The sequence below is a fragment of the Molossus molossus genome, unplaced genomic scaffold (assembly GCF_014108415.1).
Source record: "Molossus molossus isolate mMolMol1 unplaced genomic scaffold, mMolMol1.p scaffold_m16_p_10, whole genome shotgun sequence".
NCBI classification, from domain to species: Eukaryota; Metazoa; Chordata; class Mammalia; order Chiroptera; family Molossidae; genus Molossus; species Molossus molossus.
Window position 1 is genome coordinate 20622088 of NW_023425345.1, and position 71350 is coordinate 20693437.

A 71350-nucleotide genomic window follows, 5' to 3' on the forward strand; every position below is an offset into this window, starting at 1 on the left:
ACACTCTCTCCCTATGACCTTAGGTCCCATTAGTTGCCTCCATACCCAAGGTCATTGTCCCAGACTGACGTAGCCCTTTCCCAACCTCCCATCTCGCCAGGTGCTAGTCCCACGGCTTACCTTAGGCTTTCCCCATTCCCCACCCCTCCCCTTCTCTAAATGTCTAACTCCTGTTCACCCTTCAAGGCCTTTCTCTGATGGCACCTCCTTCAGAGCCCACACTCAGAGTGTCTTCTCTGTCCCCACTGTCATCTACACAGACCCCATCAGAGCCGCATGGCCTTGTTCTAGGACAGTTTTCTTGTCTGTCCCTGTCCAGACTGTGAGCTTCTTGAGGTTGGGGATTAGGTCTCCGTCCTTGGCACAAGCACAGTATCAGGCACGTAATCAAGACATAAATATTCATTAAATATATGATAAAAGATGAGGAAAAGTCTTTTGTTTTCTTCTAATCTTCCCCTATTTTTTTTTTGCTCCCACAACTCAGGAGAGAGCAGAAATAAATAGAAAGAGAAATGTGTACCCCAATATCTACCCTGTACTTTTCTCTCCCGATCCAGTTCCAGGCTCTGCCTTACTTAAAATGGGGAACCTTTCTCCGTGGCCTTTCCATTACTGAACAAAAGGCTGGGTTTGAGTTGAGAGGATCTAAGGAAAAGGCTTTATCTACTGGGCCCCTGCCCCACCCCCAAAGCATCAGTGATACCTGAGTGGCTTCTGCAGGATTTTCTGCAATAGCACCCACCCCCCCTAGGAGAGGCCCCAGACAGCTTGCGTGGTCACCAGGGGGGACTCTACTGCCCCTGCTTATTAAAATCACAGACATTTTGTCAAAGCCTCTCTGGCAAGGCCCAGGGGGACAAGACTCACTCCTTCCTCTTTCCTTCATGTATTTGTTCATTCACTGAGTGCTTCCAGCGAGCCAAGCACTGAGGACACAGCAGTGAATGAGCACAGAAGGTCCCTGGCTTCCTGAGCCTATAGTCCACTGGGGGAGACAGATGCTGAACAAGTAATAACAGTATGATGAGACCGTAAGAAAGGAGAGAAGGGGAAGGAGACAGGGCAGGAAGGAGCAACCAAGTGAACACATGAAATAAAAGAAGGCCCAAAGCAGAGGTTGTCACAGATCAGCTCCCCTCTTCCAGCCTGGATTCCAGAAATCAAGGACCTAGAGAAGAAGCATTACTGAGCCACGAAAGGTACCTATGGATGTGCCTCTGTCATTTCATTTACCTGAAGTCAAACACAGTCCAAAAATATTAAATTCCTCCAACCATCAACATTGTCATGGCTCAATGATCCGGGCTCACCCCAAGCAGATGATCTTCCTCTGACTATCATTACAAGGTCAATACTAGCCTAACGCTACATCACAATGCCTACATCATTCACCTCACTTCATCTCAGCACATAGGCGTTGTATCCACTCACATTATCACAAGAAGGGTGAGTATAGTACAAATAGATAAGTTGAAAGAGAGAGAGACCACATTTACATAACTTTTCTTTACAGTATATTGTTGTAATTGTTCTATTTTATTATTAGTTATTGTTGTTAGTCTCTTACTGTGCCTAATTTATAAAGTTTATCATGATCCTCCTTCTGACTATCATTAGAAGGTCAATACTAACCTAATGAGACCGTAGAAGAGAAGAGAAGGGGAAGGAGACATAGTATATATAGAATACTCTATATAGTAAACTCTATATATAGACATAGAATATATAGAGTTCAGTACTATCTGTGGTTTCAGGCATCCACTGTGGGTCTTCATTTCCCCATAGATAAGGAAGGACTACCACATTCATTTCATGGGGCTGCTATAACAAAGTACCACAGACAGGGGGTGAGGGTGGAGGGGTTAAGTAACAGAAATTTATTGTCTCGCGGTTCTGGAGGCCAGAAGTCTGACGTCAAGGTGTCAGCAGGGTGGGTTCTATCTGAGAACCGTAGGGAGAAAAGTCTCATGCCCCTCCCCTGGCCTACACTGATTTGCTGGCAATCGTCGGTGCTACTTGGCTTGTAGATTGCATTCTCTCTCTGTGTTCAGCGTCTTCCCTTTGTACCTGTCTGCTTCTCTTCACATGGCATTCGTGTGTGTTAAAACATACCTAACCAAAAAAGTACCATTTCAGTCACTTTTAGGTATAGAGTTCAATGGCTTTACGCACATTCACAATGCTGTGCAGTCATCACCGCTACTCCAGAACTTGTTTATCATCCCAAACTGAACCTCTGTGCCCATTAAACGCTAGCTCCTGATTCCCCTCCCCTTCTAAGCCCTGGTAACCACTATTCTGCTTTCCATCTCTATGAATGTCTATTCTAAGTACCTCATACCTGGAATTATACAATATTTGTTCTTTTGTGTCTGACTTATTGCACTTAGCAAATGTCTTCAAGATGTATCCTTATTTGCATGGTGAGCTTTCTGTAAGGACACCATCATATTGGATTAGGGGCCCACTCTAGTCCAGTACAGCCTTATTTTAACTTGACTAATTAGGTCTACAATAGCCCTATTTTCAATTGCTGTCACATTCTGAGGTATTGGGGGGTTAGGACTTCAACATATAAGTTTGAGGGGGACACAATTCAATCTGGAACAGATATGCACTGACCAAGACAGAGACAGGAGATACAGAAAAGGCAGCTCTGGTGAGCAGAATGGGAAGGATGAATGAGCAAGTCTTTGTTTTGTTGACCCCCTAACCCTGCTGTAGTCCTGGCAGGAACACTTCTCTGGCATATGTCCCCAGCCTGGATGACTCACTGGACAGGAAGGGAAGGGCGGGAAGGGCTGGCTGCTGAGCCAGAGACCCCTCATCTCTAGCTAGGCCTAGCATGGCCTCTTGGGGAGCCCCTGAACACCCGCTCTCCCCACGCTTTGTATCCTGCCTGACTAGCAGGTGGCCACTCAGCCCTCAGAGGGAAGTCAAGTGGACCCCACGCTCTCTTGACAATGCCCTTATCCAGGGGCCCAGCTGTCCTGGTTGCGAGGCTTCCGCTGCTAGTCACTCATCCATCCTCCAATATGAGCACTCACTTCCTTTTCAACAAATAAAAATTAACACTTACTGTGGGCCCAGGCTACAGGCCCTGGAGATATAACAGCAAACAAAAGGAGCAGTCATGTCCCCATGAAGTGTACATTCAAGTGAAAGAAGACAAAGATCAAAAACTCAATGTTCACCGCCTGGCCGGTGTGGCTCAGCAGTAGAGCATTGACCCATGCACCAAAAACTCGCCAGTTCAATTCCCAGTCAGGGCACATGCCCAGGTTGTGGGCCAAATCCCCAGTGTGGGGCATGCAGGAGGTGGCCAATCGATGTCCTCTCTCATTGATATCAATATCTCTCTCTCTCTCCCTCTCCCTTCCTCTCTCTCTACAATCAATAAAGAAAAAAATTAATACAAATTAATAAAAATTAAAAAATCAGTGTTCACCATGGCAGGTGTTGGTATGGGCGATACGGGGAGCAAAGCAGGGGAGGGGCTAAGGAACACCGCAGGTGGGCTGGGCTACGCCATATGTAAAGTTGAGAAGCCATCAATAAGGGTGTTTTCATTGGAGCAGCGGTCCCAAAGAAAGAAAAATCCTGGGAGAGAGGAACCAAGCTGAGAACAGCAGGTGCCCAAACCGGGAGGGGGGGGGGGGTGCGCCTGTTGATTTCGAGAAACATCCAAGAGCCCAGGTAGGTGTGTGGAGGAAGAGGTAGACCCTAAGGAATCTGAGCTTTATCCTGAGGAGCTGAGGATAAAAAGGAAATGACAACAAAATGCCTCATGCCCTCAAGGAACTTCTAATCTAGGCTTAGAAGTGGAGCAGTTCCCAGAAGGAGCTACCAATAGAATGCATGCCAAAAGTGCTTGGAACTAAGCTGACCTCAAAAGAAATGAATGTACTCATACTTCCAGGCCTGGGGAAACACTGCAAGTCTCAGTTTGGAAGCCTGGGTTTCTGTGTCAGCGTTGGCCTACGACCCTTTGTCCCAAAAGGAGTTGTTTCTTTATTTTAATTGGGAGGAAAGCCCTGGCCGGTTTGGCTCAGCGGTTAGAGCGTCGGCCTGAGGTCCAGAGAGACCCGGGTTCGGTTCCCGCTAAGGGCACGTACCTTGGTTGCAGTTTGTCCCCGGCCCTGGTCAGTTGTGCGGGTGGCAACCACTCGATGTGTCCCTTTCACATCGATGTTTCTCTCTCTCTCTCTGTTCCTCTCTCTCCCTCCCACTCTACCTGAACAAAAAATGGAAAAATGTCCTCGGGTGAGGATAAAAAATAAATAAATAAATAAATAAATAAATAAATAAATAAATAAATAAATTGGGAGGAAAAATGTAGCAATCTCTTGCTTAACCACTTTAGCCTTGAATAATGGACTGATCTAGCCACAGCCAACCCTATGTCACAGAAGGGAGGATACAGTGTGTGTGTGTGTGTGTGTGTGTGCACGTGCGCATGTGTGCAAGGAGGTGCATAGACACACCCTCCCTAGCTGGCCTTGCAGGCCAAGAAGCCAGTAATGTTTCCCTCCCACCATCTTCCCTGGTTCCCTTCAGCTGTTGACTTTCCTGGAACTCTTCCTCTCTGCTGGAGGGAAGGACCGGGGGTAGTAACAGGAGATGAGAACAGCAAGTTCCTGCTTGTAAAAAAGAAATGAAAACACTTGCCTTTCAAGATCACGGTGAGCCCTTTCGAGAGTGTTTGTGGCAGAAACGTATATACAAGCAAATGGAGTTGGGGCAGGGTGAGATGGAAATGTAGGCAGAGCCCATGAGATGCTGTGATCTGAGCCCATTTCTGTGGCTGTAAGGATCTGGGAAAACAAGCTGCAGATCTGGACAAGTTCATGCGGAGAGGGGTGCAGTGCGATGGACAGAGCCAGAGCTAAAAATAAGGCAATGTTTCCGTGCAGAAGCAAAAGCGTAGCATCTGTGGGTTTGTGTGGTGGGGAGAGGGGAGTCCCAGCCCAACACCAGGCATAGTGAGGCCAGAGAAGAGAGGAGGGGTAGCTGTGCCTTGGTCTTCAGCAGTGAGAGAGGACTGTACCTCCTCCAAAGGGAAGAGAGGGTGTCCCAGCTGGGAAGCCAAAGTAGAAAGAAGGCCGGAAGTTGAGCAGGGAAGGACTGAAGACTAAGACTGTCCTGTACTCCCAGAGTAGAGGGGGGCAGCCTCCTAGAAGCAGCTGAGGACCTCAGAGGTGTGGGCCTGAGCAAGAGGGAAGGGAAGCAGGATGTGCTGAGTGTTCACCACGTGTGGGGTGAACACTCAATGCGAAGGGTCCCACAACCGTGCAGGTAGGTGTTTTCATTCCTTCTTTACAGATTTTGAAAACAGGGTTCAAAAAAGACTTACATCATCTCTGGGCCACCAGCCCAAGTTAAGTGGCAGAGGTGGAACTGGACCCCACATTTCTGTCCCCCAAGTGTATACTCCTGCCACCCCTCACTCATCTAAAAGGCAGAGGGCTGCCACTGGGGAGGGAAAGCATCCATGTGGCCCCAGAGGGCAGAACAAAGACAGGGGTGGGCTGGGGCGGAACCTTTCTAATAACCAGAACTACCTAATAGTAGAGTGTCCGGCTTTAGGAGGGGGTGAGCTCATGCAGAGCTGGCTGTTGGGGACACTGAGGGGATCCTAAAGGTCTCCATCACTCCGAGAGGCTATGCTGTGTGCATAAGAGCCTGCCAGGGTCCAACTGTACCCTTGACACACCCTTAGCACAGCAAGGAGGGAACCTCACCTCTGGAAGGAGGGAGAGAGCAGTCCCTTGGGCGCTGCCTGTTGATGGTTCAGTCACTCAGCCAGTACAACCCTCAACACCCAGTGCAGAGAGGGCTGAGCAGAGCTCCTCGCTGTCCACCACTGTCCAGGGAAGTGGGGCTCGAACACAAAAGGAAACAAGCTCAGAAGAGGAGAGGAGGTGTTTGCTGCCAAAACAAGTGCTGATGGAAGCCTGTGACCTGGAGAACCCAGGGAGAGTTCCTTGTTATGATAATGATAATGTTAGTAGTAGTATTAACAGATGTCATTTCTTTTTTTTTAATATGTTTTTATTGATTATTTTTAGAGAGAGAGGGAGAGATAGAAACATCGATGTGAGATAGAAACTTCCATCGACTGCCTCCTGCACGCCCCCTACTGGGATCGAGCCCACAACCCGGGCATGTGCCCCGACCAGGAATCAAACCAGGACCTCTCAGTCCATAGGCCAATGCTCAATCCACTGAGCCACTCTAGCTGGGCTGTCATTTATTTTAGAGCATTCACTATATGCCAGGAACTGTGTTCAATGTTTTATAAGTATTGTGTGGTTTAATCCTCAGAGCAACCCAATAAGACAGGTGCTCTTATTCACTTTTTACAATCAAGGAGACAGGCTCAAAGAGGTAACGAAACTTACCCAAAATTGCACAGTTAATATGTGGCAGAGCCAGGACTCAAGCCCAGATATGTCAGGCTCCAGACCCTGTGTATAATTGAGGAACTAATGCTTCTGCAATCTCCGGCCTGGTACAGAAATGTCTCCAAGATATAATGTGGTCAGTTTTTATTGCAGCTATAATAAATTACCACAAGCCTGAACATAACACATCTATCATATTACATTTCTGTAGGTCAGAGGTCTGACACATGCGTTTCATCGGGCTAAAATCAATGCGTCTGCAAGATGGCCTTCCTTTCTGGAGGCTCTGGGGGAAATGCGTTTCCTCGCCTTTTCAGCTTCTAGAAGCTGTCCTGTGCTTTGGCTTGTGGCCCCTTCCTTCAGCTTCAAAGCCAGCACTGTGTTGTCTCTCTGACTTTTTGTCACACCTCCCTCTGACTACTACAGCCAGGTAAGATGCTCTGATCCTTAAGGATCCACCTGATGAGACTGGGCCCACCTGGATAACCTCCCCACCTTAAATCCTTAACCTTAATCACATCTGCAAAGTCCCTCTGGCCTCATAAAGTAACAAAGTAAAAAAAAACAAAAAACAAAAAACAGGTTCCAGGGATTCGGGTGTGTATTTATCCTCACTTTTTGGGAAGACGCTGAAAAACGTCAAACAAATCCCAAATGTCATATCACTCTAGCCATAAAAAAAATTAAGTATGTATCTCTAAGAGATAGGGTTTTGGTTTTTGTCTTTTAATTACACCACAATGCCATCATCACACCTAATAAAATTAGCAATGTTTTCTTAATACCATCTAATACTTAGTCCATATTTAAATTCCCCTGGTTGCCTACACAACTTTTTTTTTTTATTATTAAGTGGTCTACCTGAATCAGGACTGAAACACGACCCACACGTTGCCCTTGGTTGCTGTGTCTCCTAATTTCTCTTAATCTATAACAATTTCCAGGAGGGACGTTTTTCCTTTAAACTTTTTTCTATACCTTTATTTTCAATCATGTAAATGAATGATCTACATACAAATTAAATTAGAGGAAAATACATGGTTAGCCTTCCCAAGGTCCCCAAAGGGTGCGGGGTGAGGGAAAGCACCCCAAACAACGGTGACTCGGGGCGAAGAGGACAGTGGTGGTGGTGGTGGAAGGCCCACCAAGTTCCAGGGGGTGGACAGAACCGGGGAGCCGAGGGCTGGCACTCTCGGGGGTTCCTGGCCTGCATGCAGAGTTGGGTGAAAGATGGTGAGGACACCTGAGACCATCTAGCCTGGAGCAGCCTGAGGAAAGCCCCCAACGCCAGGGATGATGTTATCATTCTAAATGAGCAAGGCAGTGAGAACCACAGGAAACCCCCCACCAAATGGAGCCCAGTGTTACACCAAAGCACACCCACCCTGAGCAAGAGAAGAAAATGGGGACAGATAAACACGAAGGACAGAGGGAGTCAGTGACACCAGAAGTCAGGAGACCTACGTTCTGATTCTAGCTCTGCCTCCAGCCCCCTGCACTGTCCCATGAAAGCCACCTGTGGACACATTCGCATAAGAAACCAGGGCTGGCCCAGCCAGGGTGCCTCAGTGGTTGCACCAAGAGGTCGCCGGTTCAATTCCCGTCATGCAGGGAGGCGGCCAATTGATGTTCTCTCTCATCATTGTTTCTATCTCTCTCTCTCTCCCTTCCTCTCTCTCTTGGAAATCAATAAAGAAAAAAAAAATTTTTGTTTAAAGAAACCATGACTGGAATAGCATGGAATGAGTAATAATATCTATCAGTATTTGCTTGGATTTGCATAAAGAAGGGTACATAAAAACCAAGTGACAGTCCATTGAGACCCCGAGTGTAGAAGGGTGGGATGGCAGTCCTTCCCACTTAATATCGCTGACAGCCAGGTCCCCAAACCCTATTCCTACCCAGTTCCCCACATTATCCCTGACCGAAAAGATGCTTTGCTGCAGACTGAATAGGAGTTTGCTGGGAACAGGAGAGTTCCTGCAGACGAAGGGAATGCCAGGGTCAAAAGCAGAGAGACAGGAACAAGTCCAGTGGGCTCAGAGAATAAAAAGGAACACAAAGTGGGCTCTTGGATTGGATTCCGGAACAGGAAAAGAACATCCGTGGGAAAACCTGGTGAAATCTGAAGACGATCTGCAGCTTAGTTAACAGTACTGTACCAATGTTAACGTCCTAGTTTGGATAAAGAAACCATGCTTATGTAAGATCTTAACCTTAGGGGTAAGATTTACGGTCTTTGCGACTTTTCTGTAAAACTAAAATTATTCCAAAATAAAGACGTTATTGAGCAAGAAGAAAAATAGTGCAAAATGGCTACAGCATTTCAGGATCCAGAAGCAGGGGAACGGGTGACAGACGTCAGCAGAGTTCAGATTACCAGGGGCTTCCCGCGCTGCGAGATGGAGTCCAGGCTTCATCTATCTGCAGGCACATTCTCCCTCTCTCTCTCTCTGAACCCTCCTCCTGGGCCCCCGGTGGGCATCAGAGACAGCTTCTTACCTTCAGGTCATCTTAACTACATTTCACCTCTCAATAGCTGCCTGAATCCACACAAGTTCCCAGGTCTCTCTCTCACACACACACACACACACACACACACACACACACTGCCTGTCTAGGAGGAGCCTGTGTCCAGCCTTTGATCCCCCCTCCTGAATCCAGAATCACCACCAGAGCAAAAAGCAGTAGTCACCCCCACTCCACATGGCCCTTCAGTTTCCCCATTTGAAAAGTGGAGATAATGAGACTATCAACCTCATAGGGCTGTTCCCAGATGAAATGAATTTATATGTAGCAGAGCAGCATCTGGCACATCACATGCATCGGTCCAAGTGTTAACTCTTTGGACTTATTTTTTCATTAAGTGTCTATAGAATACCTACCATGGATGATACTAGAGGAACTGATCATCTAGTTGGGGAGATTTTTTTTTTTTTAAGATGCATGAAATGTGAAATTACTATCCAGGAAAACATCTGATCAGAGTCCAGTGGGTGATTCAGAAAGAAATTGCTACAGGAGTGCAGAGAGGGAGGGTCAGAGTGGACGGGGATGACGGGGTGCCGGGGAAGGTGGGGACAGCGCTGGTCTGGAAGAAGGGAAGTTCCACTGCACACAGGACAGAAGAGAGGGTGGGCCAGGGGCTGGGCTGAGGAGAGAAGAGGGGAACCAGGCGGAGCTGTGGTAAAACATGTAGTATCCCAACAGAGGGACCCGAGTTGTAAATACAGCTGAGCCTTGAACAATACGGGGTTAGGGCGTCAACCCCATGCAGCGAAAAATCTGAGTATAATGTTTGACTCCGTGAAAACTTAACTACAGTTGTCCCTCAGTAGCTGAGGGGGTTGGGTTTCAGGATTCTCCCCTGGACACCAAAACCTCAGCCGCTGCAATTCCTGTAAACAATAACATAAACAGAGCCAGAGGAACTGCCTTGGGCGTTTTATACCTCAGACTCCTGGAATGTTAAAGACGGGGCAAAATACACTTTGGACTGGGCCTAAGCAACCTAGTTTTCGGGGGAGGGGGGCTATTTGCAAACATAACAAGAAAGCAGTTATTATGACTACCGGACTAACAGTTAAAAACATTGTTTAGAATTAACATCTCTATATTATGTTATCTGCACCAAGAGAAATGCCTTCTTTCTATTGATGTCATGGTCCCCTCCCCTTTTCATACATACCCATTGCCTTCAGTGTGGCCCAAACAGCTATTCTTATTGTTCACAATAAATGCCTGTTACCTCTCACTTTAAAAGTCCTTTTTATATTTAGGTTAACATCCCTTATACAAAATGCCATAGAACAACATCATCCCTCCACAGCTGTGCACTCCCCACCACAAATTGAAAGCACTGTTTTTGATCCATAGTTGGTTGAATCCACGGATGCAAAACCCAAGGATACAGAAGGCCGACTGTATGTTTACTGAAAAAAAATTCACATGTAAATGGACCTGAGCAGTTGAAGCCCATGTTGTTCAAGGGTCGGCGGTACGGGCTAAGACGGGCGAGCGGGGGCCTGTACGATGATCTTAGAATTAGGATTTCACACATTCCACAAGTAATTGTGCACACACTGTGCTTCAGGGGCCACTCAGGGCACTTGGGAGAGATGGTGAATAGTACACCACTAAGAACATTCTCCACTCTGTTGGAAAGTGATAAGTACTATGGAAGCAATTTAGAAGTAAACAGAGCGGGGAGGATTTTGAGCAGGTAAAATGAGTAGACAAGAGCTAAGAAAAGCTTTAAGAGTTATGGCAAAAGGATGATATTATGGATGAAAAAAGGGGGGAGGGTTCTCTGGAAAATAACCTCACAGGGTGAGGTTATCATAAATCCTTAACTGAGCAGGTCATGGTAGGTAGTCACACCTCAGGCACATAAAAGAGGTTTTGGGTGTTTTTTTAAAATCCTTGCCTATGGCCCTGGCCAGTTTGGCTCAGCGGTCCAGAGAGACCCGGGTTCGGTTCCCGCTAAGGGCATGTACCTCGGCTGCAGTTTGTCCCCGGCCCTGGTTGGGTCGTGCGGGTGGCAACCATTCGGTGTGTCCCTTTCACGTCGATGTTTCTCTCTCTCTCTCTCCCTCCCCATTCTATCTGAAGAAAAAATGGAAAAATGTCCTCGGGTGAGGATAAAAAAAAAATCCTTGCCTATGGATATTTTCTCAAATATCTTCAAATAGAGTGGCAGGGGTAGAGAGAGAGAAACATCGATGTGAGACCCTGGGGACGAACCATAACCGAAGTACGTGCCCGTGGCCGGAATCGAACCCACGATTCTTTGGTTCGCGGGCTGAGGCTCTAATGCTGAGCCAAACCAGCCAGGGCAAAAGAGGTTTATCTTTGTCTTATGCAAGTCCTGTTTATTGTTACTGTGCATCTAGGTCAACACACCTTTGAAATAACTCTCCCGCCCAAAAAGAAAAACACATAATCTTTTAACTTTCCTGTAAGTCAGACCCCACCTTGCTTCTCCCGCCTCCGTGTAACCTTCCCTACAGTCCCTCTTTCATTCCAAACACATAGAAGAAGCGGGAAACTATTATTCAAGGGAACATGTCTCTCAGTCTCTTGTGATCTTGCTTCCAGGCGTATCCTCTTTTGGGCTCAAATAAACTTTTATTAAAATTCCCTACAGATTTGGATATTTCTCACGTCAACATTAAATATTACTTACAACACCTCCCTGCTCCCAGTCTTCTAAAGAAAACCGACCCTAAGAGAACTATGATTTGTTTTGCTAAACTGAGGGGGTAGGAGGTGAAGGGTATAATCTGAAAATGCCAAGTGAGGGCTGCATTGCTCCAGGTGGACAGGAGAGCGAGGGCCAGGAGGCTGGCAGGGGGCTGGCTGGGGGCGGAAACAAGGCAAGAGTGGCTGCCACAGAATAAAAGTGGGAAAAAGGAAATATCCTAAAAGGAATTTCAGAACAGTGTTGTTCTGAAATTGGAGTTGTCATGCCTCATCCACCTCTCCATGGACTCTTCATAAACTCCACACTATACTTTAGTGTTCTCCATGTTGATTATATGGGCATTGAGTGCTGTTGGGGGAAAGCCCCAAAAGTCTAAGTTCAGGATTGAATCTGAAGAACTGACATGTAGCCTTTTCAAATTCATAAGAGCTCTAATAGGAGAAACTTACATGGGCAAAGCAGCTGCTGGCTCCCAGTGGTGGTTGGCCAAGAATAAATCCACGCCCCTCCCAGGACAGGGTCTTTTTTTTATAGGGGGTTAACAGTAAAAACATATGCCCTGGCTGGTTTGGCCCAGTGGTAGCCTGTTGGCCCGCAGACCAATGAGTCTCGGGTTCGATTCCGGTCAAGAGCACTTACCTCGGTTGGGGTTTGTCCCTGACCCTGGTCGGGTCTTGCGGGAGGCAACCAGTCAATGTGGCTCTATCACATAGATGTTTCGCTCGCTCTCTCTTCCTCCCTCCCAGATAACATCAGGCAGTTATCCACACTCTATACATTCATTAACCTTCTTTCTGGGGCCTGACTTTTACCTTCGGGTGGCATTTGGCTTTCTGGGTAGTCAGCCAAACCAGTAGCTCCAGAGAGTTAAGCGGTCACAGGAGGTTAAACAGAGACCAACATTTCCCAGATGTCTTCACTGCTGGAGGCATACTGCATCTCTGAGCTCCACAAAAATGCAATGGAGAGAAGTGGTGAGTGAGAGCAGAGCAGCCCAAGTCCAACGTCATGACGGAGATGATCTCGTGGTGTGTGCAGACTGGACAGTGAGTGACAGGAAGGCTGGAGGAAGGGTAGGACAGTTGTTTGAGCTGAGGAAGAGTTTCAAAGACACGATGGTCCCCATCGTGGGTGGTGGCAGGAGGAGTGAAAGCTGAGAACGCAACAAGGAGCTGGAAACAGAAGACCTGAAGTCTGACCTTTACTCTGTCATGAAATCACTATCTCCTGCTTCCTTATCTTTATATTTTCTAATTTATCTTTATTGTTGAAAGTATTACAAATGCTCCCCCTTATTTCCCCCACTGACCCCCTCCACCCCACTCCCATCCCCCTCCTGCCTTCCCCACACTATTGTCTGTATTGGTCATACATATATGCATGTAAGTTATTTGGTTTCTCTCTTCCCATCCCCCCTCCCTCTGGGGTTCATCAGTCTAACAATCAATTTGTACTCTTTAATCCCTTCACCTTTTCGCCAATCCCCCCCAACTACCTCCTATCTGGCAACCAACTAAAAGTTATCTGTATCTATAAGTCTGTTCCTGTCCTACTTGTTCGTTTTTTATTTTTTTGATAGATTCAACTGTTGATAGACTTGTATTTATTGCCAATTGTTCATATTTTTTATCTTCTTCAAGTTGACCCTTCAGCATTTCATATAATATTGGTTTGGTGGTGATTAAGTCCTTTAGCTTTTTCTTGTCTGGGAAGCTCTTCATATGTCCATCAATTCTAAATGATAGCTTTGCAGGATAGAGTAATCTTGGTTGTAGGTCCTTGTTTTTCATCACTTTGAATATTTCTTGCCAGTCTATTGTGGTCTGCAAAGTTTCTTTTGAGAAATCAGCTGACGGTCCTATAGAAGCTCCCTTGTAGGTGACCAACTGCTTTTCTCTTGCTGCTTTTAAGATCCCTTCTTTGTCTTTAAACTTTTGCATTTTAATTATGATGTGTCTTGGTGTGGGCATCTTTGGATTCATCTTGTTTGGGGACTCTCTGTGCTTCCTGGACTTGTATGTCTGTTTCCTCCACCAAGTTAGGGAAGTCTTCTGTCCTTTTTCAAGTAGGTTTCCAATTTTTTGCTCTCTCTCTTCTTTTTCTGGCACCTCCATGATGCAAATGATGGTATGCTTGAAGTTGTCCCAAAGGCTCTTTACACTGTCCTCATTTTCTTTGGATTCTTTTTTCATTTTGCTGTTCTGATTGGGTGATTTTGCTTCCTTATGCTCCAAATCGATGGTTTGCTGCTTGGCTTTACCTACTCAACTATTGAATCTGTGTAAATTATTCTTTATTTCAGTTAGTGCCTCCTAACTGTGCATCCTTCATTTCTGACTGGTCCTTTTTTATGCTCTTGAGGCCCTCACTAAGTTCATTGAGCATCCTTATAACCAGTGTTTTGAACACTGCACCTGTTAGATTGCTTATCTCCATTTTGTTTAGTTCTTTTCCTGGAGTTTTGTTCTTTCCTTTCATTTAAGACATGTTTCTTTGTCTCCTTGTTTTGGCTGCTTCCCTGTGTGTGTTTCTATGTATTAGGTAGAGTTCCTATATCTCCTAGGCTTCCTAGGGTGGCCTATTGTTATAGGTGTCCTATAGGATCCAGTGTCACAGCCTCCCTAATCACCCAGCTGGACCCTCAAGGTGCACCCCTAGTTTGAACTATATGCCCTTCTGTTGTAATTGAATCTTAATTGCTATTGGCACCTCAATGGGAAGGATTTACTCAGGCTGATCAGCTGCAAGGACTGGCTGTGCCCAGTGACCACTGACTATCTTGGAAAATTGGCTGTGTAATGGCCCACCACTCAGAGCAAGACTTACTTCAGCAAAGCTCTGGTATCCACTGAGTCCACTCACTGAGTGTGTCACTTGTGGAGGTGGTTGGGTGGTGGTGCTTCGATGTGGTCTGAAGCTGTCCACTGGGTGTGCTGGCTCTGGGGCAAGGTCAGTCACTGCCTGTGCTCTATCCAGGGCCACCAGGCATAAGCTACAAAGCGATCTGCAGATGGCTGCAGGGCACATACAAGAATCAACCAATGAATGCATAAATAAGTGGAACAACAAACTGATATTTCTTTCTCTCTCTCTCTCTCTCTCTCTCTCTCCTTTCCTCTCTCTCTCTCTCTCTCTCTCTCTCTCTCTCTCTCTCTCTCTCCTCCCCTCTCTAAAATCAATTTAAAAAATTTTAAAGAAAGGAATCAAGTGCAGTTGTACTCCAGGGAGTGTACCAGAGACACTGAGGAAGAAGTGTCTGGAAAGAAAGGATGGTCAGCAGGGTCAAATGCTACAGCAGCATCAAGGAGAAAACAGCCTCCAAAAGTCACTGCTATGGTGACTGGGAGGGCCTCAGTGGCCTGGGAGAGTGTGGGTCCTGCCTGTTGCCTCCGACAACCACAGGGATGAGCAATCCCAGGGAAAAGAGGGATAAGGAATTATAAGGCCCCTGTATGTTCAAATATTACCACCAGGAGGAGCACAAGAGCCGAGTGGACCCTCATCCTAAACCAGGGTTTTTTCCCAGAAACAGGATGCCCTGAGGAAAGACAGGGAAAGTTTTCCCACTCCAGCACCACAAAGCCTGGAAGGCCTCCTGTCTCCATGTGATCTCTGACTCAGGGGCTTACACAGATTTTCCCCTTCCAGCTAAAGCAACCCATATTTTTCCCATCTCTCCTTTTCCGAGTTGCCTGTGGAACTAAACAGCCTTTGACAAACATACCTTAGCCCTCAGGTTTATTGCACTATGGAGAGAACATCTAATCCAAAATGCTCGTGGCACAGGTAAGGAGACTGAGGCCCAGAGAGAGCCAGTGACTTATCCAAAATAAACTAAAAGGTCCCACCAAGAACACAGCTCGGATCTCCTCTGAGGACCCCTTTGGTTGTACGTAATGTGGCATTTAACTACAGCCCCCGCCCAGCTGTTTCTTTAATGTAAATCATAGTAGCAATAGTAACAACAGCCAACATTCCTTGAGCATTTCTGGGGCAGGCACTGTATTAAGCCCTGCTGTGGATTACCTTATTCAATAAATCACAATTACCCTGAGAAGTAGTTTCTATTATAAGCTTAAATATTTACTAAATTCCTCCCAACTGTGCTTTTAATGGGGGGGAGGGGTTGAATATAAAAAGATAAAATATTTTCTTTCCTTAGACCTAGACCTGTTCTTCCAAGATTGGTGAACTCTGACTGTCTAGTACAATGGAACATTGTTTGCTTTTCTGCCACCCACGTGCCTCACATACTTCCATGCCCCAGCCACCCTCGGTGAACACTGGATTGGGTGAAGCATTACCAAAATTCCTCTGCTTGGCTGTTCTTGGCATGAGGCAGCCTTTAAGGGAACCCCATTTCTCTGCTCCTTCCTCCTTCTCCTTTGTTCCCAGTCTCACCCACTGTTGGTAGTTTCTCGGCACAGCCAGCTTCCAGTGGTTACATCTCTGTGCCTTTGCACAAGTTCCCTCTACCTTGAATTCCCTCCTGGGCTTATCTGCTGACTTGCCCTCCAAAGTCAGTTGCTGCAGTGTTTCCTGCACTGGAAGCCTCTTTCCTGACTCATGCAGAGTTGGGGACACAATCTGTGCCTCTTCCTGTTCCTAGGCAACATCACCCCCAAACAAACATTTCATGGGCTTGTGCTCATCTACCTTATACATGTAGGGTAGAGGTCATTTGATCTGGGCATACTGTACAGTATGTGAAACCTAGCTCAAGAAATGTTAGAATAAGCACAAATGAACAAAGTTCTCCATAATCTGCAACTCTGATGTCCCTTGTCCCTGCTTCTGGTTTTGCCATACTCTCTCTGGTCACGCCCCACTTTAGTTCATTTCTCTTTGTTTCTCGCCTGAGCCATTCAACAGCCTCCTAACTGATCTCCACTCAGTCCTCAGCTCCCCTTTCATCTCCTGCTGTTTTCCCCGCACCACCAGATTACAGGTCCCCTGGTACAACACCTCAACTTTCCGTCTAATTCACCAAACTCTGAGCCAAGGCCTAGACATCAAAGGGAGAACTGCCTGCCCCTCCTGCCCTCCTCCACCCAACTACCTAAGGTACAGGTAGGGATTGAAGTAAATCACACAGCCCCTTAAACCCTTTAGTGGCCCCTCATCTCAAAATGCAAAGTCCGGGACCAGGAGATTCCTCTGCACCCTACCCTTGCTAGGTCCCCACTCTCACCTCCCCACACTGTGAACTTTGCCCAGACCCCAGACAGCCCTAGCCCCAAGCTTTACCCAAGATTCTCTGGGTCTGCAACAACTTTCCGTATGGTTCTGCAAAGCTGTTTCCAAGTCTGGTTCAGAGGCCTCACCTTTTAGCTCCCTTAGCCCCCACCTCCACCATCACACACACAGCACTCTGATCCCCTTATCAGGCTGCCTGAAACCCTGGGCAAGTGGACTCAAAGTTCCTAAAAGACAAAAACATAATCAGCTCTTTTCTGCTCCTAATAATAGGCCCTCTTAAGTAGACAGTGAAATGTGTTTTGAATGAATTAATCAATGAGACTAATCTAGCAATGAAAATCAACAGCTAGATAAGAGCTATGAAGTGCTAACACTGGCTGTTTCCAGTGGGTAAAATTTTTGCTCGTTGGTATTTTCTGATGTTTCTGTAATGAGTAGGTTTTGCTTTTGTAACGAGAAAAAGAACACTCAAGGAAACTTCACTTTGAAAAAAATATACAAAGGGGTTTTGGGACTTCAAAAGAAGGAGGAATCTCCTCTCTTTGGTGAGAAACCAGAAAGAAATGTTTAAGGAGCCCTAGAATTTCTACAAGTGAAGAGAGGAGGGACGGCCCCTTGAAGGAGCACACAGAGCTGGGCACAGGTGTGGGGTGCCAGGTAGGGCAGAGTGTTCCTTACAGATGCAAGATGAGGAACTTCGACTTAGGTCCTTGAATGTGGGGCACCAGAAAGCTTTTGAGCAGAGGAGAAACATACTCAGAACTCGGCATCCGGAGCATTAAAGAGGTAGCACTGGGCAAAGTCCTAAGAGCAAGAGCGAGGGTGAAGCGGAGTAGAGGCAAGAACAGAAACCCAGCTACAAACTCTCCTTCCATCTCGGGGCATCTAGTCCGCAAGTCTAGGAAGCGCCCCCGGACTGCCCGATCCTCTGCCGTATTACTCTTCGGTGATGGGCATTGGGCATTTGAGAATTATTTCCATACACCGCCGACCTATCTGCCCACCTGAATTACAAGCTTCTAATTCCTCCTACTCCACAAGCGGTGCCAAATGCCAGGGCGCTGTCAGGGAAGGTTCGCAAGCAGTCGCCCCATGGAGAAATAGAGCCTGGCAGCTTCCCTTCAAACCGAGGCCGAAACTGTGCGGGCAGCTGGCCTTGGTCGGGGGCCTCTACCCCGGCGACCCGGCCTGGGGAAGGTCTCCCAGAGCAGAGGGCTCGGGCGGGAAGTGCAGAATCTACAAGGCGAGAACCCGAGAGGTGAGGCTTCCGAATAACTCTCAGATAAAAGCGGCAGGGAGTGGCGGTCTGGAAAGGTGGTTGGGAGGCAAGAGAGGGTGGAGGACGAAGGGGACGGCTTATTTGGTGGGAAGCGGGCTGAGCCGAAACCCTGCGGGGAAGTGGAAAGGCCAGGACCGGGGCGCTGCTGGGGCCGGAATCCCGCGGACCTGGGCGGGACCGGCCGCAGGGCGGGGGCGGTGCGCAGGGCGGGGGCGGAGCAGGTGGGGCCCGGGCAGGGGCCGGGCGGGTCCACGGCACATGCGCACCCGCCGGCCGCGCACTGGAAGGAGTGGTACTTTTATTTAAAAGTGCAGCCCCGAGGCCAGCCCGCAGCCGCCAGCACCTCGGTCCTAACCCGGTCCTGCCCGTCCCGGCCGCGCGCCCCCGTCCCACACCAGTGCAGCCCAGGCCAGTCCAGCTCTCACCATGCCGGTCAAAGGAGGCACCAAATGCATCAAATACCTGCTCTTCGGCTTCAACTTCGTCTTCTGGGTGAGTGAGCGAGACAGCCGCGCGCTCCTCTCCGGGGCCACCTGTCCGCCCCGGGGACCCTATCCGTGGTCGAGTGTGTCGGTAACTGGCACTGCCCGCCCGGTAGACGGGCAGAGGAGAAAGGGCGCTGCGGCCACCAGCTGGCGGCTCGGCTGGGTCCGGAGACGGGCGGGTAGGGCACGGCCGGAGGGGGCTCACCGAAGCCGAGCAGGCAAGGGGACGCGGGGGGCCCGTGAGCTGGGGCGTGGAGACTGCCCCGGGCCTCTCCTTCGCGGTGGGTGTGGGGTGGGGTGTGTGTCTGCCCCTCGAAGCGCAGGGGGTGTGATGCGAGGGGCGGTTGGGAAAACGGAAAGCCCCTTTCTTGGAAACTCAAGACCCTGGCCAAGGAAGACCTTGGCCGGCAGTACAGTTTGCGACCGGGGTGGGGTCTCACGGTGGCAGAGTCGCGAGGAGGGGAGGGGAGGATGCGGACGCTCTAAGGTGGCGCAGGGAGGCTCCGCCGAGAGCTGTTGGCACTTTTACACAGGAGAAGGGGCGCTCCGGCCTCGGTGGCCGGGACCCCTCCCAAAGTTGGAGTTGGGGACTACCCCTCTCCAACCTCAAAGAGGAACCTTTGCCCCCCCACCACCACCCCCGACTCCATTCTCTCAAACTTTGGTTCTGAGCGGCGAGAGAAAGGCCGAGCTCCCTCAAAACTACCTGAAAGACTAGCTTGTCTTGATTTTTTTTCAAGGGCGATAAGTATCTGAACTGGGGAGAATTCTGGGAGAGTTGGGGAGAGGATGGGCAGATGCCCGTGGGCGCTTTGGTGGAATGAGTCTGTGTTTCTCCATTCCCGGAAGAGACCAGGTGTTGGCCCCAGGCTCTGAGCATCTTCACCTGGAGGGGACACCAGGCCAGCAGCCCCAGGACTCCTGCTGCTGACCTAACTGTGCCTCTCTGCAATGGGAAGTCTGAGGGAGACAGCAGAAAGGGGGAGTGTTCGCTCCACACTTCCCCTTGGGGGATTGAGGGACCACCCAGAGACTGAATGAAGCAAGGACTAAGTATGAGGGCCACATCCTCTGCACACAGATGGACAGTATTTGCTCCTCTGCTGTCGGGAGGGAGTTTGGAAAGGCAGCCCCTGTGCCACTCTCAAGAGAGGTGTCTGTAAATACAGGGGCATGCCACTAGAGGCTTGTAACAAAACAAAACAAAAAATGTACTTATTCCCCTGAAGCTGGTCACTGGGTCCCCATGGTGCCCATGAACCTGGGGCAAATCTCCTGGGATTTAATCCTCTTTCTGGAGCTGACTAGGTAAGAGACTGAACTGTCCTTGCAAGAGTCACCATACCCAACACATGCACTAGTGTGGATGGCACATAGGTGTACCCCTGCCCAACCCCTGGTCAGCTTTAAGGATACCCTCCTGTGGTGGCACCTCCCCTTCTTAGTGTTCCCAGCAGCCAGCCTGCTAGCTGCCAGGCTTGGTTCCCTCCTCTCACCAACTCCTGGCACCAGAAAAGAATGTCAGAAGTTGGGCAGGCCCTGCCCCACCCCGCCCTTGTCCTTTAGAGAGTTTTCCTCTCCCCTCCCTAGCACAATCTCTCCCCTACCAGTCTGCCAGTTAGTCCTCAGCCACCTGCCTGGGCTGCATCAGGGTGTGGGGCTGAGTGGAACCAGTGACCACCGGTGTGCCTCCACACTCCCATTCGCACATGCAGGAACCTGGTGGGAGGGTCCCGGGGCCACTCTGGCATCTGCTTAGCCTCTTCCTGCTCCAGCCTGCCACCCCATCCATACTCAGAGCTGCCCCTGCCTGGGCTAGATGCTGCTGGTCAGCTATGTCCTCGGAAACAAAAATGACTCACTCTGGTAATGTTTGGGTTTAGAACTAGGAATGACTTTAGATATTATTCAGTCTAGCCCTCTATTCACAGTGAGAAAGCAGAGAACCAAAGAGGGGATGATTTGCCTGGGACCACAGAGACAGCACCATTGCTACAACCCATGGGTCCCTTACTCTAGTCCTGTCCTGCCTCCATCGCAAAACCAACAAGCGGGACCTGGTACTGGGCTGGGGTGGGGTGGGGTGGTAAGCAGTTTGCTGCATTTTTCTGAATTAATTGTTGTTCAGTAGTATCAAGGTCCCTACAGAGATGAAACCCTCATCCCCTACAGGGGTGGGAATCTTTTTTCTGCCAAGGGCCATTTGGATATTTATATCATTTGTGGTTTATACAAAATTATCAACTTAAAAATTAGCCTGCTATATTTGGTCAGGCTAATTTGGTGAGGTGTGTCATGTTAGCTAGTATTGATGTTCCCCACCCCTGCTAGGAGATGATGGAATAATACTACGATTCACTTGTGAAGCATTTTATAGTCTGCAAATTTAAGCCGTCATGATACAGCCAGAGGAGGAAGCATTAGCCCCATTTTACTGATGAACAGGAAACTAGTACCCAGAGAAGTTAAGGGACTTATCCAGAGTCATGTGACAGGACAGCATCAGAAAGCAGTTTGAAAGCAGGTCTGGCTGGCTTCAAGTCCAGTGCACTTTCCATCCCAACCTTTCATACCCAGCTGAGTAGGGATGGAAGAAGGGTGGGAGGAAGCTTTCAAACATCTTTTACGGGAAGCTGTGGATCTAAGGGAACTGCTTGGATTATTATGGTCAGTACTTCCCTTTCTCTCTTGAGATGAGGAATTTATAAACTTGGAATTAGGAACCTGATGTGGGCCTTGGAAAGCAGGAGTTTTGAGGCCAGGGGCCACCGACACCTCCTGTGCAGAGGAGGGTGGTCTAGCAGGGATCCAGAGAGGAAGCCCGCCTCAGTGGCAGTGGGATGATCCAGGCTGGGGAGGTGTGGGGGGTGCCTCTTCCCTGGCCCCTGCTTTCATCCCTGTGGGACCCTCAGCGCCTGCCATCCCCCAAGCAGGGCCTCTGATGCCCACAGCCAAACCAGCAATCAGTCTGTTCTTCTAATGTTTCCGGAACCCTAACTTCCCAGCTCTATTTCCATTGTTTCTCCATTTCCTTCAGACCTCCCTGTCTCCACGCCCCAGAAAAATGTTGAGAAGGAAAACATTTTACTGTAGTCAGAGTGGTGAACTCTCAAGCTATAAGGGGGAACCAAGGCTAGGGCCCGGTCAGGAACCTCTCTTCCTGGTCTGTTCCCCCCACCTCCTCCCAAATCCTGAATTGAGAGGGCTCAGTTCCTACCCCCCACCTCCCTCTGCCCCTTCGCTCACTGCCTTTCACCCCTTACTCTCCCTCACTGATGGAAATAGCAGGGGACTTCTCTTTCCCAAGAAATAGTGTTCCTTGGACCTAATGGAGGTGTCTTAAAAGCATGGGCAGAGACCCAGATAGGAATCTAGAGACTGGGTGTTAGTCCAGCCGTGTCCCTAATACACTTAGAAGTCTTGGGCAGGTCATTTTTTTGCTCCAGACCTCAGTTTCCTCATCTGTAAAACAATGGGTTGGAGCAAATGGTTTCAAAGGGTCCCTTCAAGCTCAGTCTGGAAAACCAGCCCCTTCTGCACTGCCTAAAGCAATAGGACTTTCCCACACAACCCAAAGTGGAGTCAGGAAATGAGATGTACAGTGAGTACTGAGGCTTGTCCTCAGAGCTGGGGACCTTTACCTCTGGGGCCTGGTTCTTACGTCTCTTTCCTGTTAACTCACAGTTCCCTCTGCTCCCCCTGAGTGGGGTCTCTCTGTTCTCATCGCTCTCAGCCATTGTGGTAGTACAGGCTAGCGGTCCGAGCACCAGCTCTGGATTGGCTTTGCCAATCACCAGATGGAGCTGGTGCCTGCCCCATGAGGGAGGAGTGAAAGGAGAGAATGTGAGTGATGCACTTAGCACTGGATGCGGAGTCAACTTCCGGTTGTTGCTCCTCAGGTCAAAGCAGGGTGGGAGCACCATCCTGAAACGAGTGGAAGGGCAGACCACAGGTTGGCCAGGAGCACGCTGCCCGTCCGCACGCATTCTTCCAGCTCTGGGCTGGACACCGACTCCATTTCGTGTGTGGCTGTGCGTTTCCAAGGGTGGGGGGCAGTCCCACTTCCGAGAATGAGACTGCAGGGGTGGAGATTGGGGTCTGGGCAGGGGGTGTACCAGTGGGGGGGTGGCAAAGCCCCTCCCACCCAACGTGCTGCTTCTCTGATAACTGTTGCCTCCCAGTGACTGTTGGGCTGAGCGAGCAGCTGGGGCTTTGAGTAAAATGGCCTCCTGGTTTTGGCACCCGGACAGCGGAGCTCTGGGAAAGCCGGCTGTGTTTGCACTGAGGCCGGCAGCCTTGGGGAGAGGTGAGGCCAGGTGTCCGCATCCGCTAAGGAAAATCAGACTGCTCCCCTGCCCAGGATCTGGATGGCTTTCCCCCACTTTTCACAATGGTTGCGAACAACAAAGAATCTGACTCCTGATTTTCGGGGGGTTGGTGGGGAGGATTCCTCTACCCCTTTCTTTTCAAAGTGGCCCGTGGGCACCGTTCCAGCCCTTACTCTTTTGTACTCAAAGGAAGCGGCACTATTAAGACCTGGATTTGGAACTACTTTGAGAGCAGGCCTGTCCAGGGCTGTCAGGCCAGAGCACCTCCTCTGCTGACTTCCGTAGCCACAGACCTCACACATCAGCCTGCGCACGCCCTCTTTGCGGGGATGGGAGTCTTCCCTGTCATACACAGGGCCGTGTGTCCCGGGTTTGATGTCTCTCTTTGTTTTCCTATTCCGTGCCATTTCCCAAGGAGGTGTGGCTTTTGCCATTGGTTGCACAGTCTGGAACTTAATAACACCTTGGACTTAACAAAACCTTTTTTCTACAGAACACAAACCTTGACAGTCTTTCTCGGGTGTGCCCAGCTGTGAGGGTAAGGGGCCTGAGGTCACAGTTCCCGTGGCTTCTGTGGTCCTGTTGTCTCCCTGGTGGCTCTGTGTTCTAGATCCACCTGTGTTGAGTTGGGAGAGGAGAGTGGAGCAGTTTTAGGGAGTTGCTTATTTATGTTCTGTGTTCCTTCTCCGCCCGGGTTGGGGTCCACGGGACTTTATGTGGACCTGCCACAGGTCTTTTCCACCAAAGCCCTGCGGAAACGGCCTTTACCTCTTACAGAAGAGCGATGGCTTTATTGTTCGGGGGTTTGAAAACCTGGGTAGGAGAGTATTGGAACCCAGTTCTCAACTACCCAGAGCTGTCCTTTGCAACTAAGGGAACTCTGGAGACCAAAGGGGCTAATCTTCACAATACACTTTTTAAATTTATGGTTTTGAAGTCTGACTGCAGATCACTTTCCTGATTTCATTCCGTGGAAAAAGTAATGCTGGTCCAGGGACATTTTCATTTTCCATCAAGTGATGGCATGCAGCTGTGGAAAGCAGCATCCTGTCTCCAGATGAGATAATTTTACAATAATTACACCCATCCGGTAATTTCTCTCCTTCCCCCCAAAAAATACTTAGTTCTGGATTTTTAAGCACTGTGTGTATGCTGTCATCCTAGACTGGTGGATCTTAAACCTTTTTTTAGGGAATTTCATGCTATCAGTGAGACCTGCCTCCAGAAACATGTTATGTCCTTCTTTTGCTTTTTTTCTGGGGGCTCATGGACCTCAGATTATGAACACCCTGTACTGGGTTTTCTCTGTTGGTTTCCAGACCACCCCTGCTCTGTCTTGAATCCCATGTTCTGCCATGAGGCGTGGACTGCCTCGGTGCTCCCTGGGAATTAGAGGGAGGACTTTGAGAAAGGCATCAGAGTTCTGAGTTCCCGTGGAGATCAAGCCCAGACTGGAGAGCTGGCTTCCCCGCCCATCCTCGCTCTGACTCTCGGCTTAATCATTGCCCAAGGAGGGGCTGTGCCTCTCGATTAATTTAACAAGTGTTTGCATTTCTAGTCCACATGAAAAATCCAATTTTATGAGCTTCTGGCCAAGTTTTGCTTCTTGGGTTAGGGTGTCCCACAGTGTGGGTGATTTGTCTTTGTTTCAGAAGAGTGGAGTTCTCTTTCCCTCCTCCTCCTTCCCACTAAATGGAGACGAGACGCCTCCACCGAACTTCCCTGGCCTTGCCCCTGAGGACTTTGGAAGGGAGAAGTGTCTCCAGGAGATTGTTTAGGGACTTGGACTCCTGAAGAGATGACAGGCAGCCTGGTGTTGTTAAGTAGCAAGGGAGAATGAAGCCATGACTTGGAGGGGGGCCAGATTTATTTGATTCCAGAGAGATTTGAGGACTGTTGGCTTGGAGAAAAATCAGAAATCTGGGTTTTTAGGGTTCTTGTTCAATCCTCTTGCCAAGCATTGTGCAGGGGACAGAAACAGTGGCTCTTGCTGGCACTATTAGCAGAGTAACCCTGCAAAGCTTACCCAGCGTACATCAAGGTTCCAGTGAACACCTCCGGCCCAGGCAGGCCAATGGCCCGTGTCTTCTACCAAGCCCCTTGTTTGTCCTCCAGTCTGAGCTGCACGTCAGTGTCCAAGTGCAGAAATACAACATGTGGATCACAGCAGAAAATGCTTAACTGAGGGTTAAAAGTATGAGAAAGTGCTCGGCCAGTGTGACTCAGTGGACTGAGCGTCATCCCATGGACTGAGAGGTTCCCGTTTGATTCCCAGTCAGAGCACATGCCTGGGCTTTGGGCTCGATCCCCAGTGGGATCGATGTTTCTCTAACATCGATGTTTCCATCTCTCCCTCCCTCTCTCTCTAAAAAATCAATTAAAACTTTTTTCAAATATGATAAAGTAAATCAGACAGTTATATTGAATTCTAAACAAATTCCTGTAGCATTGTAGTGTTAATTCATCTTTAAACCTATGTTGATTGAATCAGTAGCATGAAAAGTGATAGAACTGATTTATTAAAGCTTTAAATGAAAAGATCAGGAAAATCATACTTAGTTGTGAACTCATTGCTTTTCAAGTCAATAGAAGTTTGATGTTTTTAAAAGATACTTTCTATAGACTGAATGTGTATCCTCAAAATGCATATGTTAAATCCTACAGTCCAATGCAATGGTTTTGGAAGTGAGGCCTTTAGGGAGTGATTAGGCCATGAGGATGGATCCCTCGTGAATAGGATTAGCACCCTTAAAAGAAGAGGCCCTACAGTGTCCTCTTCCCTTCTACAACGTGTGATTGTAGCAAGAACACTGCCCTCTCTGAACCAGGAAGCAGTTCCTCACCAGACACCAAATCTCCTGGCACCTTGATCTTGAACTACCCAGCCTCGAGAACTATGAAAAATAAATAAATTATTGTTGTTTGTAAGCCACCTTAGTCTATGGTACTTTGTTATAGCAGCCCAAATGGACCGAGACATACTTATCTACAGGTTCAAATCAAAACCACCTCTTCCCTTCTAGGTGAGCAATCGCAATGGGCCAGTTTTCACGTGCACCTCACGTTGGCGCCCCCTCTGATTGGTGGCAAGCCCCCTCAGCAGCTCAGTGGTTGAGCACGCTGCAGAGACAGGAGCCCTTCCCCTGAGTGTCTTCCTCCTGCTCACCCCAGTGTGGGGTGTGAACGACTTCCTTCTTTGATGTGGGGCTTGGGGCTTCCACCTTACACTCAAACCTTTTTTTTTTTTTTTTTTTGTGGTACGTGCCCCTGGCGGTAACTGAACCTGGGACTCTCTGGTCTGCAGGCCGACGCTCAACCACTGAGCCAAATTGGCCAGGGCTGCACTCAAACTTTTTAAAGCTTCCTTTTTACAAGCCTGGGGAAATCTACCCATGCTCTACTTTGCCCCTCCAATCAAATTATGGCCTTGACTCTCTAAGACCACATAACCTCTGGTCTCCCACAGACCAGAAAACTCATTTCAAGTAGAAATTAAATTATCTCTAATGACTTAGAGATAAGTCTTATGGGAAGCTGGCATTCATGTCATGTTGTAAGTGCCATCTCATTCCCTTTGCCAGCAGGATGGTGCTGTGTGGAAAGGGCAGAGGCTCTGGGGTCACTGTGGAGTCATTCCGATAGGGGATACAGGGACAGTGGCCACTTGATAGACAGGATGGCCAGTGGGCAGCTGCAACAGCATCTGCACTTGCCCGGCCTGCACTAGTAGTGATGCTGGGATGAGAAGAAAATGTGCCAAGTTACTCCGGAGAATTCTTTCCCAGACCAGTGTTTGTATCCATGCTGACTTTCTGACAGCAAGGGCATGGCCAAACTCTCGGGCCAGAGGCCAGCAAGAGAACATGCAGACTCCCTCTCTTGATTCTGTCCACCTGTGGCTCCCTCAGAGAGGGGCCAGGCTCAGATGGCACCTGCAGGCCACGTGGCCTGTCGGTGAGAAGGGGCCCTCTGCTCTTGCAGGTGGGCTGTCTTGGGGCCTTTGAGGGTAGAAGGTGGCATTTTTGATGTGGGATCAGATGTGGCTGTGAGGGAGAAAGGACAGAAGTGAAAAAAATCTGGCTCTGAAATTCACAAAAAGGCTCAAAAAGACAAGCAGGTTAGCTAAATGATTGGAAATTTGGGCTTTGCACTCAGACTATTTGGGGTTCGAGTTCTAACTCAGCCATTTGTTTGCCATGTGATCTCAGAAGCTACTTAACTTCTGTGCTCGAGTTTTCTCATCTAAAAAGTGGACGTTAATATTACCTACCTGGTGGGTCTGTTGTAGAAATTCAGCAATACAAGAGAAATGCTTTGAGCAGGATGTAGGACATAGCAAATATTGGGGTGCTTGCTACCTAATAATTAAGAGACCTAAGTGAAGGTAGCTGTCATGGCAAAGGGATGGGGGGCAGGTAATAGGTTAGACACAGCAGTTTGGGAACCTTGGCTCTTGTCCCCTTGCTGGCTTGGTACTCAGAATGTCCTATGATGGGGGAAGAGGGTCATTTGCCAACACTGCCAATTCCTGCGCCATGTGGCATTGCTTGGAATGTGTAAAAGAAAGAGCATCTTCCACTACTCAGGGCTATGCAAGCAAGTGGTGACCGATTCCACTGATGAAATGAGAGGTAGCTGGTCCACATGGCTAAGGTACATAGGCAAGAGTGTGGTGTGTGTGAGTGTGTGTGTATATGTGTGTGTGTGTGATTGCCAGACATCTTAGTGAGGCGTATGAAACGGAGAACAAATGAGTGGTGTTCTGGAATTTAAAGCAAAACATCTCCCAAACAATCCCCACATCAGATAATTTTGGTTAAGATCAGAATGCCTGCTTTCAGCAGAAAATGGATTCATGGGCTGGCTAGTGTACACTACACGTCTGGCAAGCAGGCAGTGGAAACTTGAAACGAGATTTCTTGTTTAGAGAGAGGTTACCTTGGGCACAGGCCTTCCCTCCCAACCCTCAGCCCCAAGCTGCTTAACACCAGCACATCATAGTAGCTGAAATGTTTCTCCTCTCGTAGGCAGGATAAGGGCTCTGGTTTTCAAATGAGGCTGACTTTGTCCTTGGAATGGAGGATTTCTCAACACATGGACTTACTCAAGCCAGGTCGCTCCCTAATCTCCATTGAAGTATGCTAAGAGAAAGTTTCCAAGGCCCTTCATCCTCCGTCACACCCGAGAGGAGACCACGCTACCTCCCTTCCACCAGCTATATAGCTCCAGACCAGCTCTGTTACCCTGGGCAAGTTACTTTACCTCTCTAAGCCCATTTCTTCATCTCAAACTGGGATGATCAGAACTACCTCGAAGGGTTTCAGGCAGCAGCACCAGCACTCTTAGGTTCCAAAGGGGTTGTCATAGCCTTACAGTAGAACTTGTTCCAATATTCCTCTTCTTCCTGGGGAATCTCTCACTTGCTCCTACAGGTAATGTGCCCATTATCCCTGTACTAGCCTGAGCCCAGGCTTAAACATTCTAACACAATTGCCCCGAAGAGCCAGGCATAGGGAGAGGATGGCACCCACAGGCTGTAGGTATTGAGCCACTGTCACCCCTCCCCCAGGGATCCTCAAGTACACTAGAATCCCCAGAAAGGGAGGCTGCAGGGTCAGGGCAGGCTGAGGATGCGCTTAGGACACCAGCAATGCAGGCAAGCCCAAGGAATTGTGGAGCAAGTAACTACTTTTTTGAACTTGTATATATTAATTTTATAATTTTAATTTTTGTGTTTGAATGTTGAATTATCTAGGTGGTAGGGTAGGTGCCGTAATCTTCTCAGTATGCAGGGCACTAATCTGGCCACAAGAGGCAAAAGTTGGCTTCCCCAAGGATCTGGTTCTGGCTTTTCTGGGATGGTTGGATTTTTTATTATTGCCCACCTGCCATCGTAAAAGAGCAACATGTGGTAACACACACGCACGCACGCGCGATTGTTGGGGGCAGAAGGAGTTGACTTATTAGAAATGAAGATTCCTGGCAGCCAATCGGTGACTCCTTAAGCCTCACTTTCTTCTTTTGCACAATAAGGTGATAATACAACCACAGTCTTGGGACCATCAGGAGGAGCAATGGGATATTTAATGTAAAGCTGTTATTGTGATGCCTGGCTCATCGCGAGAGCTCAGATGTCGGCTTCTGCAGCTGCTATGGAGTTACTATTACAATACCTCTCAGAATTCTTCAGAGACTGAGGTTGCCCTAAACGTTCACACTCATCTGTAGCTTGTGGCTTCAGTTTTGTAAGGCTGCGTCATACGGGATTGCTCAAAGCTGAAACTTTACTGCGAGGCGTCATCCCTTTCAGAAGATGAAGTAGAGCACTTGTCTTTCTGTCTGTCTACAAAATACCCATTTCAGAGATTTCCCCGGCCTGGGAAAGGTGGGTGAGGAGAGGTACCAGCTTAGCACTTTGCTGGAATGGCCCCATGAGGCTGCCCCGTAGGTAGAAGCTCCTCTTCGGAGTCTGGGAATTTAACAGGAATTGAAAGAAGAAATCTATTCTGCTTCCAAACCAAGAAAAGTGGCCTCAGCACCTTTCCTTCAGTTCACTTGTGCTTCCCAAAAGGGGATGGATCCCTCTTATCTAGAACTTTCTTGACACCTTGAAGCAGGCCCCAGAGAGGGGCAGAGCCAAAGTCAACATTGCTTCTGTGTGGACACCATGGAAGAAAAGAGAAGGAGGGAGAGCTGGCCCTACAGGGTCCCTTGTCCCTGAGATCAAAGACTGTGGGCTTGAGACCACCACAGTCCTCCTGAGCTCAACAGAAGGAGAGAGAGAAACCCAACAGAGAAGTTAGTGGCCTCTGCCCTCCCTGCCTCTTGGCCTTGCCCTTAGCTGGGGTTGATGCCCTGAATCTGAATCACCTAGCTGCCGCAGGCAGATTAAAGTTTAGGTCAGCGTTTTGCCAAATTCAACATGTCCAGACTACCTTCTCTTTTCTCAAGAGAAGTTCTCGGGAACCCCGATTCTTCCCCTTCACAGGGCAGCGCAGTACTAGGAAGGAGCAGCTCTGAGCTGCCCACACGGTCACTGAGCTCTGCCTCCTGCTAAGTGGGGCCCTTGCAGTGAATCATTGCTGAACCTCTCAGAGCCTGTTTCAGCCGTAAAATAAGAGTGACGGCATTAAATGAGACAATATTCGTAAATCACCTATCACGCGGGACACACACAGACAATAATTGCTACTATTATTATATTGTTTATTTTCCTTTCCTTACCTTCTGGAGGGAACCCTTGCCAGAGGTCAGGTTAACACTAAAGCTAAATAACCTACAACGTCCTTGACCATCAGCCTCGGCATGTCGTCTTTAACATTTTTTAATTTCTTAGAATTTGGGATGGCCTGAGGAAGAGGTCGCTTCCACGCACAGCCTGGCCTAGAGAGCACACTGGCTGCAGAAACCAGGGTGAAGTTTTTACCAAGGGTGTGCTGTTTCGACACTGCAGGATTCATTTTGACTTCTTGGGGAAGAGTGTTCGTTCGCCCAAGAAGCTTCCAAGATTTGGCTTCCAACAATCTTGGAAGCCAAACGCAGGTTCTAACTTGAAACATTCACTATGACTTCCCAGGCTCAGTGGGTTCAAGATGGAGTTGTCCAGCCAGTGTCTGCCTTGCTTCCTCCCTGCTTAACTGTCCTGTATCCTCCCCCCTGTCACCAGTTCAGCAGTTCGGGGTGGTCCTTAGGCTGAGCCCCCAAGGCCTTACAGTGCTAGGCCAGGCGTTTGAGCCGCACCCTCCGGATTCCACCATGTGAAGTGGAATGGTGAAATCCTGCTCCCTGCTGGGCTGAGCCTGTGAGCTCTCCCTGACACACGCAGGAACCTTGAGCCCAGAGAAAGCTCACACCCCCGCTCCAGGGCTGCATGCCTTCCCACACCGGCATTTAGAAAGCTGGCCTCTGGGTTCAGAACCCCCAGAGAGAGCTTGTCCATGTCTTTCCAATTGTTTGGCATTTATGTGAAGACCTAGGGCAGTGATTGTGAAACTTGAGCAAGGTCAGAATCATTTCGGAGCCCCCCACCCCAGTCAACTTGCTCATTGAATAAGTCTGAGATGGGGACAGCACATTGGCATGTCTTACAAGTTTCCAGTGCTGCCACTCCTGCAGATGGTCTGAAGACCACACGTGTAGGACCACTGGCCTAGAAAACAATTTCCCAGTGGCCTTTGAGGATACCAGCTTCCGTAGTTTTGCTCACGGCCCTAAGGTGGGAAGCTCAGAAGAAGCCCCAAGAGCAGAAGTTGCCTAGAGGGGCAAAATGGCTCAGGATGGTCACACTCACTGGGGGAATTGTTCTCCAGAATCCTGATTTCTGGGGCTTCTCAACTCAATAAAACTAAAGTTAGTAATGTTCATGGTCGATATCTTTAAATTCTGCCGTGAACTAACAGTTTACTTGCGACCTTAAAGAAAGCAAACCGTGGCAGTTTTTGCTGCTGTATAGAGTGGAGTTCGGTTGTGTTGTTTTACTGTGTGGTGGGACTGGCTAAGGGAGGACTGACTCCGAGACTCTGTTCCTGCCCAACTGTCTTTGCCCTTCCAAAGACAACAGCTCCGGCCTTTATTTGGAGTTGGGGGAGGAGGACGCAGGAGAGGATTAGAAGAGGCGGTGGGGCTTGGGCGCCTGTTTGTTCTTGCTGGCAGTGCCAGGCCCAGCCTCCCGACAGTGAATCAGCCTATCTGAGGCTTGGCATTGGGTGGTGAGCCAAGGTTGCCATGGAGATGGGTGAGGCCCAGAGCCCACAGGTCTGGGTGGCCTGACTTGTTTTTAACTGTTGAAGCCTGTGTGAACATAGAGGCCCTCATCTCCACTTCTGAGGCTTTCTTAAAGCATGGCTGGTATTTTGGGCCCAGAGAAGGCTGGGAGGGGAAACTTGCATCCTAGTATTCAGTCTCTCGCTGACTTTCTGGGCACCGTGGGCTACCATGCCCAGAGGTCTCCTAAGTCCAGTACATTAAAAAACAAACAACAAAAAAACCCCAGGGCTGGGACCTATCTTCTGAAGGCAGGAAGTGAAGAGATAACATCCCCTTCCTCTCTGCGATCTGCTCCTTTAATAACTCCTTTCTGCAGAGCTCATTCAGCCACAGAAAGCAGTCTGTGATCCAAGGAAGGACAGAGGCCTCCAGTCTTAGCCAACAATCTCCCTTTAACCTTCCTTCCCCACTTTTTCTTGGCCGTTCCCATCTGATCCTAGCAGAGCTCCGGAGACCGTGTCTGGGTGTGAAGAAGGTAAATGTATCCACCTCCCCACCGCACAACACCCACTGGCTCTCACAGAAACCAGAACACAGAAGCCCAGCGTCCCGACTCGCCTTGCTCCCTCCCAGCCCAGCCACCCCCTCCGATCAGAGGAGGACACATCACTGACGTCCTCCCAGGGCCATGAATTGCCCCACTGTCGTCTTGTGTCTTTCTCAAGGGTCATTAGGATCGTTGGCATTATCGTTTTCTTCCTTACAGAATCTGGCTGGCTGTAGCATGTCACAGTTTTCAGAGTGTTTTATATGCATCGCCCCATTCAGTCCTCACCTTCAGCCTAGGTCAAAGGCAGGACAGGCTTCATATAATTTTTTTTTTAACAAATGAGAACACTAAGGTTCAAAGAAGCTAAGGAAAGTGTTCAGTGTCATACAGCTCCTAGGGGGCAGTGCAGAATTAGACTCGAGCCCACGCCCTTCAGCTGGTCCAGCGCCTCTCGACAGGGTTGTGCAACGCAATCCACTGAGTCACCTGGGAACGCAGACTCCCCGCGGTGGAGCTGAGGCAGGGCATGTTTAGAGTTCCCCAGTGATTCTGACATGCACCCTCTGTAAACCTGGCCCTAGGTGACGCAGGCATGCACGTGACAGGTAACTGAGTCAAGGTCACCTGCCCCTTACTGAAAAGTTTTGCAGCATCTCTTTGACCACAGGCTCACCAACGTAACCAAACAGCCATGGCTTCTTCAGGAGGACAAATGGGACATAAAAAAGGAAGTGCCCCATCTTCCCCGACCCCATCCTGTCACTGCTGCCCACCTCCAACCCCTCCCAAAGTGGCAGCTGTGACCACAGGTCTGAGGCCGGCCTCCCAGAGAAACCACTGTGGAGAATGATCTGCTCCGCTTTCTGAGACAGCCAGAGAGAGAACGCGTAATGAGCATCTTGTCCTTTAAAAAAAAAATTGTGACCAGTCAGGTCGTATTATAGAAGAAAGCAGGGACCTAGAGGAAAGGGTAGGGTAGGGTTCTCACCAAGACCACCCAGGTCGTTTGCCACAAGAGGAACTTTCACCGAAGCGGGATTTGTCCCACAGGCAGACATGTTTCTTTCCACCTGAGGGATGGAATACAGTAACCCCCCCCCCGACACACACACACACACACACACACACACACACACACACACAGAAACGTCCTCCTCATCAGCCAACTGCTCTTTCCCTTGTCATCTTTCTGCAAGTTCACTTTAAGCGTTTCTGTCAACAGGGCCGCCTCTTCCTAAATAGCTGCTCAGGTTCTAACTAGAACCAGTTTTGCGGACGTGGGCGTGGGGTCCAGAGCAGCCAGGTGCCCTTGGGCGGCATCCCTCTTTGATACGTTTTCAACCCTCCTTTGGAACTGGAGATGTTTCCTTTTACTCCAGGTGTGTGCTTTAGTGTTAGGTTTCTGGGTCTGCCGCCGTAGTGAGACTGGCGTGACTCACTGAGATCCTGGTCTTTGTGTGGGTGCTTTCAGTGTGCTGTTTTCGGGGTGGTGAGAGAGGAGACCAAGAAACTGTTTGCTGTGGGCCTGGGCTTGGGGAAGTGCTGAGTTTCGTGTGTCCTGAAGCTGCCGTATGCCCCGGGCAACAGGGCTACCTGTGTTCTATGCTCATCAAAAGTCGGAGTGTCTAACTGGTCTCCTTGGTGGAGGTGGTGAGGACCGCAGCGCAGGGACTTTGTATAAACTAACATTTTCAAAAGACTTTATGTGAACTTGCCCCTGAATCTCGTTGGGACATTTTCACATACCCTCATGGGTTTTTCTCAGTATTTTCTCTGGGCAGGCCATTGTTCTTTGTAGTTTCTGACTTTTCTTGAGAGATATTAGAAGGTGGGTGTGGATGACAAGCCAGATAGGAAAGGAGGCTTGTCCAAGGGGAGAGGATTGGGAGAGGACGTTCTAATGGGTCTCGGCGATGCTCTTTCACTGAAGTAACCATCCATTTGCAGAATAATTATTTACCACAATTGTTTTGTCCAACGTGTGGATGGGGCAGGGAGCTACGGGAATGAGTAAGAAGTGGCATAGGCTCTAGTTAGAGACACGAGACAAGCAACGATGAGAGGGAGGGTGTGAGGGTGCTACAGAGAACGAATGTGGAGCCGGAGGGATTGCTCCTCCTTGAGAAGAGACGAGGCCATCTTGGTGGGAAGTGGCAGGCCTGGGTGCCCAGGCCGGCTTCCAGGAGGGACTTGCATGAGCAGAGGCAGGAGTACACAAGACGTATTTAGGGAACTTTGAGTGATCCCATCCATGGAGCGGGCGAGGAGGAGGCCGAGTCGAATGTTGTCATGCTGCTGGGAGATCAAAACTATGGAGACAGCCCTGGCCAGTTTGGCTCAGCGGTTAGAGCGTCGGCCTGCGGTCCGGAGAGACCCGGGTTCGGTTCCCGCTAAGGGCATGTACTTTGGTTGCAGTTTGTCCCCGGCCCTGGTTGGTCGTGCGGGTGGCAGCCACTCGATGTGTTCCTTTCACATCGATGTTTCTCTCTCTCTGTTCCCCTCTCTCCCTCCCACTCTACCTGAACAAAAAATGGAAAAATGTCCTCGGGTGAGGATAAAAACAAACAAACAAAAAAAACAAAAACAAACAAACTATGGAGACAGAGCAAAAGCCTTGAAAGTTGGCCACCAACCTACAGCCTTTCAGAGTGAGGTTGAAGGAAGAGAGGTTTTGCTTTCTGTTTGGTGTTGTAGGATAGACAGACCTGCCCATGTGTGTTGGCAAAGGATGAAACGGTGGCAGAGACAGAGTGCAGAGGCAGGAAAGAGTGGATTAATGGAGCAGGTTCTTGAAGGAGACAGGAAGCCTTGAAAGAGCCCCCCCCCTTCTTTCCATTAGATATATGCACGTTTAGCTCCAGGATCCCCTCCATGACACCACATGACAGTTGTCACAGCTTCTTCATCTCCGGTGGCATATGCTAGTTTTGCCTTTCCTTATTTTTTGTGATCCTGACCATTTTGAGAAACTCTAGTCAAGTATTTTGGGTTTTTTTGGTTTTTCCTTTTTCCAATATGTTTTTATTGATATTTTGGGGCGGGGAGAAAAGAAGGGAGAAAGAGACAGAAACATCAATATGAGAGAGAAACATCGATCGGCTGACTCCTGCACGCCCCCTACTGGGGATCGAGCCCACATGTGCCCTGACCAAGAATCGAACCGGGACCTCTCAGTCCATGGGATGATGTTCCATCCACTGAGCCACACCGGCCCAGCTGGTCAAGTTTTTTGTAGAATGTCCTCAATTTGGTTTGTGTTGTCTTTCTTGTGGCCTGTCTTCTAAGAAGAAAACGAATTTGGGGAGGAAATGAAGATATCTCCAATAAAACAATAGGGAGAAAACTATCCTCTTTCTCCTTACACTAGCAAATGGATGAGATCATTTCCGGCCCAAGGGCATAGGAGCTTTTCTCAGCAAAACCAGAATGTTTTCCGTTGACTGTAATTGAAAACAAGAGGTAACTGGGCAGGGCAGGGCCTGCGTCTGGGAGTAGAGGCACTGGATTGATTTCCGTCTCCACCAGAACAGTTGGTGATCTTGGGCAGGTCTCGGTCCCCTTTCAAGGGCTCTGTGGGCAGGAAATTGTCCAACTGAGCATCTGCACCAACCTGCTGAGATCCTACAATGATGGGCAAGAGTAAAGTAGCAGCCATGGTAACTGTACGGCCGACATTCCTGCCACATATCAGTTAAACCTGGGAAGAAACCATCAACTTTCTGCCTCCCAGACCCTGTTTTCTTATTTTATGGAGTCCCTTAATCATTGACTAGATGCCCTTTTTCAAAGGTCAAAGTTTGTTGTTTTTTTTGTGTGTTTGTTTGTTTGTTTTGGTTCTTGCCGGTCCCTTCCCATTTGGTTTCTTCTAGTACTCAAGTAGTGGGGACAAGTGCCAGGTGAGGGGCAGGGGAGCCCCTCTCTGCCAAAGCAAAAAGTAAGTTCTCCTTAGAAGTACTCTGCACTCCTTAGATAGTGCTGCCCCCACAACCATGGAAGCTATTACTAAGTGGCACCAATTATACTCATTTCATGGCCCCGTGACCCCCCTAGCCATTGTGACCCAGCCAACTGAAAATATTTCTCTAGTAGCATTACAGAAATGAGGCAGCTCATGGCTTACACATCTCCTCAGGCCAATTAACTCAGTGACCCAATCAAAAACATCAGCAGGGCCCGGCCGGTGTGGTTTAGTGGATTGAGCATCATCCCATGGACTGAGAGGTCCCGGTTTGATTCCCAGTCAGGGCACATGCCTGGGTTACAGGCTCGATCCCCAGTGAGGAGCGTGCAGGAGGCAGCTGATCGGTGTCTCTCTCTCACATCAATGTTTCTATCTCTTTTTCCCTTCCTCTTTCTCTAAAAAGTCAATAAAAACCTTTTTTAAAAAAGATCAGCAGGGCTCATTCATCTGGTGAACCCTGTACCCCGTCCTGCCCCTGACCTCCCTTCGCCCTCTCTTGTGGTGAGGTTTTAGGTATGAACATATATACCTAAACTGAGATCTGTTACTGCTTCTTCCATTTCTCCAGAGCCAGCTGCCTTTCATTTCCCAAGTCTGCAAAGTGTTCTGGCTGTGACAACAAACAGCTCAATGTGAGGCTCGGGATGGGGTTCGGACATGCGGGACCCCAATTCCTGTATCTGGCCTTGTCCTTGTCCAGGTGAGAACTGAAGTCGTTCCCCTTCTGGTTCCAGTTCTCCGAGAAATGTCCTTCTTGCCACCTATGTGTATAAACCAGATAAATGACTGGACTTCTACCAATTGACTGGGGATCCTTGAAATTATAACATGGAAGAGGCTTTACTGGTGGAGGTTTTATTTGGGAGCCCTGTCGTTATCAAGCGTGGCATCACCCCCAGAGACCCAGCTCTTGCCCATGGGAAACTTCTGTGCATGGTGCAGCCTTCCTTCATCTCTGTAGCTTAGTTCTTTTGGACGAGATTGTTTTCATTCTTTTCATGGTGACCGGTTTAAGAACTTTCCTGGCGGAGGAAGGGGTGGAGTGGGTGAGTAATTTCATCAACCAGGAGAATGAGATGACTTGGAGATAATTATTTGATAAGCACAATCCTAGAGCAGAAAGGACACTGCCTCTCTCAGGTCCCGGGCGCCCTCGCAACAGCACCACGGAGATGAGGGCACGAGGCAGGACAGAGGGGGAGGTCTGTGGCTGAGTGCTAGCAAAACCTGAAACTGCCCCTGGGTGTGTGTGAAGCTCCAGCCCACAGCGTTCTCAGGCCGATGCTTTCGTGTCCACAAGGAGGCCAGCAGCCTGTCTTCCATGTTCCAGGGGTCTGACTGGGGGAGAGGGGAAAAGCATCACCTTCTTTCTTTGAACTTTGCAGGACCCCAGGGGAGCTGGGCCAGGGCCTGCCCACCATGAGTCAAGTGTGTGCTTACCCAGTACGCAGCATACGGGGATGTCCCAGCTGGCCCGCTGTGTCCCTGCTCTAAGGGCAGTGCTCCTGAGTCAGGAGAACCCAGACTGAACCGGGGTGTCCAGGCCGGGAGTGGGAGAGAGACTCCTGCTCCCCCGCGGAGCCATGTCTGCTGTCTGCCTTAAGTCAGGAGACCCTCACTCACCTGCGTGTCTTTTCTCAGTAAGAGGGAAGACCCGCCGCGTTTGCTTGAACCCAGCGCTCTCTGGTTTGTTTCAACCGTAAAATTTCTACTCCTTCAAGCCAGGCACCCATGAGATTTTCTCTTCTGTACTGACCATGGGGCATGTGGTACTGTGTCATTCTTACTGATGTTTGGTGCTGCTTTCCCGAGGGTGAGGACTGAGAGACTGGGAGGGTGCTGAGCGACTGTTCAAGGGGCTGGGAGTGCAGTCCTGGTGACCTGACGCTGATAAAGTCATTCTCACAAGCACTTCTAGTACTTGTGCTATGTAATCGCCTTGATTTTTAGCCATAAGTCCAGCCCCTCGCTGGGGAAACACCCAGGGCAGTGTCACCACTATGGGTGTGGGCAGGGGTTTGACCACTGCAGGTGGAGGGCTTGGGTCTCCCTTTCCACTGTTGCCATCTGTCCTCTCCACACAACACATCCAAACCCCTGCCAAGTCACGGGGAGAAGAGGGGAGCAAAGAAGGAAGGAGAGAGGCCTGTCCGTACCACTGGGCCGCCTCAGCTCCTGGAGCCGAGAACCAAGTTTCCTGAAGAGCAGGGCTCTGACACAGGGTTTCTCTGTGGGGAAGGGTGGGCCAGCAAAACCGGGTGCCTGGGCATTGGCCCAGAGCCAGCCCCAGGCGTCCGGCTGGCCAGGACACTGCAGCTGGAGTCACTCCCCAGCAAGCCCTGGCACGAGCGTGAGATGGAGCTCAGCGTGGCCCTGGGGGTGGGGACGAGGCTTGGCAGGAGGCCACCTCCACAGGCTCTCGTTCAACAGTGCCAGGCCAGGATTTGGCACCTCAGTTCAGTTCTTTATTGGGAAAGTCTGCCCTTTATGGTCCAGGATCTCAACTTGCCCACCTATGAAATGGGATTTCCATAAGATTGGAAGATTACTTGGAGGTTTCTTGTCTGGTATTTGTAAGGATCACTCCTAAGGAAGCATGTACCTAAAACCTGGAACTGGGCAGGTCAGCCTGTAAGGTTTTCCTGGGTAAGAAGGGAAAGGACCAAATGTGACCAACCTTGGGACTTCAAGGTCTAAGGAATCACCGCTGCCTCAATGGTACTTGGATGTGCCCTTTGAGCAACTTTTTTCTTGTTTTATTGTATGGTATATACACAGACTAGTGCATAAAACATAATCAGTTTAAAGAATAACTATGAATATCCATGTCACCACCACCTAGTCAAAAGCTACACTATTGCCAGTGCCCCAGACCCTGCCCCCCAAGTGCTCTTCCCTTATGAAAATCTCTCCCTCCTGCTACAGGTCATCACAATAATCACTTCCTTTTTTTCCTCTTTGTCATCTATATACATCCCTAAAAAAGTAGAGTAACATTTAACTAGATAGAATCATATTAAATGTGTTCTTGTGGTTCTTTCTTTGTTTAACATCATGAGATGCACTCATAGTATTGCATATTGCTACAGTCAGTTCTTTGTCACTGTTGTATAGTATTCCATTGTCCATAAAGTAACCATTCTACTGATGTGCTGCTAGTAGGTAATTATTTATTCCCAGCTTACTGACATTTTTAGCAAATGGATTGATCCCCCACTCCCATCCCCACACTGGCTGCTGGTACTACAGGTACATGGGTGAGGGGCAGAGACCAAATGTGGTGTCATCTTCGGCGCTCAGGGATTGTGCTCTCCCTGGCAGCCAGGATTAATGCCAACATCCGGTATTTCTTGCAGCTTACTGGGATTGCGGTCCTTGCCATTGGACTATGGCTCCGATTTGACTCTCAGACCAAGAGCATCTTCGAGCAAGACAATAATCATTCTAGCTTCTACACAGGTGAGTGTGGGGAGAATCGGTGCCTCCTCCAACTGTGGAGCTGCCGTGTTGATCCAGGGACTTGGCCTTGAAAAGGACGCTTGCTCTGGCCATACTGGACAGTCGTGTCCCTTTCAAGCCTTGCTTTTGTGTAGCTGTGCCCACAAATTTGCATTTGACTGATGTGGTTTCTTTTTCATGCTGACTAAGTCTGGCATCTTGACGGTTCTCTGATGTGAAGTTGGCTCCGCCAAAGTTGCTGCCACTCTTGAGGGTGTAAGAACCTCTGTTCTGGGCCCACTTCCCTCTTCACTTCATGTCGTCTCAGGCTTAATCATCCTCTGAATTCAAAACACTTTGTCCTGGGGAATCCCCAGTGCCAGGAAAAGGAGAGGTGTTCAGAGAAGGGCTCTGAGACCCAAAAGTCCTTCCTCCTGGATAACAGTCAACATTAGTAAGAGAGACTAGAAGAGATGCCAGCCCTCTGGACCCCTGGTGCTGGTGTAAAGGTCAAGTGCTGCTGCTTTAGGGAAAAGGTTTCCAATTTAAGCAAGAATTGCCTGAGCAGGTCTCTCTGAGAGGCTTCTTGGCATTTTTTCTAGCATCATCCTGTCCCTTCTCACCGCTGTGTCGCCACTAAACCCCTCACTGGGAGCGGGAGCACCGAGGCCTGTCAAAGGCAAGTGCCCGTCTCTGGGACCACACAGAACCTGCGCTCTCCTTTCTGCCTGGTCTGGGAATAGGAAACATTTCATTTTCGAGAAACAAAAGCAGCCCCTATTTTTAGGACGGTGCTGTCATGTCATCAGGCTCAAAGTATAAGTTTGGTCACTTCCTCCCCGCCCACCAACAAAGTTATTTTTAAAAAAAGATGAAGAAAACAGTCTGAAGGGACTTATCGCCTCAGCCTTCAGGGAGAACATGGTGGCTGCTGGCGTGCAGACCCCGCCCCGCCGCCCAGAGGCCCAGCCGCTGGCTTCCATGGCCCCGGGCTCTCTGGATGGTTTCCCTGCTTTTATTATTGTGTTGTTGTTGTCGTTAGTTGGGGATTTTTAGAGGGTGCCTCCCTATTGTGAGAAAATATTGAGGGGAAGAAAGCACAATGCATGTTTTTTTTTAAAGCTACGCGCAGTTTTGGGGGAGCAGGTCTCCCTAGCGCCCAGACTCCAGCAACAACTTGCTTTTTGTGCCTCTGGGGCTGCCCTGGACCGCGCCTGCGGAGCGGGAGCAGCTGGAGCAGCTGGCAGGAGGCTGGGCGGGGTGCTGAGGGGAGACGGCGAGCACCGGAGCACTCCTGTCCTGTCCTGTCCTGTCCTGTCACACCAGGGAGCTGGGATCCGTCTTCGGGGAGAGCAGATTTGCTGGGGGAATGTGGAAGCCAGGGCATCTATTTCAGGCAGGTCACCCTAAGGAGAACCCCCGGGCTTCTCCCATTGTTCTCTGCAAGGGGCCTGACTCCCATACTCTCCCACTAGCCGCTTCTCGTGTGTCCTTCAGTCTCACACGTGTTGTTATGCAGTGTAATCCTGGAAGCTCTTTAGGGTACATGGACTGATTTCCATCTCATTGATGAAGAACCCAAGGCCTAGAGAGTTAAATAACCTGTCCAAGCACATACCCTCAAAAGGCGTGCATCATGCTGTCACTTTTTAGCGCTGTATCACCACGTAAACACCTCCCCAACATGAGTGGGAACACCGAGGCCTGCATACCTTCTAAAGGCAGGGCTAGGATTTGAACCCAGTCCTGTGAAAGTTGCTTCTTGTATTACCTGTGCTAGATTGTGGATAGGCCTCCCCTGTGCAAGAATGGAAAATATCTACACTGACTGAATGTTCCCCAGGGCTGGGGGCAGGGCGGGGGCCCTTTCGGCCTTTGACTTCACCCAAATTATAGTTGGAGGAGAGGAACCCCAAGTATCGGTGGCCCCAGCCAGCAGATGACAGATGGGAAAGCCATGCAGAATGGCAAGAGAGTGACGAGCACACTGTCTGGGGAGCCGAGACCTGTCTCTGGGAACCTCGCAGGATTCAGGTACCCTGGGTCATTGCAGGCCCTTCCTCACCTCCCGCCCCCCATGGCCAGTGGTCCCACCTTCAGTGACTAGGATAGGGATTTGAAGGCACAATCCCAAAGAGACACAGCAATCCCTAGTTGGGGGCCAGTGGCCGCTGCCCCCTTAAACTCTAACAGAGGAACTGGACCCCCTGCCTAGGAAAGGGCTCAGCTTTGAAGACGTCATTTAGCTTGTCGAAGACCAGGGATCAGGGTAATGCAAGCGACACAAGAACACCAGTCAGCTGGGTGGCCACTTGGGTCTAGCTGGGCCCTGTTCCTCACCGAGTGCTTTGGAAAACTGAATAATTCTCATCCATGAGCAAAGGGCTGAGGAGGCTTCATGCATTGTGTCCCCTTCCCACTTGGACTGGGACAGCATCGTCCCTCTTCCAGCTGAGTGCCAGCTCCACTCCAGCTCTATTCCCAGCATCAGGAAGTGACCATCCCTGGCCCAGGGGCACTAACCATCTGCACGGCAACCCACAGGACAGCCTGGCCATGCAGCTGACCCATCAGGAAACCCGAAGGAACACAGCTTTCAAAATAGAGAAAGAATGCGTAACCAGACAGAGAAGCAAATGAAAAAGTAACTTTCCAACATTCAGAACAGTCCATAGTGAACTAGAACAGCTGACAGACAGCCTTATATGGGCCTTCTCTGCAGCTCAGGCCCTGGCAGAGTCAGCCTGTCAGCAGTATTCCTAATCCCAAGCTGCAAACATGCTGGGGAACTTCGTTTCCTTGGTCTCAGGCCAGCAGCCCTTCTTAACTCCTTGGTGTCCTCCCAGAACATAGCCGCTGAATGAGGGCACGGGGTGAGGGGGCAGCAAGCCAGAAGCCGGGGACATCCACACTCCCAGGGACCGTTTCCCTTTTATGATGCTGTGCCTGATGACTTCCAGGACACAGCGTGGCTGCAGTCAGCTGACTTCCCCGTTTCCAGCTTGTGACCTGGGGCCACTTTGTTTGGTTGCTCTGTGCCTCGTCTCCCCTGTCCTGAGACCGGCAGGGTATACACGCCCGCACCTCGCGGGGGCAGAGAACTCTGAGCTTGGCAGATGGGGTTCACGGCGGTGCTCATTAATGAGCATGGTCACCAGTGGGATGGAAAGGGACCAAGAGAGCCGTTGGGAGCAGAGTTGGGGTTCCTGGGAACCCTGATTATGTTCAAGGGAGATGATAAACCGTTCTAAGCAAGTGGAGGCCAGAAGCTGTGCTGGGTTTTGTTCTCCACACAAACAGGTGTGGTGAGTGCATATTGCAAGATGGGGTTGAGGTGGTGACAGGAGTCTGGTGTGTCTGTCCTCTCCCCAGCCAAAGCCGGGGGCCTGATAAACAGGTGAAAAAGAATGCCCTATTTCTGGTGTGAAGGACACCCTGGCATCTGCCACTGCTACACCAAGAGCTTTTTTAAAAACTAGCTATAATGTCAGCCTGGCAAAAGCAGAATAAACAGCCCTTAAGCAAATTAATACAGTTATCCTAGAGAAGGTTCCATGACAAATAACATTTTCCATGAGTCACACAGCAAGCCCACAGTCACTTGTTTTGTAAAGGGGAACACTTTGTCATCTGTGATGGCCGGCCTTGCTAACGAGCTCGGGTGGAGGCCAGGAGGAGCTTTGCAAAGGAAATCCCTGGATGGCCCTTTTACCAGCAGCCCACTCCCGTGCGTCCAGGGGGCTGCTTGCAGATGAGCCATCCTATAGCTGCTGCTAAAATCCCCAGAAACAGCTGCCACGGAACTGGAGAGGGTGACGCCGAGACACCCCAGATCAGCAGCTGCTTGAACAAGAGTTAAAACCCACAGTATCCTTTGTCCTAATGTCCTCGTCAGCTAAGCCCAAGAATGAAGATTTCATGTGAACTGAGGCTCATTGGGAGGATGCTCTCTCTCTCTCTGTCCCTCTCTGTCCCTCTCTCTGCCTGTCTGCCCCAGAAATGCTGTTTTCTGTCACAGCTCCCTAATGCTGCTCAGCCAACTCCCCGACTTCTGCCAGGGTCTCTGGGCTTCCCAGCTGGGATCTGGACTTAGAGAAAACATGTCTGTCTGTTCATTCCCACTCAGTACATTCCATGTGCTTATAAATCCTTTTGATCTCCTAATACCCCCTCTTTACTCAGCCCCTGCTATGGAGCTCAAAAGAGTGACTCATCCCTCGTTGTCTTGTCCCAGTAAGATGGGAAGAAACTGGGGCCGGGTCAGTACCTTGACATGCTGGTGTCCTGTGTCAGAGCCCTCCCCGCAGCACCCAGGCGTGAGGCCCACAGTACTGGACTGCCTGGGAGGATGGGACTTGACTCGAGGACAGGCTGCATTTGTCCCCTTGCCCAGTCTGGGCCAGGCATGCACGGGAACAATACCCATATTCATACAACATAGGGGTTTGCCAGTCAACCCACGTGACTTGACATCACGACAGGTGGAGGGGGAGGGGGGGAGAGACACAAATGCTCCCTTGTGTGCATTCTGCTCGATGCCACCCATGAGCTTCAGCTGCAGGCAGACTGCACAGTGTGGTGCATGCAAAGCCTCAACCCCATATTAGGGGTACAGATGTGGGACAGTGAAGTCACGAACACCTGTGGAGGGTTCTCACTGCAGTAGCCTGTTGTGTATTGTATAAGAATATCATAGATTATTTCACTTTCAGCCCCTACTTCAAGAAAGTTGCCCTGGTCCCAGTTAGCAGGAGGGATCAGCAAGTACATAGAAATTCATCACTGTGATTATTAATAATTATCACCCTTCCTTTGCATTCTTAAGATTAACGGTAGTGCCCTGGCCTGTTTGGCTCAGAGGTTAAACCGTCGGCCCATGGACCAGAGTCATGGTTTGATTCTGGTGAAGGGCACATACCCTTGTCGGGGTCATGCAGGAGGCAGGCAATCGATGTGTCTCTCTTACATTGATGTTTCTCTCTCTCTCTCTCCCCCTCTCTCCCTCTCTCCCCCCCACACACCCCACTTTTTCTGAAGATAAATGGAAAAATATCCTCGCCCTGGCCGGTTTGGCTCAGCGGTTAGAGCATCGGCCTGTGGTCCAGAGAGACCCGGGTTCGGTTCCCGCTAAGGGCACGTACTTCGGTTGCAGTTTGTCCCCGGCCCTGGATGGTCGTGCGGGTGGCAGCCACTCGATGTGTCCCTTCACGTCGATGTTTCTCTCTCTCTCTCTCCTTTCCTCTCTCTCCCTCCCACTCTATCTGTACAAAAAATGGAAAAATATCCTCGGGTGAGGATAAAAAAATATATATATATATCCTCAAGTGAGGATTGTTGTTTTTTTTAAGTTATACAATATGATGATTTAATAGACTTATATCTTGTGAAACTATTACTACAGTGGGGATAGTTAAATACTCAGGTGAGGATTTTTTATTTTAATTAAAAAGAAAAAAAGAGCCCTGGCCGGTTTGGCTCAGCGGTTAGAGCGTCGGCCTACGGTCCGGAGAGACCCGGGTTCGGTTCACGTACTTCGGTTGCAGTTTGTCCCTGGCCCTGGTTGGTCATGCGGGTGGCAGCCACTCGATGTGTCCCTTCACGTCGATGTTTCTCTCTCTCTCCCTCCCACTCTATCTGTACAAAAAATGGAAAAGTATCCTCGGGTGAGGATAAAAAAAAAAAAAAAGAAAAGAAAAAAAGATAGCCCTGGCCGGTTTGGCTCAGCGGTTGGACCGTCAACCTGCGGTACAGAGAGACCCGGGTTCGGTTCCCGCTAAGGGCGCGTACCTCGGATGCAGTTTGTCCCTGGCCCTGGTTGGTCGTGCGGGTGGCAGCCACTTGATGTGTCAATTCACATCAATGTTTCTCTCTCTCTCTCTCTTCCTCTCTCTCCCTCCTGCTCTATCTGAACAAAAAATGGAAAAATGTCCTCGAGTGAGGATAAAAAAAAAAAAAAGATTAACAGTAGCTCATGTTTGTTATGCACATTTTGTTTTGGTTTGTGTTTGTTTTAATTTTAATCTTCACCGGAGGATATTTTTCCATTTTTGTTCAGATAGAACAGGAGGGAGAAAAAAGGAGAAAAAGAGAAACATCGATGTGATAGAGCCACATTGACTGGTTGCCTTCTGCAAAACCCAACGAGGGCTGGGGACAAACCACAACCGAGGTACGTGTCCTTGACCAGATTCGAATCCGCAACTCATTGGTCCACAGGCCGACGCTCTAACCACTGAACAAAACCGGCCAGAACTGTTATGCACATTTTGATTACATGTCACTTAATACTCACAACAACCTCGTGGTGGACATTAAGACAGGAGACCCAGGACTTCTCTGCCTGTTTTTCCATGGGGCCTGCACGTGGGGATGCCACGTGAGGAGGTAGTCCCTGCAAAACAGCTGTGGCTTCTCCAGAATATAACTGCATGGTGGGCCCCTCTGGGCATTCCCTGGGGTGACTAGGGCTCGTGTGCTCCACTGTGTCCCCTGCCCCAGGAACGTGCATTGCATTGGGCACCGACAGAAATTGTAGAAGTCGCTGCCCCTCTCCACTGGTCACTAAAAGGAGGGCCTAGAAACAGTGTCACTCACCCCTCCCCTTTAACAAGAGGATCGATCCTTTTCGCCCTTAACCTAGAGTAACCGAATGGCAACTGGAAGATCCCTTTAGTATACTATAAGGGAGGGATCTTTTTTATCTTCTAGCAGCCAACCTCTCATCTTATTGATAAGGAAGTGGAAGCCAGGAGAGGGAAAATGTCTTACCCAAGATCACACAGAGTTGGGACCGAATCAAGGGCCTCCTGACACCAGGCCTGTCTTCTCTGCACTAGAGCCAGCTACTCTGCCTTTGCCAACACGTGCCCTTGGGTGTTAACGGACTGCGCATGCCTCACCGCCACCCACGGCAGGGCGGGAGGCCTGGTCCCTTTGGGAAGCAGGCAGAGCTGGCCGCCTGAGTGTTCAAGTCCCTGCCGAGAGCTTGTTCTGACAGTCTCTTCTGGCAGGAGAGACCAGCCGGAGGCTCAGCAGAGTCCCAGGAATTCGCCCCGAGTCTGCAGGGTCTGTTTTAATAGCGTGAGAGGATTCATCTAGCTGGAAACAGGTGACAGACTAGACCAGTTTGTGTCCTGAGTAGAATCTGGTGTTTCCCAAGGATATTCTTTGTCCCAGTTAAGGGGTAATAGGCACCCTCCAGGAGGGGTAAGGTAGGAATGAGGATTCCATGGGATGAGGTCCTAGAAGAGAGATGGTGGGAAGGAGGAGAACTAGGTGGAGGGGCTGTTTTTCAGGAGGAGGCACTTCTTCCCTGAGCTTGGGACAAAAGGGATGGAGGGCAGCATAGTCAGGGAAAAAGGAACTGCAGGAATAGCTGGGCCTCCACACCGGTGTCTCCATGCCTTGTCCTCTGTCCTCTCCCCTCAGGAGTTTACATTCTGATCGGAGCCGGTGCCCTCATGATGCTGGTGGGTTTCCTGGGCTGCTGTGGGGCTGTGCAGGAGTCCCAGTGCATGCTGGGATTGGTGAGTATCCCTTCTGTGTCCCCCACACCCACTCTGGGGCCCCGGCCCCAAGATCCCATAGAACAGATAGGGTGGGACGGGGTGAACAGGGAACCCCAAGGCGCCCCCGGGGTCCCAGCCTCCTAGCCAGGCAGCGTCTTGTCCTCTTGCCCTCTGGAGTCCCTCAGGTGACTAAATGCCAGGACTTTGTTGCTCCTTTCTCAAGGGCACCATTTGCTTTTTCCCCTGAATCCACAGGTACCTTTGCCTTCTCTTGTTCCAAAATGTTGTTACAATTTTCCTCCAATCTCTGTGGTTTTGTGAGTGAGCAATGGTGTTTTATCCCCGACTGACTCCTAATGAACTCCTTAGACGTTCCAGTTCTGGGGCCAGCTGTGCCCGCTCCGTCCCTGCAGCTTCTGTTCCTCACCCGGGCTGAACTCGTACAGTTCTGTGAATGTCCTCATCTGTGTCCCCAGAGGGTTGTCATTCTTCCTTGTTCTCCAGATCGCCCTCTGATTTTCCTGGCTAGGAGTGTCCCTCACCCCGCCCCCTTTTTGCCTTCTAGTTCTTTGTCTTCCTCTTGGTGATATTTGCCCTTGAAATAGCTGCGGCCGTCTGGGGATATTCGCACAAGGACGAGGTAGGTATTTTCCGTAAGATCCTTGGGCCCTGCAGTGCTGTGAGTTTGGAAGTTTGGGAGGGAGGATGATGAGGGTGGAAGGGGGTCCTGGCTGGCCACTTTGGTCAGCTTGCACCCTGACTCTTATTTTACTACGTTCCCACACGCCCCTCAGAACGTGGGCTTCCCCAGGGCAGGGAACGTGAGCGTTTATACTGCCCTGGGCGGGTATTGTGCCAACCACTGCTTTGTGCCAGCCACTGTTTCCAGTTCCCCGACAGCGCGGGCACAGAGCAGGTGTCCGGGAAATAGTCATCGTCTGTGTGTCTGCACATGCATGCCCCACCTCAGCAGCTTCCCAGCCCCTCTGGAAAGACAGCCTAGGAAAACATGGCTGTCTGGGCTGGATGCCCTCGCCTCCTTCACCGTGCCTATAAATATAGTCAAGTGCTGTCCTCGCTTTCAGCACCTTTGCCACCTAGTGTGGCAGAAAGACAGACATGCGATAAGTGTCATAGAAGTCACTTAGATCCAAAAGTCCCATGGGCTTTGAAAGGGTGGGGTAGGGAAGGGGAATCTCTGGCTTCATGGAGAAGAGGGTGTTGACCTAAATCTTGAATGAGAGAGAAGATTTCAGGAGGCAAGTTGGTGGGAGACAGGGTACTTGCCCGCAAAGAAAGGGTCTGAGCACAGCTGAGCGTGGGCTCCACGGGGAGACCAAAGAGTTATGGGCCAGAACGGGCCACATCAGAACAGTGTTTTAGGAAGGAGGCTGTGTTGTCATGTTAAGCAAGAGGGAGGAAAAAAGAGAGACACTAGATGCAGGAACCCCGTGTGTGTGTGTGTGTGTGTGTGTGTGTGTGTGTGTGTCTGTTTGTTTATTTTTAAAGAAAAAGAATGATTGAATTATTCAGATGATAGAAGCTGCAGACATGGAAATAGGAAGGGATAATTATGAAAAATACTGAAGGGGAAATGCTGGATGAAGATCAGTTTATTGATGTTGTGGGAGTTGGGGGGGACCAAAAAACAGGCATCCGTTAAATTGGGATGCACCCAGTTACAGGAAGATAATAATATATCATTTATTTTATAATAGCTAATATGTATTCCAAAATTACTTTGTACCAGACACTGTGCTAAGGGCTGATCCTGCAATGTCCCATTGAAATGTTCACATTAATCTCTCCGGTAGGGATTAATATCATTTCCACCTAAATATGCAGAAAGTGGTGTGCAGAGGGGTTATTAACCTGCTGCAAGTCACACCGCCTCTGAGTGAAGAAAAGCAGCTGGAAGCCTGAGGAAATAGCCAGACCAGGAGTAGGGTGTTTGTGTTTATAGACTGAGGACACTCCATGTTGTGCATGGATAGAAGGGAAGGAGCCGGGTGGGGCTGAAGGGACCAACCGTAGGGGCAGAAGAAGGGAAAAGGGCAGGAGCAGGTGCCTAGAGCACGTGGGACAAAAGCGATGCCCCAGAGACCCCGAGAGAGGGGCCATCTGCTCGGTAACGTTTTCCGAGCAGGGGGATTTGTGGGCTGAGTGTGAAGAAGATGGAACAGGTGACATTTGTCCTGCTGCTCTCTCATCTATCTGTCCATCACAGGTGATTAAGGAACTCCAGGAATTTTACACGGACACCTACAGCAAGCTGAAATCCAAGGATGAGCCCCAGCGGGAAACGCTGAAAGCCATCCACTACGCGGTACGTTGTCTTTGCAGACTCCTACGGTCCCCAGAGCACGTGCGCCCGGGTGCTTACTGCACCGGACCGGTGCGTCCTAATCCAATCATTTTTTAAATTTGTTTCTCTTGCCCCCACCCCTGCCCTTTTCTCTGCAGTTGAATTGTTGTGGTGTGGTTGGGGGAGTGGAACAATTCATCTTGGACATCTGCCCCCAAAAGGATATACTCACAAGCATCACAGTGAAGGTAAACTTGAAGAGCAAGACTTGTGCGCCCCTGCCCACTTGCTCTGGGCAAATCCCACAAGGGTAGAAGTGAAGCCTACCCTCTCATTCCGGGAGGACAGGCATCCAAGCGTTTCATAAATATCTCTGCCACCTGTAAGATCCCAGGGCGACCACCTCATTTCTCCCCTGCCCTGGCGCCTCTGTGTCCTCAAGGGCAGCAAAACAAAGCCAGACAGGGAGATGGCAAAGTGTTCTAGCCTCCTGCAGTGATTTGGTGCCTGGAACTGCCCTTTGCTGCCCCACGATCTGCCTCCCACGGCACTCAAGGCATCAAGGACAGGGGTGTGCTGAGCCCTGGACATCTGCTTTGTAAATGGCTGAAGATTGTAAAGTAGAGCGAATGTCCAAACTTCAGATAAGAAATAGACCCAGCCCTGGCCGGTCTGGCTCAGCGGTTAGAGTGTTAGCCCTCTGTCCAGAGAAACCCGGGTTCAGTTCCCGTTAAGGGCACGAACCTCCGTTGCAGTTTGTCCCTGGACCCGGTTGGGGTCGTGTGGATGGCAACCACTCGATGTGTCTCTCTTGCATCGATGTTTGTCTCTCTCTTCATCCCTCTCTCCCTCCCACTCTATCTGAGGATGAATGCAAAAATGTCCTCAGGTGAGGATTAAAAAAAAAAAAAAATAGACCCAAAGCAGGGGCTTACCCCTCTTTCTTCCATGATGTCTTACCCAAATATTTGGGAACCACCTCCTATAGCTCTGTTGGTTCTCCTTTCTATCCACCAACCAAGACACCTGAATACTCCTGTCCGCTCCCCTTTCTCTGGAGCCACCAATGCTGTGGGTGAGAGTGGGTGCATGGGAGGAAGGAGGTGTGCCCAGAGCAAGGGTTGTGTGTGACCATGATCTTGGTTTGCCCCCTAAGCCCTGCCCTGAGGCCATCAAAGAGGTCTTCCACAACAAGTTCCACATCATCGGCGCAGTGGGCATCGGGATTGCCGTGGTGATGGTGAGTGTCCTGGACATTGGGGGGAGGTTGGGGAATGGTCCTCTTCGTAGTTAACATTGACTGATTAAGGGCATGCTCTGGGCCAAGCACTGTGTTAAGTGCTACACGTTTATCAACTGATTGAATCCTCACCATTCCTGTGAGGTGGGAACTCTTAGCATTCCCATTTTAGAGACTAGGGAACGCAGAGGTTAAGTTGATCAAAGTGTCTGAGCTCGTGAGTGAAGCATCTGGGATTTGAATTCAGGGTGTCTCCAGAATCGTTCTCTTAACCATTAAGGTTCAGGGGGAAATGTCAGGTGCTGCCAATGCTGCTGGTCAACAGACCATGCATGGATGTAGGACCATGCGAGGACCTGGATCACCCCAGACCTGGGATAATCTTCAAAACATGATTTCATTGTGAACCTGCTCTTCCTTTTCCCAAAAAAGTAGTTCAATAAAAACTACCAGGGTAGACAAGCAGGAGGAAGCCTGAAAGCATCAAATAATCTACTCTCTAGTAATCAGCTCCCAGAAACCATCAGGGTCCACAGGGTTCCCTGGGGTCTCCCCTTCTCTCCCCGGGAGGGAGTGATGAGGACACGGCCCTCCTCTGCCCCTCACAAGACTGCCCCAAAAGAGAGAATCGCTCCCGTTCTCAGTGGTTATTTGTACCTCTCATCTGCACCTAAGACAAGCTTTGAGTAGCTTTCAGTATAAGAGAACAACCTTTTAAAATAGAGTATAAAACACGCAAATACACAAAGGTGGAAGCGAAAGTTCAAGCCTGTGTGGACTATTGGAATATCTGAATTTGAGCATTCAGTTCAGCTCTGAGTTTGTCTCACCCTGAAAGTTCTCCAGGAGCTGCTTACACAGCCTGCATTAGCAAGTGTCTGCAGACTCTGAGTCGCGCCAGTCCATGATCCCTCTCATTATCTAGCCTACGACTCTCCTGCTTTGACATTTAACTCATTTGGCCTCCAGGTCACCATCTCCTGGTCCTTTGTCTTGGCCTGAATGTCTCATGTCTTTCCCTCCGCAAAGCCATCCTGTTCCTCCTTATCTTCCAGATATTTGGCATGATCTTCAGTATGATCCTGTGCTGTGCTATCCGCAGGAACCGAGAGATGGTCTAGAGTCAGCTTGCACTCCTGAGCAGGAAAGTTTACCCCTGAAGACTGTTGGTTATTTTCCTGGGGTTTTATTTTTGTTGTTTTTTGTTGTTATTGTTTTCTTTTTGCCACTAACTTTTAGTATTCATTCTGCATTTCTAAACAAGAAAAAAAGTTATTCTGTGTTTATCTTTTTAACGCTTTGTTCAATATTGATAGTTGAGAGATTGAGGGATTTGGTTTGCGTTGCTTTAAACATTTTGGTTGTTTGTTTTTGCTTATTATGTTAGGCAGAAATCCTGCAATGAAAGGTACTATATTTGCTAGACTCTAGACAAAAGATACTGTACATAAAGAGAATTTTTTTTGTCTTTAAATAGATTTTTTTAAATGTCTGTCAAATTTAATCAGATTGTAACTTATCTTGAAAACAATTTGATACATAATAAAAGATTATGACAATATCCTGGCCTGGTTTTGGAGGTTTTTGGCTTCCTTTATTTATTTTTTTTTTTTAGAGCTATGTATTTCTCAGATGTCTTTCAACTGCTGTTTATATGAGAAGTAGGTTGGAAGGTTGGTCTTCCTACATTACTAATGAAGAAATCAAGGTATGGAGAGATGAAGGGGTTCTGATCCAAGGTCACACGATTGTTAATAGAGCACCACCCAGGACTCTTGCAGGGGCATGTCGTGTCCTGGGGATACAGCAGTAAATGTGAGCTCCCTGGTGGCAGGGACTTTATTTTATTCACTGCTGTGCTCCCAGCACTTAGCACCTAGTGTCTGGTGCATAATAACTGTTCAGTGTTTGTTATCAATTAATATGTTGCTTAATAAATGAGTATGTACCCATCAGGGTTTAATCCGAGAAGCAGAATATTAAATGTTATGGAGAGAAAGAGAGAGTTTGTTACGAGGATTTGACCTTATGCAATCATTGGAGCTGCCTAAGCAGTCTCTGTAAGTCGCTGAGCCTGAAGCTCACAGGGCAGACTGGAAGGACAGACAGATGCAAATTGGGGGAGGGAGGGCAAGAACGAGCTGGAACTCACAAGCACAAGCCCATGAAGACCCACAAATCTGTTTTTGCTCCTCCGAAGGTGGAGGTATGGGTCCTGCAGAGACTGGGAACCTATGTAGTATAGCTAAGCACAGGTTGACCAGGAGCTGGAGAAGCTGAAGTGAGCCCCCAAAAAGTAACAATTTATGTGAGCTGCAAAATGACTGCTGCTCCATTTCCCTCTACCAGACCCGGGACAAGGAACTCCTGGATCTCCTCCTGCTCCACCCCAACCAGAAACATTCAGGAAAGGGCATGCTGGGAAGTGTAGTTCAGCTTAACCAGGTTGCCCACTCACTAGGCCACCAGCGGGAGATGTGGCCCTGCTCAGAATGTCTGCAATCTGGTGGGCAATTCAAAGTCAGACAGGCAGCTACCACAGAGGAAGAGGAACGCTATGAGAGGATAAGGACAGAGGCATATGAAACCTGTTTTATTTTCCACCCCTTGATTCAGTTTGGGTTTTCTTATTTTTTTTATTTTTTATTTTTTCCTTTATTGATTTTAGAGAGAGGAAGGGAGAGGAAAAGACAGAAACATCGATGAGAGGAAACATTGATTGGCCGCCTCCTGCATGCCCCCCACTGGGGACTCAGCCCACAACCTGGGCATGTGCCCTGACCAGGAATTGAACCAGTGACCTCTTGGTGCATGGGTCAATGCTCAACCACTGAGCCACACTGGCCAGGCAGTTTGGGTTTTTCTTAATGTTAAAAAAAGAAAAAATCAGAACATCAGTGTTACTAGCAGCATTTTTCATGATAGTCAAAAGGTGGCAACAACCCAAATGTCCATCAACAGATGAATGAATGAACAAAATGTGGTCTATCTATACAACGGAATATTATTTCATACTAAAAAGAAATGACACATTCTACAACACCGGTGAAGCTTGAAGAAAGACATTGTGCTCAGTGAAGTAAGCCAGACACGAAAGAAAAAATACTATATGATTCCAATCATATGAGGAACCTAGAATAAGTAAATTCATAGAGACAGAAAGTAGATTAAGGATAACCAGGGGCTGGGGGAGGAGAGGAGGGAGAGTTACTTTAATGAACAGAGTTTTTGTTTCAGATAGTGAAAACTTTCTGGAAATAGGTAGTGGTGATGGTTGCATTGTGAATGTACTCAGTGCCACTGAAGTGTACACTTAGAAATGGGCCCAGCTGGTGTGGCTCAATGGATTCAGTGTTGCTCCATGGACTGAGACTTCCTGGTTCAATTCCCAGTCAGGGCACCTGCTCAGGTTGCAGGCTCAATCCCCAGTAGGGGGCATGCAGGAGGCAGCTAATCAGTGTTTCTCACATCAATGTTTCTATCTCTCCCTTTTCTAAAAAATCAATAAAAACATTTTTTAAATAAAAAGTTAAAATGGTAAATTTTATGTTATATTTACCAAAATTTTTTAAAGATCATCTAGGCCCTGGCCGGTTTGGCTCAGCAGTTAGAGCCTCGGCGCTCAGAACAGAGGATCGTGGGTTTGATTCCCAGTCAAGGACACATACTTGGGTTGCAGGTTCGATCCCCAGGCCTGGTGGGGGTGGTGTGGGAGGCAACCAGTTGATATGCCTCTCTCAAGACAATGTTTCTCTCTCTCTCCCTCTCTCCCTCCCTTCTTTCCACTCTGTCTAAAAATCAATGGAAAAATATCCTCTGGTGAGGATTAACAAAAAAATCAAAATAAAAGCTGGGTTGGCATCCTGAATTTCATTGCTGTTCTATGGCCCCAGGTCCCTCATCTGAGCTCTAACTACTGTTGTGGAAATAATAGATGAGAGTGAATGAGACTATGTTAATATGTGGCATGTTAACATATGCTTAATTCTAACACCCACTGTTTGCCAGCTCCCTCTAGGAAAAGCAGGTCCCATACACTACTTTGCTGAAGGTGGCTGGAGTCAGTATAACAGATTGCTACTATTTCAGTTGAGGACTATCTGTGTTAGCCCCTCTCTTTCAGTTTGTCAGAAATAACAGGCCAATGGGCTGGCTTAAGCAAAAGCAAACGATTTATTAAGAACACAGGTGGTGTCTTACGGAACCCAAGAACAGAAACACAATTGAGCCACAGAAGATCCTGGAACTGTGGACGAGGACTGGCAGCTCTCCACTACTCTGTGCTGTTTGCTCTCCGAAGAGGTCAATTCTCTCTGCTACTCTGTCCACATGCGGTGGGGAAAGGGCTGGCCCTCATCTCCCAAGCTTACACAGAGACAACCTCCATTGGCCCCATTTGAAGCTCTAGAAGAGAACATCTGACCCAGTTTCAGTCAATTATCTATCCCTGGCCAGTCAGCTAGCAGGTGGTGGTGGGGGGGGGGGGGGGTGCATGTAATAGAGACCAGGCCACCCTCTGACCTGCAGACTGGGCCCAGGACTAGAAGAGGAGGGATCAGTGAGAGCTGGTAGCTATCTGGAGCCAACTGGTCCACCCTGCCGTTAATCCAGGGAAACAAGCTTGACTTACTCCTGGTAGAAGGGTCCAGGTGACATTTGAGTTAAGGCAAAACCAAGATAGTGCATAGCTCTCAGGACCTGAAGGGTTTATGGAGTAAAGGCCTTGAGGAAGTTTTAGGTCACAAAAAGGCAATAGACTCTGCCAATAGCAACAATAGCTTTGGGTCCAGAAAGAAACAAGTATAAACATGTTTGAAATAAGAACTAGGAAGTAGTAAGAGCCATTTGCAGTGTATTGCTTATTTGTAAGCTGGCCAATTTCAATTACTTGAAATTGTTCTAATGAATAATGAGAGTTGACTAGACTTGCGTGGAACTTAAGGAACTTTGCGCCTGTAAATGCTATATTTAGTACAGTCTTTCATATTTCAAGTGTGTTATGGAACTTTCTTGCTTATATTTTTTAAACCTTAGAGTGTCATACAAGTATAAAGTATTAATGATCTTATTATCAAAATGAGAAAAGAATTTTCACAAGCATTTCTACTTCTGTATTGTTTGATTGCCAAAAGTTTAAATAAGCTGTTCTACTGCACTTGCCTTTTTATTTTTATTTATTTTTTATCCTCACCCGAGGACATTTTTCCATTTTTTTGTTCAGATAGAGTGGGAGGGAGAGAGAGGAAGAGAGAGAGAGAAACATTGATGTGAAAGGGACACATCGAGTGGCTGCCACCCGCACGACCAACCAGGGCTGGGGACAAACTGCAACCGAGGTACGTACCCTTAGCAGGAACCGAACCCGGGTCTCTCTGGACCGCAGGCTGACTCTCTAACCGCTGAGCCAAACCGGCCAGGGCTGCACTTGCCTTTTTAATGTCCAGTGTATTAACCCTTCCCTTGATGTGCTTAGGAAATTGATCCATTAATTCCTTAGATTTTCTACTGGAGATATTTAAGGGTATCTGATTACATGATGAATAGTAGATTGACAACCTTCCAGTGACAATGTCATTATTTCTTGTTATGTCTTTAACTTGGTGATTAAGATCCAATTCTGCTTAAAATCAAATGGCATTATTTGTAGGTTTCCCAAATTAGAAAGCGATTTTAGTTAATATTTTAAAGAAATATGAAGCCATAACTATTTTTACTCTGGAGTGCCAGTTAATGAAACAAAGAGATTAGAGAGATATTGAATTGTTCATCATTTAATGGTGTTTATTAACCGTGTTTGTTTTCAGTATTTTAATATGGGTAATTTTTCTCTTCCTCTTAAGAGGAATAATGTTTATTGACTAAGGATGGAAAATGGTTAAGACACCAATTGTATTTCAGATCTTTGAATAAACTATGCATTCAGTATATAATGGATTTCATTTTCATGAAAAGTCTTAATTTTCTACTTGTAAACAGCATCCCTGTTATCTTTTGAGACACAGATCCCTGGCCCCAGTGCTTTTGGCTAAGGGAATAATATCAATGTTGAAGATCCCCCGTGGCCTTCCGATCCCCCATGGCCTTCCAAGCACAAGAAATTAAGCAGAAAGAACTTCTTGGAATACCTTCCCTGGTTAGGGCTGACTGGCTCAAGGATCAGCTGGGACAGCCACCCTAGATGAGACCTACCCCACAGTCTACACCCTAAGGGAGTCTGCACTGGAGTTCTTGGTGTAGTTATGCCTGTTAAGGAATGTTCTCCTCAAATAAGTAACCACACTACAAAAGAAGTAGGCTCGTGCGTGTGGGCCTTTGAGAAAGGGAAGTTACAGAGGGGCTGTGAACAATGGAGATTCAGGTGCAGGTCCATGGGTCCCGAGCCAGGGATGATCAGAGTCTTAGGACTTTATTCCCCCAAGCTAAGTTTTCTCCACCTCCTCCTCCAGGCTGCCCCCACCCACCCTCAGTTATAATGCTGGCTTGGAGAGGCCTGAGCAGTTAATGGGATAGTTTTCACTAAAGCTTTGGCCTGCAAACTCCTGGAAAGCTAATTCGATTTCTTTCTTTTTAAATTGGATTTCCCCAAATCATCTGCTTCGCTTTTGGCAATGCAGGCAGGATCATATCTTATTCCAGTGTAGAATCTTCTGAAAAGCTCCAAGGAGCCAGCGCTGACCCTCTGGCCAAGCAAGGCAGTGAGGGACCAGCAGGGCTATTCTAACACACCCTGTAGGACAGTACTGGTTCGAAACCTTGGAGCATCCCAGGTGAAATCCAGCTCACGGGTCAACTAGTTCTTCTGTGGATAACCTCCTCCAATACCCCACCCCTCATGACCAGCTCTTACAATGTCACATGCCCCGCCCCTTCCACAATGTGTTTTGACTGGTCAGCAAGGGGCTTCACTAGCATGGAAATGGCTCATTTGGCAGCTACCTGGCTGCATAGAAGGCAGATGCCACAGCAATAATATAGGTACATGCAAGAGAAAACACAGATTAAGATGATTCCCAAAGTAAGTAACAATTTTCTCTACCAAGAGTCATGATCCGAACCATTGATTTACTAAATCCCCCAGGCTAGGGGTCAAATCACTAAGGGCATTTATTTGGGTCTTCATGTGATTTAATAAAGATGATACATTAGTGCCCTAGCCAATTTGGCTCAGCAGTTAGAGCATTGGCTCATGGACCAAAGAGTCATGGGTTCAATTCTGGCCAGGGGCACATACCTCAGTTGCAGTTCATTCCCCGCTCTGGTTGGGGTTGTGCGGGAGGCAACCAGTCAATGTGTCTCTCTCACGTCAATGTCTCTCTCTCTCTTTCTATCTCTCTCTTTTTCTCTCTCTAATGATAAATGGAAAAATATCCTTGGATGAGGATAAAAAAATATATATGATACATTAGCAAATTCATCAGATATGAACACAGCATTCTGCTTGAGTAATGACACAGGTGCCTTGTTGTGATGCAGTAATAATGGCCAAAGCCATCCAATTTTGGGAGACAATTATTCTCATTAGAGACACTTCAGTATTCAGTAGAATCAGGTTTGTTTGGCTATCATTTAAGGTTTGTGGGGTGAATTTAGTAAGAGCTTCTATGAGCTATAATGTCCTCCAGGCTAATGGAGGGGACAAAGACAGTAGCCAAATATTTGTACCAGTGAAAGTGAGGACCACCTCATGCTCTTACAGGTGCATACAAATGTCCCTCCACACCTCCTGACCCCGCCAGGGCACACTCATGATCATCCTTCCACACCTCGTCTTCCCGTTGTCCCAGCCATATTTCGAGTCCAGCCCACCAGCTGCTGTGTGAGAGGCTCGACCGGAGCAGCCCCGTGTGCGCTGCTAGTGGCTGTGTATATCGGGAGTGTATTGGGTTTCTGCCTCCTTCCAGAGCTGGGACCAAAATCCTAGGGGCAATCTCCCCTTTTGTTGTCGCCACCATAGTGTCCAACCCACACTTTCCTGAGTCACAAACACAGCTAACTAAATGGTAGCCCTGCTTGGGAGAAGCCTGGAGCTTTAATCCACTTCACTAGTATTTTGTCTTCTCGAAGGCGGCTTGCTGCTCTGATCCTCAGTCCCAAAGGTACCCTTTTTCTTACCAGGAGCCATAAAGAACAAAGGCACTGTGCCAGGTGGGGAATAAAACTTCTTTAAAATCCCTCTTTTACATTCTTAGGGGTCGGATATGCTTGCACTTTATCGACCACAGCTTCTGGGACAACATGCATTTCACCCAACCAACCGACTCCCCAAAACTTTACAGCAGGGCCTCGGCCTTGAATTTTCTGTGGGTTCCTCTCCCATTTCCTCCCTCGCAGATGTTCAGCAGAGTCTGCAGAGTGTCCTGCAGCAGAGGCAAGTCTTCGCACGTCAACATTATGTCATCAGTGCAACGGGCTCATTTTACTGATGTTGGGAAGGAGAGCAGGGACAGGTCTCAGGCTGCCATCCCAGGACACACTGGGGCTGTGCAGGTAGCCCTGGGGAAGCACTTGAAAAGTTCATGAGTGCCTTGTGCCCCTCTCGTACGAAGGCAAATTGATCTTATCAGAAACCTGTACTTGTCAGAGTCTTTTCCGTGAATCTCCTTAAAGATGAAGCACTTTGGCAGGAACACGTTTGCAAAAGCAACAGATTATAAAACGATAACTGTAAATGAAAAAAGACTTAAAAATGCTTGTGGTTACAGATCTGGTGAAAATTCATTATAAAACAATCAGCAATAAATCAACAAACAACAGTGTTGGCGAGGATGTGGAGAAAAGGGAACTCTCGTGAACTGTTGATGGGAACGCTGATTGCTTCAGCCACCATGAAAACCAATATGGAATTACCTCAAAAAATTAAAAACGGCTCTGGCAGGTTGGGCTCAGTGGTTAGAGTATCGGTCCGCAGACCAATAAGTCGCGGGTTCAGTTCCGGTCAAGGACACGTACCTCAGTTGCAATTAGTCCCTGGCCCAGGTCAGGTCATGCAGGAGGCAACCAGTCAATGTGTCTCTCTCGCATCGATGTTTCTCTCTCTCCCTCTCTTTCCGTCTCTCTCCCTCCCTCCCACTCTATCTGATGATAAATAGAAAAATATCCTTGGGTGAGGATTAAAGAAAAAAATTAAAAACAGAACTGCCTAATGACACAGTGATTCCACTTCTGAGAATTTATCCGAAGAAACCCAAAACACTAATTCAAAAGAATATATGCTCCTCTATGTTTATAGCAGCATTGCTTATAATAGCCAAGATCTGGAAACAGCCCCAGTGCCCCGCAGTAGATGAGTGGATAAAAAAGCTGTGGTACATTTACACACTGGAATACTACTCAGCTGAAAAAAAAAAAAATAAGGAAAGCATACCTTTGCAACAAAATGAATGGACCTGGAGAGTATTATGCTAACTGAAATAAGCCAGTCAGAGAAAGACAAATACCATATGATTTCACTTATATGTGGAATTTAATGAACAAAATAAACTAATGAACAAAATAAACTAACCAACAAAATGGAAACAGACTTGTAACTGCCAGAGGGGAAGGGAATAGGGAGCTGAGTGAAAAAAAGTGAAGGAAATACCCAAAAAACCAACTCATAGACACAGACGATAGTATGGTGATTACCACAGGGAAGGGGGTGGGGGGGTAGAAGTGAGTAAAGGGGGATAAATAGTGATGGAAGGAGACTTGACTTGGGGTGCTGAACACACAATACAATATACAGATGATGTATTGTAGAATTGTACACCTGAAACCTATACAATTTTATTAACCAATGTCAGCCCAATAAATTCAATTTAAAGATAGTCTATTGATTTTTTTAAACAATTTAAAAGTGTTAATGTATATATAACAGGATGAGATGATAAAATGAAAGTTTCAACTGAGACATCAAGATACAGTAGATGTGAGATTCCAGAGTGGGATGCCAGGTACATGGATTCATCTAAAAACCAGTCACACAACCCTCCTCCTATGGTGATGCCGGGTGGCCGTGGCTTCCACGAACTTCCACAATGAATTGGGGCTGTTCATTGGAGCGCAGGCCAGAGCAATGATTCTGACACTTAAGATGATACAGCTTCAATTAAAGTTCATTGTAAAGGCATGGCTTCATTTAAGAGTGCACTAAAAGTGGTGAAATTTCTGAAGCGCTGATAAAAGATGTGGGGCACATGAAACAAACTCTGTTAAGAAGCATTGAAGAAAAAAGAAAAAGATAGCTAAGGAGGAAAAGAAGGGGGAGCAGGAAGAGAAGTGGAAAAGGAGGGGAGGAGAAAGAGGAGGAGGAGGAGGAAAGGGGAGAGGAAGACATGAGGGAGGAGGAGAGGAGGACATGAGGGAGGAGGAAGAGGAGGAGGAGGAGGAAGGAGGAGAGGAGGAGGACATGAGAGAGGGGGAGAGGAGGACATGAGGGAGGAGGAGGAAGAGGAGAAGGAGGAGGACATGAGGGAGGAGGAGGAAGAGGAGACGGAGGAGGACATGAGGGAGGAGGAGCACCCTGCTGCACTGAAACTGGTGAGTGGCGGCTACAATGGCAGTTGTTCTGGTGTTTGGACAAAAGGCACTAGTACTGACCTGAATACCATTGCTTTGGTTTAGAAATAAAGAGGCGCCAACTCTGTCTGGTCTTTTCATTGTTGAAGAAGTTATCAGCAATGAAGAAAATGCACAGGAGAATGAAGATGCAAAGATAGTATTTCAGCAAATGAAACTTAGGAATACTCTGAATCTCTTCTAAACAAACCCATCCCCATGATGTCAAAAGAAACCCAGGGGAACTTTGCTGTCTCTTCCACTATGCCCCCATCCCCTCTGGACCTAGAAAAACCTAAACTCAGATTCAGTGGCTACCACCCTTTTATATCAGGCTACAAAAGCATTTCCTTATGGGCCAGCATGAAGTCCCCCATCACTTCCTTGTTCCCAGGTCCTCCTGGTGATGCTGATGCAATGGAAGGTGTATTCATAATTTGGCTCATGAGTCATATATTGGGCACCCTCTGGGTTTAAAGCAGAGACATAAAGCCCAGCTAGTGTGGCTCAGTGGTTGAGCATTGACCCATGCACCAAGAGGTCGCTGGTTCGATTCCCAGTCAGGGCACATGCCCAGGTTGTGAACGGAGCGTGCAGGAGGTGGCCAATCAATATTCTCTCTCATTAATATTTTTATCTCCATCTCCTTTCCTCTCTCTCTAAAATCAATAAAGAAAAAGTATTAAAGCAGAGACAGAGAAGCAAGTTCACAGCACTTCAGTTAAGTACAGATATCTCTCTCCCAGGGAGAGTAGTTTATTAATCCTGGCTGACCTAAGCAAATGTTTAATCATTTTCTCTATAAATAATTGGCTGTTATGTTTAGTATAATTTACATCTCTTTTCAATTGTGGTCAGTTGGAATTTGTTAAATTACCACTGTATTTAGAGTCTGGTCAAGAAGACAGTATCCAAAATAGGTAATTCATCAGCGTGAATTTAATATGGAGAATTGGTTACACAAGTGGAGGTCTGCAAAATCAAAAAGACAGCAGTGAGGGAATGCAGAAATAATAGCCACAGGAAACAGCTACCAGCCCAGGGCTGGGGGAACAGAGGGCAGAGGTGGGATTATGGGACCCTAGAAGCTCTGAGAAGGGGGTCTGCCGAGCTAGGACTAAGACCTCAAGGAGGGGCCATCTTCCCACTGCTGTGGGTACCTCTGAGGGCTGTGGAGGGTCTGATTCTGAGAATAGTGCACTCTCTGCCTCTGATCCCTAACTGAAAGTCCTAAAACCTCCAAACGGGAGCTCAGAAAAGGCAGGTAGGTGAGCAGAAGTGAGCAGGCAGGAAAGGAGAAGCTGGCACCCCTCTTTCTCAGCTGCAGGCCGCTCCTGGCACAAGGAAAGTGATGGTAACTATGATTGGGAGCTCTGACTATCACCTGTCACTGCATCTCGTGATTCTGGAATGAAGACTGTGTTTGGCAATTCAAAGTCACTGTGGTACTTGTGAAAATAAACAAAAGAAAATCTTATTCAAATAGAGTCAGGAAGCCCTGAAAGTATAGCTTTCGTGAACATATGATCTGCCGTGCTTACTTTACAAATTTGGGCAGGAAGCAGCTTACTGTACAACCCCAGGAGGGGAACCTTTTCTCCTTGTCCAGCAACAAACAGCCCAGCAAATGAGAAACCACCATCCTCAGCCAATGAGAAGCCACTGCCACCGAACCCTCATTCTCCTCCAGCGAGCAGACTTTTCCTCATAATCACCCCTCCCAACTTTTTCTCTATGAAATAACCCTCCCCTCCTTTGCTCTCCAGACTTGCCTGTGGCTAGCCATAGTTTGCATGTCCCAGTTTGCAATTCCTCTGCTACTCCCAAATAAATTGATTTTTGCTGGTAAAATAACGGGCTATTTTATTTTAAAATTTGACAAACTTTACCCTAAAAGTCAAAGTCATGGGGCTGCCACACATCTATCCTGGGCAAGGAAGAACTGCCCCTACAGAACACAATTTAGGAACAGGGTGAGACAAAAGGGAATGGCTGTAAGACTGCAACCCAAGGGCCCTACTTGCTTGGACAACTAGCTGCAAAGATAAAGTGCTTGACATGTAGCAACACACAATAAATGACCTTATTATTGAAACCTAGGGCTCTGACACCTCCCACACTGCTACGTTGGCCATCATATAAGAATGTTAGAACTCGCCCTGGCCAGTTTGGCTCAGCGGTTAGAGCGTCGGCCTGCGGTCCAGAGAGACCCGGGTTCGGTTCCCGCTAAGGGCACGTACTTTGGTTGCAGTTTGTCCCCGGCCTTGGTTGGTCGTGTGGGTGGCAGCCACTCAATGTGTCCCTTCACGTTGATGTTTCTCTCTCTCTCTCCCTTCCTCTCTCTCCCTCCCACTCTATCTGTACAAAAAAATGGAAAAAATATCCTCGGGTAAGGATTAAAAAAAAAAAAAGAATGTTAGAACTCTATCTCAATGAAAGGTGGGAAAATCCTCAGGCCTCAGTCGTTCCAGGAGCAGGGCTGTCTGAAAAAGCACCACAAGCTCAGCTTCCTGCGACTTAACCGGACTGTAAAATCGCCTGGGCTGGAGCACCCCAATCCACAATGGCTAGCCCAAGCAGCCTCTGGGTCCTTTCATCAACAAGTTGCTTCCATATTTGTGCTTTAAAAAAGGCCAGGGTCTTTCTGACCCGGGGCTTGTAAATTTTCCCTTCCCTCACCCCCCAACAAAACAAATAAAACTCATTCCTCTATCCATGCCATGGGATGCCATGGAATTCATGCTGAATCCCAGTGATTGATAGGTGGGGACCCAGACACCACTGGCATAACAGCCCCAGGTCAACTCTGGGGAACACGAAACAAAGTAGATTGACCCAGATATTATTCACAGCTCTCTATATTCTGGTCTCATTCTTTCTATCCAAATATGTGTATATATCTCCACTCCAAATGCAGGCCCTGCCCCAATCAGGTCTCCTCTGAATCAGCTCTTTACCTTAATACACACAAACTGTGCCCATCACCACTCACTGAAAGGCAGAACTGTAAAACCCACCACCCATGAAATGTAGTGATTTGTAGTTGTATTGAAGCATGAAATCTGCATTTCACGCTGTGAGGATGGTCTGTAAGAGGAAATCAATCAGCTGGAGAGGGAGGCTGTGGGGTCGGATTGCAAAGGCCTCGCTGGGGAGTGAAACAGACCTGAGTTTAAATCCTGACTCTGCTACTGAGCTCTGGAGCAAGTCACTCACCCTCTGAACTCCTGGCTCTCCTCCACAAAATGAGGGGTAAGGTGTACCTCGGAGGTACAAATGAGCAGGTAGAGGGGCTCAGTAAATGGTGGCTGGCCTCAATATCATGTTGCTATTCTCACTGATGAGCCCACCTGGAGGGTATGAGTGAGAAAACCCGGCCCCTGTGACCTAACATCAGAGGCAGGTTGCTGGGGCTACCGAAGGAAGTTTGGATGTGCGGTGGAGGAAAAAAAAAAAAAGAGCCAGGTGCAGGCTCTGGGCTAGGGAAGCGTAGGAAAGAGTTAGAACTAGAAGTCTTTGAGCACGGAGTAAGAATCCTTGCTATAATCCTCTACAGGCACCTGGGACATTTTTTTTTTTTAAGAGTTTTGACCCTGGCCCAGCTGGTGTGGCTCAGTGGTTGAGCATCAACCTGTGCACAAAGAGGTCGCCGGTGTGATTCCCGGTCAGGGCACATGCCCAGGTTGTGGGCCCAATCCCCAGTGTGGGGCATGCAAGAGGTGGCCAATTGATGTCTCTCTCATCAATGTTTCTATCTCTCTCTCCCTCTCCCTTTCTCTTTTGCTAAAAAAAAAAAAAAAAAAAAAATCAATAAAGGGGGAAAAAAATTTTTTTAAGAGTTTTGACCCTGTATTAACGTTTTTCTCTCCAGCACTGCCCCTGTAAATCTTGGTAATTTCAAGATTCACAATAGAATCTTTCCAATGACCTGGCCTCTCACTTCCTCAGCCTCCTCACCCACTCTCATGGCCAGTGGCTTTCAAACGGTTTGTCCATGATCCCACTATACGTGTGACTCAGTACACATACATCATATATAAATACCCACGTCTACACATATAGAAATGAAATAAAGTTTTATAATATGATACTCACCCTTGCTACATGCATTTTGCTCTGATATTTCTTATTTTGTTCTATTTCTTTTCTTTTTTTTTTAATTCTCACCCGAGGTTATTTTTCCATTTATCTTCAGAGAGAGTGGGAGGGAAGGGGGGAGAGAGAGAGAGAGAGAGAGAGACATCGAGGTGAGGGTGACACATCGTTTGGTTGCGACCTGCACGACCCCAACTGAGGCCGGGATGAACCACAAGTGAGGTATGTGCCCTTGGCCAGAATTGAACCTAGGACTCTTTGGTCCGCAGGCTGACACTTTAACCACTGAGCCAAACCAGCCAGGACTCTATTTCATTTTTATACATACACTAACTTAATTTTGTGATTCACTAATGGGCTGTCTCTCAATTTGAAAAACACTGCCCTAGATTTTTTTCATTACATCACTCTAGTTTTAGAGATCAAAAAGCTGGGAAGGAACCAACAAGGAGACTGAGATGAAGTAGCCAATGAGATAGAAAACAAAGAGACCCTTCATTAGCACAATCCAAGTACAGTCATGCGCCGCATAATGATGTTCTTGTCAACAGAGGATCGCATACAGGACAATGGTTCCACAAGATTATAATGGAGCTGAAAAATTCCTATCACCTAGTGACATCATGGATGTCATAACGTTGTAGTACAACACATTACTCACTGTAACATTTTTACCTGATAAAATTAAAAAGGTTATAAAATTTTAAAGTTAAAGTAAACTAAGGTGAATGTATCACTGAAGAAAGAAACATTTAAAATATAAGTTTAGTGTAGCCTAAGTGTGTCGTATTTATGAAGTACAGCAGTGTACTACAATGTCCCAGGCCTTCGTCCACTCTCCATGCACTCACTGACTCACCCAGAGCAGCTTCCAGTCCTGCAGCTCCATTTATGGAAAGTGTCCTATACATACAGGTGTACCACTTTTTAAAATCTTTAATACCATATTTTTACTGTACCTTTTCTATATGTAGATATGTTTAGAGATACAAGTATTTACCAGTGTGCTAGAGTTGCCTACAGTATTCAATGCAGTAACATGCTGTACAGGTGTGTAGCCTCGGAGTTACAGGCTATGCCATATGGCCTAGGTGTGTAGTAGACTCTATCATCTAGGTTGGTATAATGCCTTCTGTGATGATCAAGCAATGACAAAAATCACAATGCAAAATGTGTCACACTCCCTAATCTCTTCCTGTCACTCCAACTCATTGCCTCTAGTACTCCAGGTTCAACTATGTTCCAGCCCTACCCAGTGCCTCCATTCTTACCACCTTCTCCCTACCTCTGACCCCTCGTGATGCCACTTCTTCTTTATCTGATTTAGATTACATAATAATCTGTTAATTGATTCATTTAATAAATAGTTGCCTGGTTTTCCCACTCTGTGCCAAGCACTGTTCTAGGTGCTGGAGATACAACAGTGAAGAGAACAAAGACCCTGCCTGTGAAGAGCTTTCTATTGGAGAGAAAACAGACAATAAGCAAATAAACAAGAACATTTAAGCTATTTCAGAAAAACAGCCAGTGCAAAGGCCTGAGGTAGGAGGGTGACAACAGGTCCCAGGGACGGCTCAGAAACTAGAAAGCCTGGAGCAGACTGAACAGGAGGGAGAGCAAAACAGAAACAAAGCAAGAAGCCAGATGGTCTACTAGGCTATTCCAGGGACTTTGGGTTTTACTCTGATTGAGATGGGCTATCATGGCAGGATTTGAGGAGAAGAAGAATCCTGATCTGGTTTATGTGTTTGGAGAATGGATGGTTGGTAAACCAGGGGGGAAGAGGCAGATTAAGATACTATTGGATTAATCCAGGTAAGATATGATGGTGGCTTGGACCAGGGTAGTGGGAAGGAGGTAGCAAGAAATGAATACAGTTTTGAAGGTAAAACGAATAGAATGTGCTAATAAGATAGCATCAAGGATGATGCCAAGGTTTTGGGCTTGAGAAGTAGAAAAATATGGAGTTGCCTTTTATTGAAATGGGGAGACTTTAGGAGGAGATTTGGGTGTGAGGGAATCAAGAGTTGAATTTTAGATACATCAGTTAATAACCCAAGTAGAGAAATATGTAGTCAGAATTCCAATATATGAAGTTCAGGAGGGTGGCCTGGGAAGGAGCTATAAACTGGGAGATACTAGCATCTACTTGATATTAAAGCCAGGAGACTGGATGAGAGGACCTATCAAATGAGTGAAAACAAGAGACAGAAGAGTTCCAAGGACAGAGCCAAGAAGGCAAGTTGATGAGGAGAAAAAGACATCAAGAAGGAGCAGCCAGTGATGGGTGGAGAGAAATCAGAGTGTGGGGTCCAGGAATGCTGGGAGAGAAGGTGCTTCCTAAAGGAGGGAGTGATGCTCCATGCCAAATGAGGATAAAAATGCTCAGCTTTACCAGTAATCAAGGAAAGGCACATCAAGACCATAGGGAGATACCATTTTATACCAGTCAACCGGCAATAATCTGAAGCCTACAAAGACCATATGTGGAAAGAGGCATTATTTAAATACAGCAACAGGCTCTCTTACATATGACTAGTAGAAGTGTAAGTAGGTACAACCACTTTGAAAAATGACTTGGCTTTGTGTGTGTGTGATGTTACAGAATGACATTATACAACCCAGCAATTCTACTCCTAGGTATCCATCTACCCAACAAAAATGCATGCATGGGCATAGTAGGGGATGTTTAAATAATGTTCTTAATGATGCTGTTTGATATTGCAAGGAGCTGGAACAAGCTCAAGAGCTCATGGTAAGAGAACGAATAAATTGTTTTCTTCACATAGTAAAATACTACAGAGCAGTGAACATGAATGAATCTGAATCATACTTTTAAAAATGTGCCCACAGCCAGATAGTTCAGTTGGTTGGAGATACACCAAGCTTGTAGGTTTGATCCCCAGTCAGGGCACATACAAAAATCAACCAATGAGATTCCAAACTGGTGGCAAAGTGAATGGAAGCTATACAGACCATCTTCCAGGAACGAACTGGAATTACAACTAAAATAAAGACAAATGGTCAGGAAAAAGCAACAGCAAAACACAAAACAGCTTGCTAGGACCATATAACCAGGGACACTGAATCTATCCTGGTAGAATTGCAGAGGCGCAAGTGAGGGCTGGGAGCCACAATAGCAGCAGTCTTAGCTATGAGCAGCGCCCTCGGGGTTAAAATCCCAAGCCAGCTCTACAGTGCAGAGGGCCAGGACAGAGCGGTAAATTAGCCACAGCCACTCACCTTGGGCTCCGACAGAGGGAGGGCAGACTGGACTGAAACTGTGTGGGGACACTCGGGATTTGGAGGGCGCTCAGAGCTTTTGCTGAGTTGCGGCCACGCAGGACAGTGGCCATCTTACTCCTTCCCAGGGCTCTGGGGGAGGCAGCGGCCCCTCCCTCCAAGATTCAACCCCACCCAGGTGGGCCAGAGAAATGGAAATTGAGGCTCATTAACAACCAGCATCTTCCCGACCCTCGGGAAATCCTATTACACTAAACACCTGAGGGAGATTTTCATTCAACTGAGAACCCAAGGCTCTTCAAGTAACCAAGACTAATAGCCTCCAGGCAAAAAGCTAGAGGATAACTGAATGGTTCCTGGGCTTGCAAATCTACCCAGGAAAGTAAGACTGGACAGTGGTGTTTAACGTGGGTCCTCCCACACTCATCCAAACTCAGTAGAGGGAGCCACAAACAGCAGAACACCAACACTCACAGGGAAAATTTGGCAGGCTCCAAAACCCACTGAGATAGCCAAAATGGTGAAACAAAAAAAAACAAATCCCAAATGAAAGAACAAGAGACCTCTACTGAAGATGAGATAAATGAAATGCAGTTAAGCAAGGTATCAGAGGTAGAGTTCAGAGCTATGATCTTGAGGAAGCTCAACAGCATGAATAAGGACCTCAAAACCATCAATAAAGATATAGAAGAATTGAAAACCAACCAAGTGGAAATGAAGAATGATGTAGCAGAAATAAAGAACACATTGAAAGGACTACAAAGCAGAGTAGAGGAAGCTGAGGACCGGATCAGTGAATTAGAAGACAGGGTAGAAAAAAATCAACCAATCAGAAAACCAAAAGGAAAAAACAATTAAAAAACAGGAAGATAGCTTAAGAGAACTGTGGGACAGCTGGAAACGTAATAATATTCGCATCATAGGAGTCCCCAAAAAAGAAGACAATGAGCAAGGGTTAGAGAATATATTTGAAGAAATAGTGACAGAAAACTTCCCTAATTTGGTGAAGGAAGAAAGCATTCAAGTTCAAGAAGCACAGAGAGTCCCAAGTAAGAAGAACCCAAATAGGCCCACACCAAGACACACAGTATGCCAAAAGTAAATGCCAAAAAGTAAAGACAAAGAGAGAATCCTAAAGGCAACAAGAGATAAGCAATGGGTTACCTACAAAGGAAACCTCATAAGGCTCTCAGCTGACTTCTCAACAGAAACACTACAGGCCAGAAGGGAATGGCATGAAATAATCAAGATCATGAAAAACAAGGATCTGAATCCTAGACTACTTTATCCAGCAAGGCTATCATTCAAAATAGAAGGTCAAAAAAAGAGCTTCCCAGACAAAAAAAAAAGGCTAAGGGAATACATTAGCACCAAATCAGCACTGCAAGAAATGTTAAAAGGACTGCTGTAATTAGTAGAAGAAATAGGAAGAAAAATATGACCACAATAAACAAAAATGGCAATAAATAAGTACATATCAATAATTACCTTTACACTTCCAGTCAAGATGGTGACGTAGGTAAATGCGGTATCACGTCCTCCCACAACCACATCAAAGTTACAACTAAACTACAGAACAACCATCATTCAAAACTGCCTGAAATCAAGCTGAACGGAAGTCCTACAACTATGGAATTAAAGAAGCAACCACCTTGAGACTGGTAGGAGGGGCGGAGGCGGACGCGCTGGTCCCACACCCACATGTGGCGGATAAAAATCAGGAGAATACTTCGACTGGAAAGGTCCTCCCTGAGGACTGAGGGGTCCCCATCCCACACCAGGTGCCCTGCTTGGGGTTCTAGTGCCAGGAAGAGAAGTCCCCATAACTTCTGGCTGGAAAAACCAGTGAGAACTGAGGCTCAGGGAGGCTGAGGTGGCTGGAGCCCAGGCAGCTCCTCTTAAAGGGCCCACGCACGGACTTACTGGGACTTGCTCTCTCTAAGCTTAAAGGTGAAGCATCTTGAGGGGCGCCAGAGACATACAGGGAAGAACTGAGCTGTTTGGCATTGGAGCAAGGGCTGGAGAGGGGGCTTTCTTCTGGACAGACGTGCTGTCAGAGGCCTTTGTTCTTTTGGTGAGCCCTTCCCTGGGGCGGCAGACATCCACCATATCTGAGACTCTAGTAACCTGGCTCACACTGTTTGCCCCGCCCTTCTGATTCCCTGAGGCTCCGCCCCACCCAAATTTCTGGCCCACCCAAGCTATTGCCAGTTGCTTAACCATAGGATTGGCCTGTCTTGGATCCTGCTTCAGGTTTTCCTAAATTCTTTCAAACAAGCAGCATCTGGTCTCAGATAGCCCCATACCTCTCGTTAAGTAATACACAGAAACAAACACAGAGAGGCAGCCAAAATGAGGAGACAAAGAAACAGGTCCCAAATGAAAGAACAGAACAAAACCCCAGGAAAAGAACTAAGCAACCAACTGCTTATAAGGATGTTCAATGAACTTAGTGAGAAGCCCAGCGAACTTAGTGAGGGCCTCAAGAGCATAAAAAAGGACCAGTCAGAAATAAAGGATGCACAGTCAGAAATGAAGAAGGCACTAACTGAAATAAAGAGTAATTTACAAAAAAATCAATAGTAGAGTAGGTAAAGCCAAGAAGCAAACCATCGATTTGGAATATAAGAAAGCAAAAAAACACCCAATCAGAACAGCAAAAAGAAAAAAGAATCCAAAAAATGAGAATAGTGTAAGGAGCCTCTGGGACAACTTCAAGCATGCCAACATTCGCATCTTGGAGGTGCCAGAAGGAGAAGAGAGAAAACAAGAAATCGAAAACCTATTTAAAACAATAATGGCAGAAAACTTCCCTAACTTGGTGAAGGAATCAGACATACAAGTCCAGAAAGCACAGAGAGTCCCAA

The 71350-nt window shown here is 48.0% G+C and overlaps 1 protein-coding gene across 1 annotated transcript; it reads left to right on the forward strand.

Moving 5' to 3' along the window:
* Window positions 1-18394: 18394 nt before the first annotated feature.
* On the forward strand, window positions 18395-52172 carry CD9 (CD9 molecule). The gene is made up of 8 exons (XM_036252956.1): window positions 18395-18580; window positions 39475-39577; window positions 46985-47082; window positions 47630-47704; window positions 49292-49390; window positions 49528-49617; window positions 50526-50609; window positions 51665-52172. Exons 1-8 carry the CDS (start codon window positions 18515-18517, stop codon window positions 51728-51730), a joined length of 681 nt encoding a protein of 226 aa, XP_036108849.1. The 5' UTR covers window positions 18395-18514; the 3' UTR covers window positions 51731-52172.
* Window positions 52173-71350: the final 19178 nt, after the last annotated feature.

Bases quoted from the DNA above. Each gene is read 5' to 3' on its own strand.
- CD9 (XM_036252956.1), top strand. From the start codon at position 18,515: ATGCCGGTCAAAGGAGGCACCAAATGCATCAAATACCTGCTCTTCGGC. The intron at 49,618-50,525 runs GTAAACTTGAAG...TTGCCCCCTAAG, and splicing joins TCACAAGCATCACAGTGAAG to CCCTGCCCTGAGGCCATCAA. The intron at 50,610-51,664 runs GTGAGTGTCCTG...CTTATCTTCCAG, and splicing joins TCGGGATTGCCGTGGTGATG to ATATTTGGCATGATCTTCAG.